The sequence below is a fragment of the Arachis stenosperma genome, chromosome 8 (genome assembly GCF_014773155.1).
Source record: "Arachis stenosperma cultivar V10309 chromosome 8, arast.V10309.gnm1.PFL2, whole genome shotgun sequence".
NCBI lineage: Eukaryota > Viridiplantae > Streptophyta > Magnoliopsida > Fabales > Fabaceae > Arachis > Arachis stenosperma.
Window position 1 is genome coordinate 30,523,452 of NC_080384.1, and position 72,089 is coordinate 30,595,540.

Below are 72,089 nucleotides of genomic sequence, written 5' to 3' on the forward strand. Positions count from 1 at the left end.
TGCAAATCAAAAACTCAATCTCTTGAACTCAATAATTACATCAATTATCCAACTAAATAATTAGAGAAGTTAAGAACAATTAAAAATGAAAAAAAGATTCAACAGTTTTCAACCCAATTTTAATAAAGCTCATCACAATGATTAACAACAACAAAAAGTACTGAAGCAACAGTGAATCAGTAACACGCAGTACAAATTTAAAATTTAAAAGTTATCAATTTAAAATTTATCATCAAATACAATCAGTGAGCAAAACCAATCAACCAAGCACTGACTGAGTATTCTGTTCTGATTCTGTGACTGGGAAGCAACAAATTCGGCAACAAATTTAAGTTACAGCAACAAATTTAACAAATCCAAGTAAAGTCCCGATTTACAGCAACATTTAGATTAGCAACAAGGAAAATTTGATTAGCAATTTAGCAACATGCAAGAATACAGGGAGAAGGAAAATCTGAAAAGAGAGAACAGGAAAGCGATGGTGCAGGGACTCACCAACGGTTGACGGCGAGTCGGTGACCACCCCACGGAAGGCGAAGAAGCAAGAGACAACCCCACGAGTTGCTTCTGCCGCCGGCGACGAGACAGACAAACCACGAAATGCCAGCGACTGAGACGAGACTCGAGTGAGACTGGGAGGCAGAATCGAGCAGCAACCAACACGCACAGCTCGAGCACTCACTGGCGGAGGGAGGCGCGAGCAGCCGAGCACAGAGGAGAACGGCGAGATGCGAGCACCCGACGTGGAGGATCCGGTGAGAGGCCCGAGAGCACGAAGACGGAAGTTCTTGAGTGCGATGAACGGAGGCAGCAGTCTCTCACTCCGACAGACGGCGACAACTATTGGTGGAGACTAGGTTTGCTTTCTTTGGTGGAGGCTAGGGTTTGCTGAAGGAAGGAGTTGGAGAAGGGGGAATGGGAGATAACGCGTGCAAGTTTTTCTCTTTTAAGGAAGGAAGCGAGGTCGTTTTATGTAAACCGGCCGGGTTCCGGTCCGGTCCGACCTGCCGGTAACCGGCTGGTTCAGCGATTCTTGAGCGGTTTTTAATTTTGCGGTTTAACATGCTGGACCGGACCGTTTTTCCTGTCGGTTCCCGATTTAACCGGTTCGACCGGCCAATCCGGTCCGGTTTTCAGAACATTGGTTTAAACCGTTCTACTAGCTTAGACTAAACAATTACTGAATCAATAATAAACTACCATTTAATAAAACTACTTAAATAAATTATTTAAATTATTGAAGATTGATTATAAATTTTTTAATTATAAAAAGTGTGTTGTCTTTCGAATAAATAGTTAAGATGAACCCACATGATAAATGATATTAGAAAAAGTATAGATAGATAATAAAAATATTAAATAATGTGAATAATAGATATATCAGATGTTTATTTTATTAGGTGTACAAATGGGAGTTAAACCCCAAAATGGTCCCTGAGATTGGCGTTTTGTACTGAAATCGTCCCTGAGATTCCAATTGCACCAATTACGTCCCTGAGATTGAAAAAAATGCACCATAGTAGTCCCTGACCCATTTTCCATTAACGACGTGATGACATGGACTGTAAGTGACACGTGTCACTTCATGATTTGGCCACGTGTAATGGTAGGATGATGTGGTGACCAGTAACACGTGGCATGCTGACGTGGATAGTTGTGCCACGTGTCACAATGTTATTTGGCCACGTGTCCAGTTGTGCCACGTGTTGCAACAGTATTCGTCCACGTGTCATCCATTATGCCATCGTTGTATATGCACCAAATTAATCCCTCACTTTGCATTAAGTGATTCATTTTAGTCCTTGAAATTGAATGTCGTGCACCAAACTAGTCCCTTCATCAATTTTTTCTCATTTTTTTTATAAATTCAAATTTCTCAATATTTTTTAATGCATTAATTTCAATTCTATTTTTTCACACGTTCTTCAAATAAAAGTGTTTTTATAAAATATTTTTTCTCTTGCGAATACCCTATTCGCCGACTTGGAGTTAACGTGAAGCCTTTTCAAGCACCTTCACTACCATCTCGAGTTAAATCTCAATTTGACCCCTAAAATTTAGCCCGATACTCAGAATGACCCTCACAATTTCGTTGGCTCCAATTAGAACCCCCAAATTTGCAATTGTGGCTCCAACTTGCCCCTGCCATCATCTCTATCACCAAAATGCTAATTTGATGCAATTGCATGACACGGTGGACACTACTTAAACGACGGCGCATTGGTTTTGCGCCCAAGCCCTTTGAAAACCACACCGTTTCAGTTTTTTGTGGGTTAAAACTCTCTTTCTTTCCACTATGACGATCATAAGTTGCCAAACATCAAGAAAACCCTTACACTACGTGGTTTCCAAAGGTTTTGCGTGCGAAACTAATGCGCCGTCGTTTAAGTAGTGTCCAACATGTCATGCAATTGCGCTAGATCAGCATTCCGGTGACGGAGATGATCACAGGGGCAAGCTAGAGTCACAATTGTAAATTTGGGAGTTTTAATTGGGGCCAACAAAATTGTGGGGGTCATTCTGAGCATCAGGCCAAATTTCAGGGGCCAAATTGAGATTTAACTCCTACCATCTCCAACCTCTTTCAGTACTTTTATAAAATATTTTTTTTCTTGCGGATACCTCTAATAACCGCCGTCTTGGAGTTGACGTGAAGGCATTTCAAGCTTCCCTCATTATTATCTCCGACCTCTTTCGTCTAGACTGCAGAGATCAAAAGTGGTAGTGAGGGTGGTTGAAGTGCCTTCAATCTAGCTCATTTATACATAACAAAAACGTGTATTTCATAAGAAAAAAATATTTATTTTAATTATTAATTTCTTGTTAAAAACACATATTTTTTATGAAAAAAATGTGTCTAATCAATCATATAATTATTTTTTTATAATAACATACTTATATATTACAAAATTTACCAATATTAAATTATTAAAAAATTATATAATTAAAACTAAAATCTTAAAATTTTTTATAAAAGCACTTGTATTTAAACGATATATGAAAAAATAGAATTGAAATTAGTGTATCCAAGATATTAAAATTTTAAATTTAAAAAAAATGAAAAAAAATTGGTGAATGGACTAGTTTGGTGCACGACATTCAATTTCAGGGACTAAAATGAGTCACTTAATGCAAAGTGAGGGACTAATTTCGTGCATATACAACGATGGCATAATGGATGACACGTGGACGAATACTGTTGCAACACGTGGCACAACTGGACACGTGGCCAAATAACATTGTGACACGTGGCACAACTATCCAGGTCAGCATGCCACGTGTCACTGGTCACCACATCATCCTACCATTACATGTGGCCAAATCATGAAGTGACACGTGTCACTTACAATCCACGTCATCATGCCATGTCATCACGTCGTTAATGGAAAATAGGTCAGGGACTACTATGGTGCATTTTTTTCAATCTCAGGGACGTAATTGATGCAATTGGAATCTCAGAGACGATTTCAGTGTAAAACGCCAATCTCAGGGACCATTTTAGAGTTTAACTCGTACAAATGGTTATTTTAATATTAAGATTTAGATAATTAATTTAAAAGTGTAATATATTTTTATTTAATTGGTGATTGTTCATATTATTCAAGATGGTCATTGTTTACCTATCACTCCCTATAATATTATTATGATCACCACTAATTGGTTGATTTGCATGTGCAACCATCGCCATTAATTAATATTACATTCACCACCATGTCTGCTGGTATCTGATCATCAATCATAATTAATAATTTCTTTAAGTTTACTATGGTCACAAACTTATAGAAATACGTACACTCTCTACTAACTAAGAAATAAAGTGCATTTGACAAATAACAACGACAAATTAAAGTGCATTCCTTTTCGGTGAGATAGTATGTACCTATAGTTCAATTTTAATTCTTAGTATTAGAGAGAAAAAAAATTGCGAAAAAGAAGCAGCAAGAAGGCAATTTTGAAAACGTGAAGCTTTCATCAAGAATAAAATAATATACATTAAAACGTCAAGCCAATCAGATTATATGGAACTATATGTCTGGTATAGTTGCTTGAGATTTTGACAATTATTATGCACAACTAGCTAGCTAGGTTCAACCACTCCTTCCTTCCAATTCGACTAGACTCTTCGACAAGACTCATACGGAGTTTCTTGATAATTACCATGTTTCTTATTTGATAAATATAGGCCGTCTAACAATAAATTTTTAAATATATTACTTAAAATTAAATATAATTTAAATGTATGAATCTAATTGAATGATGGTATAAAATATTTTATACGATCTATATATTAAAATTAAGTTTATAATTTTTTTAAAAAAATGTTGTAAATTTGTTTGATTATTTTAGATAAAAAATTAATTTTAATTTTTTTACAATATTTGAATTGAAAATCATCAAAAAGTATTCGTTCATAAACAAATTGTGGATTACAAAGTTTTATTCTTCACTTTTTTTTTTCATAAACCGCGCTAACATGCGGTTTATGAGTTCTTCATACTTCAACATAATCCACAATTGGTTAAAGAGATTTACATAAAAATTATTAAACCTCTTTAACTTATAGCGGTTTATTTAGAATTCTTATATGACTTATATATAATTAATTTTTATTTGTTGTATTTAAATAATTTTAAATTCTATTTTATTTAAATATGTAATTTTTTAGGTATAAGAAATCAAGCTATTAATACTCAAATTAATTAAATTTAATAATATGATACTTGTGCTAATTAAATTAAATATTTGATATAATAAATTAATTATAAGATTTTATTAATCAGAAAAAATATTGAAAAACACCTTTAATTAGAAAAGTTAGGTCAATTAATGTAGAAATATAACTTTAATTATATATAATAGATCGATAATAAATAAGAATAGATATATAAGATTAAAATCTAAATCTAAAATAAAAATATCAATCATATTAGTTAAATATATATTAAAATAAGTTATTAAAATTAATAATCATTAATATAAAATATATATTAAAATATAAAATATATAATACACATTAAAAAAAATTAAATTACATATATGATACCTGATGTTTTGATGTGTACTTAATATTTTTTTAGAAATATATAATATTTTATATATTCTTTACAAAGTACATGTATGCGATTATGATCGCTTGAAAACATACTTGACGAGACCAGGGAAATGGATATTCATAAAGTAGTGTTCCCAATCAATAACCTTTGGGTCAAAGTAGAATAAATCTAACTCTACCCCACCTTCTCTTGCCGCTGAAAACTTTTCTGTATTCATATTATCAAATCTGTTTTAAAAAAAACAAGCTTAATTAAGTAATTAATTAGGTGAATTCTTCCAAACCAATGGTAATTTTATGGGTAAGTTATTCCTGCACATGTGTCTTCATCTCAGTCATTGATCAAAAAAATTTTTATCCTTACATTAATGCATTCAATAAATGTGTTCACACAACATTGTATTTTATAGTATTACATTATATTACATAACGTATTTATATTGTGTGTAATTTGCAAATAGTTGATTTTATAAATCCCTCCCCAAATACCAAAGAAATCAAAATCTTCCCAAAATACTATTTGAATGTCTACAGCTTCTTCTTCTTCTACCTCTAAAAATACACTTGAAAGGAACTGCTTCTTCTTCAATCTCACTGCTTCTTCTCCCCTGCTGACCTCTGCTCCTTCTTCCCTAGCCTTCCTGTAGGTGATGGGTGTGATTTTTCCGGCGACCCACTGGCAAAACCTTCTGCAAATACCCCTGTAATGTCCACTTCTTCTTCTTCTACAACCTCACTGCTTCCTCTACCCTTCCTATAGGTGACGGGTTTGATTTTTCCAGTGACCCACTCGCAAAACCTTTCCCAAATACCCGTGTATTATCCAGAGCTTCCTCTTCTACCTTGCTGTTCCTCAAACCGTTCCTGTAGTTGAAGTGTTTGATTTTTCCGGCGACCCAATCGCAAGACCTTCCCCCAAATACCCGTGTAATGTAAACAACCTCTTCTTCTACCTCATTCCTCTGATTTCTTGGGTCACTCATCATTAGTGACAGATTTTTTCAAACCCCGACGAAGACCCTGCTTACTGCTTGTTCGTCTAGGGTTACGCGGTTGTCTTTTCTGTGACTCACAGGCGGAGTGAAGTATTTCCGAAACCGTCGAAGAACATAACTCATCCCCTTGCCGGGAACGGTTCCGTCGATCCACGTCGATAACCCTCTCGAAAAATCATTGTAAGGCCTACTGCTTCTTGTTATAGCTGATTCGTTTCTTTTTGTTGTCGATTTTCATAACCAATTTTGCGTGATTTGTTCTGTTATTCACTTTCTTTAAACACCATTAATCAAAGCAGATTGTTTCACTTTTGAATGCAATAGTTGATATTAGTTGTTCATGGTGGTGTTTAATGTTAGCCAGATTGATGGCCAGTGATGCATGCTCCTCAAACACGAGACGAGGCAGAGGCGAAGCCGGCGAACAACAGGAACTGATAGCTAGATATGCAAGTTCAAGTTCACTGCAACCTATGATTGTAACAGATGGTGTTGCCCCAAAATGCTTCTGCGGAAAATATGCTATCTGTTACTTGTCAAAGACAGACAGCAACCCGAATAGGCTGATTTTTGGATGCCCATTGTTAAAGGTAAGCACACAATTCTTCATGTATGATCACTAAGTTTATGCTAAAATTGGCTAAATTTTGAATTTTTGGAATGGAGGTTTAGAATATAGACTTTGGTTATTTTTTCCTAGATCAAGTTGTTGTGGATGTGTTTTTTAGTTGTTTAATGGCATGCGTATTGGTTATGAAAATGATTTGATTTTGTGAGCGATATGATGTTAGATTGGGTTGATATTGTATATGATTTGATGTTGATGCTGGTTAATTATGAAGAATGATTGAGAACTGGGAAAAAGTTGATTTCTTGAAAATAGATGTACCTAGATTAAAAATGTTGATTTTGACATGAATTCACATGGAACCTGATCTGATATAAAAATGGCTTTAAAATTTGAAAGGATTTTTAAAAGGGGGCCTTTATGGATTAATTACATTCACATATGTGTATTAGATTGAATTGGAGTGTTTTGTACCATCATACATTCATTGTGTTCTATTTGATATAGGTGACAGAATCACACTGCAAATTCTTTCTCTGGGTTGATGACCACATTATAAGGGTCAGAGCGGGGGAGGCTACAAGGGGATCGGGTGATGGGAAGCAGAATCATGTTGAAGAACATTTGGGAATAGATAACCTGATGGCACATGTAGAGGAAAGAATAATAGTAAACCTAGAGAAGCTGCTGAACAAGAAAAGTATACAAGCAGAGTTGAGGAAGAAGACTAGAGAAGCAGCTGCAAGAGAGATGGAGGCTTCATCAACAAAGTCTAACCATTAGATCAAAACCGGAACCTGAAGCACCTCTATTAGGTTGAGAAACTTAAGAATAATTTTCTTCTTTCAGAATTTTCCTGCTAGATTGTAGACACACAATTGCTTGAAGCTTTTAAAGCAAAAATTGTCGATGTGGTTTATTTGATATGGGCAACATGGTTGGAATTTGATTACGTTCTACCTATAGATACGTATATGTTTTATGGTATTTATTTTTGTGACTTAGTTATCAAAGTTCCCTACTAATTTCAGTAGCATATGAAGACTAATATGTTGTAGTAAGTCAGCCTGAATACCAGAAAATAGCAACCTTTTTATTAGTGAAACTAATGATTAAGATTGCAGTCATGTTATAACTCAATCTTCGGCAATTCTGTAAGAGTCGGAAGGTGAAGGGCATGACAATATACACCGATGACTTGGTGACTTCCATGACAAATCATGCAGCCACCACAATAGATAATTGACAAGATCTATTTTTCTTCTTATATACTAGTGTGCAGCATAAATTTTAAGTTGTGAGAGAATGAAGAAGCTGAAAGTAAACTAGAATGTTATGTTAGGATTTGGAAATTTGTTGAATTGCTACTTGTTAGTCAAGTTTAATTGCTTTCATTTCAGAAATTTTCCTGCATAGGTTTCCATATTCCTAATCCCTTGAACCTAAATAAATCTTAACACTTGTAGTTTATATGATCATGATGAATGGCCACTGCTTTGTTCTAATACACATAAATTGTTCAGCAAAGGAGAGCAGCTATGATGCCTGAAATAAGCTAGCCTGTTTGTTAACATAATGGATTTTAAAGGCTTCATCTCATCAGGTATTGAAGTTGTAGATCATCATATTTATACCCTTGCACATGATGTATAATACTCCAATTGAAAGATCTGACTTTTTAAAATACCATAACATCCCATTATTGCTGAATCCTTTGTTTGCTCAATTTGTTTGACTTTATTCACCCCTTCATGCACTCGATTGAATTCCTATTACTCTATTAACCAAAGTAAATGAACGAGTGCTAATGGGTTGATCATTTCAGCGACGTGGCCATGGAGGTAGAGTGCAACCTGGAGTTTGTTTATGGAGTGCTAATGGCTTATTGCAGGTCTTACCAAGTTATCATGTACTGGGTTGCTCTGTTTTTTATTCTTATAAAGTAATATTCAACGAGTATATGGCTTATTGCAGGTTTTACCGTGCACTGGGCTAGGTTCTGCCATCGTCCAACAAAGCAGTGGTGTATACAATTGGTATCCTGAAACCCAGGGCCATCATGTAAGTTTCTCTTGTGACATTGCCCGTTTATATGTCTGTTTATTTGTCGTCTTCTTTGGTCAAATCGTGTTACATAGGAAAATTTTCGTTGAATTATAGGTCAAATTGTCTCGATTGACGATTATACAGGATGAGTTCTGGTTAGGTATTAAGGTGTAACATAGTATATGATCAAAGGTCATCGAAATTTTTTTCCCCAGCGTTTTTTACTCTAATTAACTGAATATTTAGTCTTTCTGTCATACTTGGGATTGGGCTGGGTCAACTAACCTGGAAAGACATTTTTTTTTGGTAGTTCAAGTCTATATCTAAAAGTAAAGTGGGCTATCTATCAATTTGGGCCAGCTACAAAAACAATTAGTGGATAATTCAAGTGAGGATTAATGCAGCAACTGGCTTGAAACCTGTTAAGCCCAACTCTCTCCGGAATTTTAAAAGAAAACCAACTTTTTCCAGGTAACTATCTATTCCATTCATGTGTGTGTTAACCGTTAATTTGATCAATCTTTTTTTGGAATAGCATTTCTTGATTGAATATTGGCGTAAAATCTTAGTAGGTTAAGTGTTATTTCTCACATAATCCCTATACTAGGATGGTTATAAACAGAATAACACCGGTTAACTGTTATTTCTCACATAATCCCTATAGTAGGATGGTTAGAAACAGAATAATACCATCATAAATATCCTGTACATGAGGAAGACTACACGACACATCGAATTAGATAGATTGAGGTTGTTATGCAACCATTTCTCTTAATTTTGGCTCTTTCAAACCAATGTAAAACATACAATTGTAAATACAGGCTGAAGGAAAAAACAGTAGGAATTAACCAATGTCATAACAGTTGTAGGGATTCCATTAACAAAAAAAAAACATAATTAACATCAACTGGAATAGTAAACAAAGAGTTTCAACCAAGTTCCACAATACATGTAGTCGAAGTATATCTAAATGTCAATTATTTCTAGACAGGAAACATCCCTGCAAAATACTTGAGTGTAGACCTTACTGTGATCGGGTGTGGCATTTCTGGGTATCACCATGCTCTCCTCACCAATAGATTTCTAGTGCCATGTTCGATGTCATACTCTGTCAACACAAGCTCTCTGTACCTGTAATTGACGAGTAACTCTCTTTCCTTTGAATTGTTCACCAACAAAAGTAGGTTTTCATCCACGAATAGTATTGGATTTTCTGATGCTTCGACTCGCAAACCTGCAGTATTGCTCTAGTATTCTGTTTCCATTCGCGTCTTCATTCAAGTGCCAAATTGCTGCGACATAACCAAATTCATTGTGTGTATGAGCGAGGAGTGCAACTTTTTCCTTGTGGGTTAGTAAATTGTGAATGGTATATATTGCACCTACATGGATAGACACCTCGCTAAATGATTCATCTTCAACACTGTAACATAAAACAGACTTGGGTGTAGCATAGCTATCTCCTGTACCAGTTATCCAATACGCCTGACCATTATTAAAAACAGAGTTAGGGTCAATTTTTTCTACACCAGGGAGACAATCAACGCAGTGAAACCATGTAGAACGCCTTGAACAATATCTAGAGAAAAAAACGTAGGCATCAGCTATGTCCCTTTTGCACATATGTATGACTGTGTATGCATCTGAGTTTGGAACATGACCGAAACCATATACTGGGAAAAACGATCTACCGTGGTCCCTGTGGGGGTCGAAAATTTCTCTAGAGCATTGTGTTGTCGGATTCCATACCAAAAGTCTTGTGTCGTCTCGTTCACGAGAGAACTTGAAACATATGTTCCCGTTTGACACTCCAACAATACGAAACCACCCATGGACGCCAACTCCGAAAGGATGCTGAACATTCACCTCTTCTCCAAAAGCAGCATTCACTATATATAGTGAATTTGAACCCATTAACAGTAGTGAGTATCCAACATGAAACAAAACATGTTGATATAACACTTTCTGCCTTCGCATGTGGTGTATGCATGTCTCTGGTTGGCGTAGCTGTCGGTACCAGAATTTATTCAAGCACATACATCTCCCTACAGCTTTGGCACTACTACGCAGGAAGATTTCTTGTAGCAGTTCATCCGGAATAATCGGCAAGGGAAGTTGGAATTTAGCCATTTTACTAGACGCGATCTTCGTAGTCTTGGTTTTCGGTTGTGTTTACTTTGTAGTTTTTGAATTGTTGAAGTCTGTTGCTCTCTTTTAAGTAATGAACCTAAATTAGTCTAACTTATTAATTGTGTGAGATGCAGCATCCAACGAGAATTGATAAGGCAGAATATTGTATTTACCGGTGTTATCGTAATCTCTTTGAACTAGGTGTTTAGTACCATTAAATTTTACTCGTCTACCCAAGTTTTTGCCTACCCTAGTAAATAAATTCAGTTGGAATTCCAACATACTCCAATAAGGTTATCTTTTATTTTTTGTTTTTCTAGCTTGAAATTAGATGTAGCCGCAAATTTTCCCTATTAAGTTTTAATTTGCTGATATACTCACTAATCTGTTTACTTGATTTCCAATTTTTTTTTGACTTATCACAACATTACAACCCCTCATCCTAAAGAAAACCATGTTACTCCCCAAATTAATCATTTTCAATACCTAATTAGGATGTTACCAGCTACCACTGGCACACCCTCATCCATGCAGCCACAAGTAAACATCATTCAAGTTTTCCCCATGATAAAAAAAAGTCGTTGTTACCATATTTTCTTACAAATAATGACCGGAATAAAAAAATACATCCGATGGTAGACTTGTGTGAGACTTGATCAAAAATAAACCCATAGATGTATATACATTAACAAAATAACGAAGTCCAACACCATAATTTACATTCACAAAATCAAAGCTATTACACAGAATACTAACTGAAGATTTCCACAAAAGTAAGCATGAACATATAGACATGGCTACCGAAACACTACAACAAAACATTATTTCAACAATAAACCGTAAACAAATTAATCTGTCGTCTTTTGTCCTACGATGATGGTGTTATCTGGTTCACAGAAGAGTCGGAAGAGTCAGATGGCGAATTTCTTCCATACCTCCTACTAGGTCCTGCGATTGCCCTCCTAATAGGTCCTCCCACTGCACCTCCCCCCTGTTGACGGCGGTTGAACCTGCAGTAATTTTGGAAAATTTATTATACAAAAATGAATATAATAAAGTATGTAGACTTACTTTCCTAAGTAAACAAGTTATTGTTACCTTGACTCGTGAGGACGCGGTGGTGAACCTTCTTGCCTCCGATGCTGCCGGCGTAATAACCTTTCAGTCTCAAACGCAGCCACCTGTTCATCCTTGTTGAAGTGTACGTTGCATCTGTCCGCTAGCCAGTGTTTGATTTGGTCTGGCAATATGTTGGAGGCATATATCTCATCAACGGCTCTGGGCATTTCAACCGAACGAGTATGGTCCCATGCAAGCATGTGGAAGATACCCCAACCTACGTAACTGAGTTTCAGCATAAGCTGTGGAGTTGGTCGAAAGAGAGATCTTATCCTCCCCATGTCGGCTGCGTTGATCCAGTAGTTATGACCGTCTCTAGTTGGGTGGATATGGAGACAGTTGTCTTGTCTGTCAATTAAGTACAGATCAGTGGTTGTGAAGAACGAAAAGTGCCATACAATGTGCTGTGGAATCCTTACATCTTCCTATAGTCAGAGAAACAAAATTAGATGTTAAACAGATTTTGAAAAAAATTAGATAGAAAACCGTAAAGAAAAGTGGTGTCTGCAGTGCCGGAAGTAAGCTTACATCTGTTGGGAATAGGTTTAGGACAAAAGTCTGTTCAGGGCATCTTCTCACGTTCCGTAAGGCACTGACGTAACTGGCCGGTAGCGACCCCGAACCCAAATGTTGAAAAGTCAGTATTGTTAAGAATAAGAAACCATGGAAGGACAGAACAGAAACTTGAGAAGTAATCAATGTTAAAAAAGAACAAACCATGCAAGGAGAGATGGTCATGCGTATGGAAAAAATAGTTAACTAAATGAAAAAAATAGTTATCTGCTTACCGGAATTCTGGCTCCATCTTTGTTTGCTAATGTTAGTAACTAGTCTCTGAAGTTGATAGCCACCGTGAGTGAATTAGGAGAGGGTTTACAAATTACAATGGTGTTGTCAAATGATTTTCTATAGGAAGTCAAGTTTTACTTTTAAAGAGGGTAAAACCAGAGGTCACAGCGGTTGGAAATGAAGTTGAAGGGATATATTGAAGCCACCAATTAGGATTCGAACCTCATCACTAATCATACCTTTTCGTAAATCTAAACTAAATAATAAATACACATAATAAACTCTATTTGAATTGTATTACTCATGTTTTGGTAAAGGTAAATGTAGTTTAATAACCATTCATTGGTATACGTATCACTAGATGAATAAACATAACGAAGGTTGCACATAATAAAGTTTAAAAATATAACGTTTAGTATTGTGTTCATATTTACGTAAATTAATGAAATCCTGTTTAATAAATTGTTTGACAAAATATACGAAATCATGTATTAACATATCAGAATGTGCTGTTCCATTCATAAATTAACATAAAGAACTTCAGATAACATAATCATATTTTTTAAGACCCACTTTTTTCAATTTCAGTAAGCGCAACACAAAACGTCAATCAAAAATTAACCGAACGTACTTAAAATAACATAACCAGAATAACTTATTGCACGCATTATAGTATTAAAGGTCTATGCAATGGACACAATTATTTTAATGCCTTAGGTATAAATAACTCAGAGCATACTGCCTAACCCCTTAACCAATCGCTCTTCCTTTTTAGATATTTCGTTGTAGTATTTCTTTGCTGCTTCAAGAACTTCTTGGGATTTCAAATTGAACGGATTCATCACCAGATCAATAGCCAGCCGTAATCTAGTGCTATCATTCACCTAGGAGAAAAAACAAAGATTTCAGACGCATAGGTTAGATTAAAATTTTGAGATAATATATGAAACCATGAAACGAATTTTATTAAATAACTACCTTAATATTGTAGTTACTCCTCCATTGGCACTCCCTCATCCAGGTTGTCACCCAAACTCCACAATCATTCCTTGTATATGTAAAAAAAGTTTATTGAAGTCTATAACCAACTTAATTCCTAAGGGGAAAAAATCATAGAAGACGAAATGGTACTTGTGCATACGGAAAATGTATTCATCACATGTTAGCAAATTCATTGATGCATCTCAGTAATTGAGAACTCAACAATCAATAATAACTTGTAAGGTTTCTTACGAGTCATCGTTCTGCTCGCCAATTTCTGCAGGGTGTATTATAGGATACTCTGAAATTACTGGTCTGTGTGTTGTTTGGTTAGCATAGAAGGTGGAGTCATCAAGCATCTCCTCAATAAACAGTGCCTGTAATCAAAGTAAAATTTAATTCAGGTGTCAACTCTGGTGTCTGTTTAAGCAATTTAAAATATATTTTCCACCATTTAGAAATTTTGCAACACTACCATTAGCTTCGCACATCGACGGCGTCTGGTTCTGCTTGAGACGCATGGTTTAGAATCCAGTAATATTAGGTGTCTTTTTTCTATATCAATTACAACCAGGTACCAGTGCATGTTATCCTCATTCATTGGAACAAAAATCTATAAAAAATATACACAAATAAGTTATATTGGATTAACCGTTTTTTATTTACATTATCATATATTACGACAATTAAATTATAAAGTTACCTTGCATAACGACTCAAACTCTCCCATGTATTCGTCAGCGTAGTAGCGTTTCAAAGTCTTTGGGGAGTGAGTCCAATTAAGGGCAAATTGCTGAAATTTGATTTTTCAGAAACATGTATAAGATCAATGGAAACCAGGAGATGGAGATCCTCTTAATGGTTTTCACTCACCGAAAATGTAGTCGGTAAAAACCACAAGCAAGGAAAACCGGTGTCCTTGCGTGCATCACACATGAGCATGCTTGATGTCAGGTTTATGATCTGCTTCAGCGTTCGTTGATTGACGGCCAATAAGAAAAAACATAGACATATATTCCCTTGTTAAAATTATTTTATATGTAAGGAGTTTCATTTATGAAATTAACGAAGGCTGAAGACTGAAAAATCCATACCTCGTCCACCAATGGTTTGTTCGGCAGTAGAGTATACATGACTCTCCTGTTAGCGTGCCACAAGTTTGTCTGTGAAATTATCTCTGAATTCAGTTCTTCATCCTCCATATCCGAACCAAAGATGTAGGTTACGACTGAAACTTCGTCCTTGCACAGTGCCATATCAGGTGGGGGACGGAACAGAACAGGCTTCCACTGATACAACGAAAACTAAGCCGTTATATATTAATAGTAGACCAGCACAACAAATCTGTAAAACTTACTTAACATGATATAACTCACCGCAGGTATCTTTGCGGTTTCATTCGCTAGTGGCAATTTTCTGTCAGCCGGGTTGAAGTAGCTAACATATACAGCCTTGTCTAAGCTACTCGTTATAACTGGTTCTGTAGCTGTCTTCTTTCCAGTACCATCATCGCTGAACAAACTTCGGCGAATAACATAATCATCTGGCGGTGTCTGTTCACACTTCGGAGACATTGAACAACACTTTGTAGCCATATGCGATTTTGAATCCGCGGCTTGATGAATGCTTGACATGTTGGATCTAATCTTCTTGGACGAATCCAGATTCCTCTCAATAGTACCGGACGGCATGCTGAATCCGCTCATGATCACAGGCATTAATGTGGGGCTGAAGTTATCGGGCGGCCCATTCCGAAGATTGATTGTTTGTGGCATAGTTCCAAACACAGGATAACACGTCTTGGTCTGGGAAGCAATCAGGTTTGAAAGTGTATTCATCATCGTCGACATTTGCGTTACCACTTCTTTTAGGGAAGGTTCTACGACTGTAGTTTTACCGAAGTCGTCGCCTATCTCTTTGCTGGCTCCACCGTTAAAGTTTACATGTAGTCGCTGGTCATGCATGGTGCTTCCTCGGAGACTATGAGAAAACAAAACTTAAAAATATGAATACTTTATATTCGGAATCGTTATAAAAGGACTTCACTAGTTTGTGTAAATGTAATTTAATTCTAACCTTGATGACAGTTCTATGACTTCCTTGTCGACAATTTTTCTTGACATTTTTCTGCTTTGTTCCTTTTTGGCTTCGTCGTCTCCCTTTTCTATTTTTTGTGTTGAGCGTCGCTTTCCTCTGCCAGCCATTGGGTGTTTTAGCTGTTTAATTTTTTTATTTAAAAAAAACATGAAAAATACTGCAACATGTTCAGTTAATGAGTTGCACTCCACTAGCAAGCACAATTTCTTAAAAGAATGACAAACATGGTAGGTTGCCCCTACTATTCAAAGGAGTTTTGACAATTGAGTGATATTTGGATTTTGGCCTTTTAATATATCAGGCAGTTTACGTTTCCAGTTTATATTCCTAAATTTTTGAATAAAAATAATTTACATAAATATCTGTTTTCTTATTGGTAAAAGATAAGGCTCCAACCAATTTTTTTTTAAAATTATTTTCGTTTAGTCGAGGTACCGATCCTTTAAATCTATTTGAAGTTATTCAGCTCAATACATCTGTTTAATTTCCTTTTCTGTAGTCAAGGCTATTCAACATTTTCTGGTAACCGTCTATTTTTTTTCTTTTCCCAATCGGTGACTGGAAGATTTGTTTTAATTTCCGTAATGAATGCTTGTCTACATAAAGATGCTCATAAAGTAACATGCTCATATAACAGAATTGTGTTTGTTGTTATCTCTTGTTGTTTTACACACTTGGTCAAAGATTTAGTCCGCAACAGAGTTTAATGCGACAGCTAAACACTCTTAAAGGTTATCATGGAAATAATACACGTATTTGCTGCTAGCTCGATAAAAGGGGAATTTCTATTCCATTTCCTATGAGTTATATTCCTTTTCATTAACTATGTGTATACCATTACCTGTCTCCCACACAGATCTTTCATTTTTGGTTTGTCATGGTCACTCATCATCTAACTTATGGTGCACCCTAATTTATTGCCTAATGACTTTTTTGCTTTCCACCATTAGGCCCATTACCTATCACTTATTGGAGACTGAACTTCCCATCCCTCATCACAAAGCACTTCCTTCCCCGAAAGATAATAACAAAACTTAAAACTAACTATCAGTAATGTGTTTGGAACTTTTTCATTAGTATCATAACTTATTTTTAATTTTTAATTTTATAAATAAATACTAAATTTTATTATAATAATAAAAAATTATAATATACTAAAATAGAGTACTATAAAATAAATATTATATATAAAATACTAAAAAAATATAAAATAAAATTTGAATATAGTTAAAAAATTAATATTATAATTTAATATTATATCCCATTAATAATTAATTATTTATTTATCTAGAAGTGATTTTAACAAATATTATCCAAACAATATTTATTTTACCAAAATGTGCGTTTGTTTAAAATTGATTTTACAAAATTGATTTTGATGAAAAGTAAGTTTGGATTAACGTGATTTATGTTTGACAATATTTGTATCAAAATTGATTATATCAAAAATAAATATTGTATGGATTATACTACTCAACATCACTTTTAGATAAAAAAATTACTAAAAGAGACATCAATTTAAATTATTTTTTATATACAAAAGCAAAAACAGAACATAACAAAAATAATATAAAAAATATTTATTATATAAATAAATAGATACAACAAAAAACTATGAAAGAGAGCATTATAAATTTTATAATGTTAAACAATAAAAAATATTCAATAATTTTTCTAATATTACCTGTACTCTTTAATTTAGTATTATCTTGCACTATAATTTTTCACTATTTATGGCTCTATTGTTATTTATAATTAATTTTTTAGTTATTTTGTCAATTTTTATAGTATCATAGTTTATATTATACAAAATTTTGATAATAAACGTAATAAATAATAATTACAATCACAAATTTTTCAAATTCAAAATAAAAATATTAAAAATTAGTATAAAACAAATAAATTAGTATAAAACATTGGACCGTGCGCATTGAACCGGAAACCGGCAAACCATAAACAACATACACGAAGACGTTCACTAAAATACCTAGCGATCAAACCGTGAACACTAAACCGTTAACATTGAACCGAAAACCGCAAATCAATAAACCATCGGCACGAAGACCATTCAGTATGAGATCTAGTCACTAAACCTGACACATCGAACCGTTCGCATTGTACCGAAAACCGGCATACAATAAACAATATACACGAAGCCGTTCAATAAAAGACCAAGCGATCAAATCGCGAACCCTAAACCGTCCACGACGAACCGGAAACCGCCTAACGATAAACCATAGACACATAACGATGGTTGATAAGACCTAATGACTAACTCGTACACATTGAACCGTACACATTGAACCGGAAACCGCCAAACGATAAACCAGAGGCACATAACCATTCACCTTAAGAGAGCTAACGACCAAACCGTGAACACTAAACCGTTAACATTGAACCGGAAACCGCAAATCAATAAACCATCGGCACGAAGACCATTCAGTATGAGATCTAGTCACTAAACCTGACACATCGAACCGTTCGCATTGTACCGAAAACCGGCATACAATAAACAATATACACGAAGCCGTTCAATAAAAGACCAAGCGATCAAACCGCGAACCCTAAACCGTCCACGACGAACCGGAAACCGCCTAACGATAAACCATAGACACATAACCATTCATGATAAGACCTAATGACTAACTCGTACACATTGAACCGTACACATTGAACCGGAAACCGCCAAACGATAAACCAGAGGCACATAACCATTCACCTTAAGAGAGCTAACGACCAAACCGTGAACACTAAACCGTTAACATTGAACCGGAAACCGCAAATCAATAAACCATCGGCATGAAGACCATTCAGTATGAGATCTAGTCACTAAACCTGACACATCGAACCGTTCGCATTGTACCGAAAACCGGCATACAATAAACAATATACACGAAGCCCTTTAATAAAAGACCAAGCGATCAAACCGCGAACCCTAAACCGTCCACGACGAACCGGAAACCGCCTAACGATAAACCATAGACACATAACGATGGTTGATAAGACCTAATGACTAACTCGTACACATTGAACCGTACACATTGAACCGGAAACCGCCAAACGATAAACCGGAGGCACATAACCATTCACCTTAAGAGAGCTAACGACCAAACCGTGAACACTAAACCGTTAACATTGAACCGTAAACCGCCATACAATATACCATTAGCACGAAACCATTCAATCTAACGCCTATTCACTAAACACGTACACACTGAACCGTGCGAATTGAGCCGAAAACCGGCAATCAGTAAACAATATACACGAAGCCGTTCACTAAAAGGCCTAGCGATTAAACCGTGAACCCTAAACCGTAAACCTTTAGCTTTTTGTGAATGATTCTCCTTTATCTCTAAAATTGATGTTTTATTACTTTTAATTAAAAATATTGTTTCCCACTTTTTATATATTATTTTTATTTTGGTATATAACTATTAATTTTATTAGAGAATTAATTAGTAACATCTATTCAGTTATGTAAATAAAAATGATAATGTAGTATACAAAAATTATTACTGCCTATGCTATATAACCTGTTATGATTCATAGCATATGGCGATGTTTACGCAATTAAATTTCAATTTCGCCATACTAGATAAAGTTATGACATCTTCTTTTTCAAGAAGAAAGTATAAACCGTACCTAGTGGTATCAATAAAATCATATACATGTAGGTGAATACAATGTAATTAAGGCCATTAAATAATATTCCAATTAGGTAGGTGATGGTTAGTCTAGGACTACGAGTAAGAAGATGGTGCAATAAAGTGGAGACCATGCTGCATGACTACAAGAAGGAGGAAATGAGTTGGTGGTCTAAGCATCAAAAACTACAACTACAAACTATATGCTTACAAATTCTAACCCATACAACATGGATACTAGAAGGAAACCCTCAACCATGGCAATCGAATGTTTGGAAATGTTCCATGGAATCGATCGAACTGCATTCAGGATGCTGACGCAAGTCCTTCAACGTGAAGTTAAACAGTCCCTGATGGTCATGGCATTTCTACTGTCACTAGAGACAATGGGACTGAATGGTATTGTGCAAACAGCCATAAAAAAAGAAGGCTGGTTTATGAACAGTCTTGCCGATGAATGTGTCATCTGTTTGCAATGCCTAGTATCTCATGAGTTCTCTGGGTTTGTGGAGAAGTCCAGAAAACTCGAAACCCTCGGACACGTGCTGAAAACTGAGCTCACGTTATATCAGGTTCATAGGATGAGATCCGTCCTCCTAACTCTAATTCCCGATACCCTATCAACCATTTGCGCTAGAATTATGGGCGACATAACGATGGATGCGGTGTGGTTGGAGTACCAGAGGACTCCTAAAGAACTACTGGGTTTCAACACACATGACCAGTGCATATCGGTTGCACAAGAGGCATTGAGTAGACATAACAATGGCCGAGGATTGCATATGCAACAAGGAGGAAGGCAAACTGATCAAGATAAGGGAAAGCAGAAGTACGTCTGCAAGGAGCTGGATGACGCGGAACGTCCAAAGACACTGACCGTATGCTTCGGTCGAGAGTCCGTGCCCACTGCAGAGGGCATTGCTGAGTTTTTCTGCAACATGTTTGGTCATGTTGTTCAAAGGGTGACAGTCATGCCTCGAAGGGACAAGGACTCGGGTGATTTTGCTTTCGTTCTTTTCAACGATGCATCAATCCCCCGCATTATAATGGGGGACAAAAATGTCGTTCATCATACGATACAAGGTATGAAATGTTGGATCAGATGGTGGACAGGAACACATTATCGCTGTGTGAATTAGTCATATAATTTACGATAAAGGTTAGTTTCTTTTTTTTTCGAAATAATCTAGTTCAAACAGAATCTTTACTTGTTAAGGGAGATGAAATATTCGTTGTAGGCTCATTTTTAATATCCAAGTTAGATTATCTTTCCATGTTACTTGATTCTGTTGATAGAACCTTGATCAATCCGGTTCCTTATTCGGCTGTAGTCATGAAGTTTAAATTGGAAATAACAAACCATACGACCATTAATTAAGTTAATGTCGTTTGGAGTCCTTCACCATGTACCTCCCAAACACAAGATATTTTTATGTACTAGGACTTACTGGGACTAACGTATGAGACATAGCAGGAATGTTTTTACAACTATATTACTTGAAGTTCACCCTTTTTAGTTGGTCATTTTAAATTCGGACTGGTGTATGTGGCAGACAATTTGTGTTTAAGTTTTAATTTTATTCGTGGGCCCTAAAGGTGTTGTTAGGAAAAAAAATCTTTTTTAAAACGTCACTAATTATACATTATGACCAAAAATTCTAAATGACATTTAAGTGGGCCCGTGAGAATGTACGTGTTTTGGAAATATAGTACGTTTCTTTTTTTTCCTTGACTTTTTTTGAAAACCCAAAACCGGGAGAGTGCTGCAACTTAAAAATAACAAAGTTAAAGAATCAAATAAACCCAGCATTCTTGAGGGAATACAATATTGTTACAATTATTTTGTTATGGCCACAAACAAATGTTAAACAAGAAGAATACTTAAAACTCTAACAGTTAACCGGAAATTTTTTTCATCTTTAATGCTTAAAATAATCCATTGTTTTCCCACATACTAATGTTGTCATATATGATACGTGTGTATAGGATCATTTGCATTCAGTAGCATTGTATTTGCATGCTATAGCAGTCAATATCTGGTCGATACACTAATGATAACCAAACATAGACGCAATAAATTAGAAACCAACATACGCACCATAAATACAAACCATAGTATATCAAAGCTGATCACCAAATGTCAAACACATTACATCACATACAAAATAACACATTAAGGATAACATTTTGATTAATTACACTACACAAGAAAGTATATGGTCTCCATAAATCTGTTAATTTGACCCCTGGTTGACAGACGATTCAGGAGAGGTCTGGGGTCGGTGTCGCTTACTAGGACCTGCCTCAGCCCCCCCCACCATGTTGCCTCTTGTTTACACTGTAGTTGAGTCGAAAAAACTTAGGCAGAAAACATAAAAACATGAGAAATTATACAACAAAATAATGGTCCATTGTTACTCACCCTGACTGCTGAGTATCGAAATTTTGCTGTTGTTGGATCCGGCGGTGATTCCTCAGGAACATCTCGGTCTGGTAGACTCTAAGTTGGGCTTCTTTGTTGAAGTAAGCCCCGCACACCGAAGCTAAGCGTTGAACGATATAGTCAGGCAAAACCTTTGCCGCATACAGTTCATCAACAACACACGGAGGTTCATCTTTCCGGTTAATGTCCCGGACGAGCATGTAGAATACTCCCCAGCCGACGTACCTAAGCTCCACACTCAGCAAAGAACTTCTTCTGTACATGCACCGTATCCTTCCTAAATCAGCTCCCTTTATCCAGAACCTGTTACCTTCTTGCTTGGGTGTGATGTGGAGGCAATTGTCTTGAGTGTCAACCAAATAAAGATCAGTGGTACTGTACCACTTGAAGAGATTCACAATATTAGGTGGGAATTCAACATCATCCTGTGGCGGAACAAGACAAAACCATGGTAAGTTAATTTTCCAAACGTTTTTTAACATATGGTCATAACAACAAAGGAATGCAAAATTGTGGATATACGTACATCTGTTGCAAATAGCCCAAACACATAGAACTGGTTGTACGATTGTTGAATGTTCCTTAATGCATTAACATACCTAAACCAACATGTAGAAACAACAACGAATAAAACAGAGTGGCCATAAACCATAAAACAAGGGAGTAGCCAAACATTTTGTCACTCTTTATTTAATTAATCAATGCATTCAGTTATTTCAATATGTTCCATTTTATTATTTACAGATACGGCTGCTATCAAACGAGGTGGCAAAAATTAAAGAAGATGGTTACCGGAATCCAGACTCCATTCTAGATTAATTACTTCAACGATTGCTGTGGTTGAAGGGAGGGAGTTGCCAACGAAGTTTTCAGACGAACAATAGTTGCTTTATCAACGTAACTTTTTTCCTTCTTCAGTTGCTTTGCTATGTGACTATGTTAGTTGAGAATTTATTAATCCTTTTAATGTAAAATTAATCCAAACGTCGAGTCAGTGGTAGAGTGTACTTATTATTAGCCAAGTATGTGTTATCCGAAATTTTAGAAAACGTAACATAAAATTGATTATCAAAATGTTTTGGAAATGTGTCGTTTATAAATGTGCAAAGATTTTTTTTAATTTTATGAAGTTTAATAATTTTCGTAGAAGAATCTAGATATAAACGATAATAGTTACGAAATAGTTAGTCACAGGCATGTTAAAAAAGAAAAAAAGAAACCCAATAATCAGGTTATATAAAAAACTGAATTTAATTTTAAAAAGTTTAAAACGTTTGTTTCGACTTTCTAGCGGTTTTGATTTAATCTAGCATTAATTTCGGTAGTATCAATTGTTGAAGAATTTAATTTTCAAAGGAAATAGTAGTAGTTACGTATAAACCGACTTATTAAATTAATGCGGTTAATAGCAATCAATTAATAATTGATTTTTTCCTAGGAATTTTTTTTTTGGAGTTAAACTAAATTTTATTTAGTATTTCGTTGAAAACGAACTTCGAAGGAGAGGGATTTACGGGGAGTTATTGGGATAGAACAGAATATTAGTTGGAGATTATCGAAAACCACAACGTTTAAGTAGCTGAATAAATTACTCACTAAATTTTTTTGTAAAAACGCCGCGTTTTTAACCCCTCATTTTTTTACTTTATATATTCCTTTGAGTCACAAGCGTGCAAGATAAGTATCCTTCTGTAATCACTATTCACCTTCCATCTTCCTTTAAAAAAAAAACCCTTAAAGCAACCCCAGCATAACACAGAATACACTGCTGTAGGCATCGACTCCAACAGCTTCGTCTCGGAGAATATGTCAAACAAGGTGAAACTCTATCCTAACTCTTATCCTGATAGTGGTCTTTAGTTTATCATCATCTGCATTTAGTGTCAATGTACTAAAAATGCAATCGTAGTAAAATCAAATTAAGATGGTTAGAGCATTTATTAAATGATTGGGGGAATGATTTGGGTTTCTGATTTGATCGTCTGAAAAGGATTTTATGCATTTAGGTTTGATTAAGATTGTTCTGCTAAAGATTCAATAGATCACGACAGTAAATGATCATAACAAAATATAGTTGCACTGTGTGTGGAAAAATTGAACCACTTAGTTTCCAATTTCAAAAACATGCATGTGTGTTGATTTTTAATCAGAAGCTTCTGCTGTATGGGTTTTTTTAAATGAACGCTGACCTTTTTCTTTCTGAACTTGGCCTCTGTGTGACACTTGCCATAGACGACGACTTCGAAGGACAAGGGTAAGAGAGTCCAAGAGATTGATAATGGTACGACACAAAGCTACAAGATGAGGTTTCTGAAGCCAATAATAAGGCCTTCAATGTTCAAACTGGTAACTAACATCCGTTTCGGTAACACCTGTTAATTTTAGATTTGTTGCAATGCTATCGATGTTTTGACAGAACTTCACCAATTTGTAACAGTCATTACCTATAACTCCCGCTGAGCTACCAAACCGTACCCCCTACCTGGACCTGGTTGTGCCTGACGGAAGGAATAACCCCTGTAGGTGCTTCTGGACACAGCTCCAAAGTGGCAAAATTGCATTGACTCGAGGCTGGGAGGAGTTCTATCAGATGTACAAGATCAATCTGGACTCCATGCTATATTTCACACACAAAGGAAACTCCACTTTCCAAGTTAGGATTTTTGATTTTGGTGGTATTGAGAACTCGTACCAACTCCGTGATCCTGAAGAACCACCATATATAAGGACTGGTAATTATGAAATTACAAAGTGTATCAACATCCCTCCTTCAGCCAGTGCTAGAGCGGTTGCCGCAAAGGTCAAAAGCAAGTGGCCTTTCTTTGTGATGGACCTAACTGCTCGCATGATGTCGTCGCGATTATTGGTAAGCGCTAAGTTGTTAAGACAGTTTGGTTGGAATGATGTTTTACTGAAGTAAGCGTTAACGTAGATAATGCTAACTGAAATTTCTTGTGCTATAAACAGCCGAACGTCCCTCATCTCAGTCACTTCACTGGTCAGAGACACCCTCTCATCCTCACACATGGCCACATACAGGTCGAAGCTACATATACAAGGTATAGTGGAAAAAGGGATGGAAGCTTCGGCGTCATTTCTGGAGGATGGGAGAACTTTGCTTCATTGTGCAACTTCAAGCCAGGTGGCGTGGGTGTCTTCGAGGTGATATCAACGGAGCCAGTGACGATCATCCAGGTCCGATACAGATAGGATGCAGAAGGATGAGTGACTGAAGGCGCTTAGCCCCTGTGTTTGAGCTCAGTGTCAAAATATATCATGTACGACTTTTGCATTAGGTTTAGAAAGTATTATATGTGTTTTGTTTGTTGAACAGTTATAATGACTTTTTTTTTGGTGTTATGAAATTGAAAACAACTTTTGGTAGTAACCCTAAAACAGAATCGCATTCGCAAATGTTATACTTTTCTGCTCGTTTTTTTAATTGAGTTTTCCATTTTAACTTGATTGGACAGAAATTAGTTTTCCAAGTACAAAAGGCAGAGTTGCCTTAATTTTTTTAATTATGATGTATAGCCAGAATAAATGTTTGATGGCCTTTACAAAAAATTATAAAAAAAATCTGGCCCAATAGGCAAGGAAGAAAACAAAACCTCGTATTTTTTTATGTGATCCTATCGCTTATATGTTGGGCTTTAAATTTACAATGTAAAGGGGGGTTTTTTTTAAAAAAATTGATTTAGTTTGACCTCAAAATGTTAAAGAAAAAAAAGTAAATCGAGAAACATGAAAGGGTTTAATGAACAGTTTTTTTTAACTTGGTTTAATGAGAAATGTTTTTCTTTTTTGACACATGAACAGAATAGTAAAAACTTTTTTCGGCCCAATCAATGAGTAAAATAGCCCAACCGTAGTTTATTTTAATCAATCAAGGGTGGGTAATTTATTGTTGTTGGGCTTGGATCTCAGTTGGGTCACTGGTCTAGAGTGGAGTGTCTTCCTTTTTTTTTAATTATTTTGCAGGTCCAGCGCATAGATAAGAAGAGGTGGATCTGGAAGAGAAGAACGAGAACCACAAATTGCCGATCCTAATGAGATAAGACTTTATCCACATCCAATATCACTCTATCCAACACCAAGTGAGGGTTCTACAAATGGGCAGATTGTCTTCAACCCCATCAACGCTCGTTCGGTTGAGGTTTTCCCTAATTTCACAAATCGTCACAATTAGCGGTAGTATCATGGATGCCCTGAATCGACTCACAGGATGGGTTGTTTCTCGCTAAATCAAAGTGGCTCTTTCGTCGATACGATGGTAAGTTCTTCTCGATTTATGGAATAATTTGTGAAGTCATTATATTAGGTTGTATATTTGGAGATGATTTTGTTGGAACACGGTTGTTAACGTATATAATTGATTTGATGAATGACTTATTGAGTGTTTTATACCTGATGTGTCTGTCTGGGATTTCAGATTGTGTTCTGGAAGCAGTGTTCTTTCAAAGTGTTGCTGGGTGGACATTTGTGTTCCAAGATGCACATTGGTTGATGAAATTGACAGCAATGGGGTTGCCGTCGCCGTTCAGATGCTGGAAACTGCAGTAACATGTGAAGCCACTCAATAACCGAACCCAAAGCAGCCAACAAATCTGACTATGAAGGTAAGACAATGGCGTGATGGTTGTAATGTGAATAAAATTTTAAGGGTTACTTGGTTAGGCTCTTTTAAGACAATGTTGTCGGAGTCAATATTGTCGGAGATACCAGCGGGTGACGGAAAAAAGGTTTGACTCAGAAAAAATATAGATGCTCGTGTATGTTTGAATGAAAGTTGGTATGGAGTTGTTGGTTTCTTAGCGCTAAGGCTTGGGTATTTTGTTGTTTTTTTGTACACTGGTAAATCCATGATGAATTCCTTATGACACTACTGAGTGAATAGATGATTGAATTTTCGAGGTTGATCGGTTTCCATCACGAGCACCGGATGTGGGAAATGATTTTCCGTATCACTTCCTGCTGGTCGTTATGAAAACATTTCAAACTTGACTACTCAAACTTTGATTCGCTCAAAGTGGATCACAAATAATTCGTATAAGGATTTAACATGTACTTGAAAACCACAAAATATCCATGTTTTAGTCCTAAGAACTCAGGAAGTGCATACCAACCTTCATTTAACCATACACTATCATCTACATTCCTCCGTCTGACTTTCATTCCGTCTGACTTTCATTCCGTCACCAGTTGGTAGCTCCGACAAAATTGGAGTTGATAATCATTCCCACTTGGTTTTGTCTCGAGTAATTCATAATTTTCATACGTAGCGGAACTCCGTATATGTTTCACGAACAGTTGTACTTACGACCGCGGTACCTTTTCCACATACTTATGCACGGAAGAAAAAAGCAAAATATTAACTAACCATATCTCATCTCAATGCACGACGAGGATGCGCGAAGGGAACAGATGACGTTGCTTCTCCCCCAAGAGATCAGGAAGATGGTGAAAATGAGAAGTACCATTCCCAAACCAACTTAGGCACTTGTGCTGCGGCACCGATTCATTTTTCCACGGAAGAAATCCGTCTAGAGGTAAAAAAAAAGATGCTTCTTGTTGTAATTTAGAGTACAAGTGTCTCGGATGGTGTTTGGGCGCATGCAGTAGACCTATTAAAATAATCTGATTAATGTATGGTTGGTCCATGTGATGTATTTCTTTGAATTTATATACTTATATTTAACATAGGTTGTTGTTGTGTATGTAGGTGGAACACTGGGAAAGGAAATTGATGAAGAACCTAGAACCCAAAGGCTAAAGGGTAACTAGCAGTTTCGTGGATCCTTTTTTTATTCTTCTTGTTGAATTAATTGAATTTTTTGATTCATCTAATGTGTATAGTTGTCGTGATGAGTTTTCTTAATATCAGGTCCTAATACTAAACAATGTTACGGATGCTGGATGACTACATTCTGAAAATATTCAAGCTCTCAATGCCAGGAAGGAAAACCCTGCCTGTCAAAGTAAAATCATGCCGTAGTCAAGTAGCTGAGAACATAGAAATCTTCGTTATTGTACAACTTAAAGGAAATGTCGGCAGTGTTTCAAACATTTATTGTTTCTAGTGTTAAATTCAGTCAGTATGTAAGACTCTAACAACCTCAAAATGTTATTGAACCTAACAATCGAAACTATGATATGAGCCAATAAAAATGTGTTTCTGTTTACGAATTATCTGCTTCATATATCGATATATATTTTAAACTGCTTTCATACGAAGTGTGCCATTTTCCCTAAAATAAAATTTTCAATGAATACAGGAAATCCATAATAACAAAGCAGATTCACAAACTCAACGTTACAAAAGAGATTCGTAACCGTCTAAGAACAATTCAACCTTGGTGACTACAACCCATTCAATCAAATAATTTGGTTGGTAAATCAAATGCAATAAGAAAGGAAAAAAATTCATTTAACACAGCTCTGTTTTTTCAACTGTATTGCATAACCACAATGGTAGGAAATCCTTACTCCAAATGCAACCACAATAAACTTCAACTAAAATACAGCAATGTAAGCAAAACACATGCATATTGATTATTGTCATCATAATGGACTAAGTAGGGAAAAAAATCAATTTACACAACTCTAATTGATCAACTGAATTGCATAATCACAATGGTTGCAAATCGTTACCCAAAAGTCAACCGCAATTTACTGCAACAAGAACACAGCAATGTTCATACTTAACGTAAATAACTACAACTAAAAAACTCCTCAATACCAAGCAGTGACTAATACATTGCGGTCAGTAAATCAGGATAGATCATGCTTTTAGAACCAATTATACTTGCATTGCACTAAATTCAGAAGACTAATTCCTTGAAATGGTCAAAGTGTCCTGTGCATCGACGCGAACAATGCCATGTACGATCCTTGTTTGTTGCCACAAGGCAGTGACGATGTTAACGGATCTCGGACATCGATCTGCACATGTCGTGTGTCACATTTATCATCAACGACATCATTAACGCAATCATAGTTCTTGAATGAATGTCTCTTGTCCTGCTGTGACTCCTTCACCTGCTGATAACATCATAATCCCCAATCAGAAACTATAATCATGCATAAAACCATAATGGTCATTCATCGCAAAGTGGTTAAGAGGAGTTTTACGCATCACACCTGTGTTAACGAGTAGAGATTTTTATTGAAAACACCATTCGTGGACGCGATGTCAATGGATTCGCTGCTTTCATGGAGGCTCCGCTGTTTTATATTTTTTTTTTTATACAAGAAGTCCGAGATCATCATTAATTTACCCGGTTCATGACACGGAAATTAGATGTTTATATTCAAAAAAATTACCTCAACAAAAGTGTTGTCTTTACCCTTCCGGTTCCTCATACCCGTCGCCGTAAACTTCCTTGTTCCACCCTTTTTAAAAGGCTGCCCAAACAGAGAAACATTCACATAGTTTAATGGTTTTTAAAGGGACACACACCGAACAAGATTTTCACAGCAGGAGCCTATTTCGAATAAACAGATCGTACCTTGGTATTAGGTCCTGAGTGGTGTTCGGACTTAATTGAGAACGACCTTGAAGAATTAGCAAACCTTTGTGGACTAAAACCTGAGTCCTTGGCTGATGCATTGCCGTATGATCGATCGCGAGGGTTGCCTTCCACACTATGCTGCATCAGATCTGGACAGCGCTTGTAGTAATGACCGTACTTGTGGCAATTAGAGCATGCTCTCTTCTTCCTCCAAGAAGACCTCTTGGAAGGGGCTCCTTTGCTTCTGACAACGAATGGATCGTTGATGCCTTCCACGTTAACATTAGGAGTTGACTTGCCTTGTTTGCGTGACTGCAGGCGGATAACTAAATTGACAAGTTCAGACTGGACTTCATCAAAGTCTGCAAGATCCTTGCAAGCAATATCACACAGCTTGTTGCAATTCGATGCCAACGCTCCAACTCGAAACTTTAAGACCCTTTCGATGTCATCATTCACAGGCATATCTGTGCTAATAAATTCGTTCTTTGCATTCTTTGTCCACCTTTTGTATATCAACGAATCTGGAAACTCAAGTATGTTTTCGAACTTCATGGCACAGAAGATATGACTACAGGGAATACCACGTGATTCAAACAGCTTGCACGAGCACGAGAACAGATTCTTACCTCTATCGACTTCCACCCGGCGATCTTTGGCCGGGTCTCCCAGAGCAGTCACACTGAACTCAACCTTGTCCAAGGTTGTGCTTAGTACCGTTATATTCAAAGCCCCTGCCCTCTGAATCTCATTACGAATTTCCTTGAAAATGTTTCGCGTGAAATAACAGGATGCAGATCTTTCATATACCTCCAATGAGGTAATCATCACAGGCTCTGAGCACTGAGACTTAAAGTCAGCTATTAATTCATTGTTTCTATACTCCTTTAAGGCCCTATCCAGGTTATGCATGAAGTCAATGAGGGTGTTCTTGCGATTAACATAAAATCTGATGAGAGAATTTATACCTTCACACTGTGATGTCGTCCTTATGTAACCGAAAAACTTATCCCGGAGGAAACAATGGGACCACATCTCACGGGTTTCGTACGTCTTCTCCATCCAGGTACTGCCAACAAGGTTGTGCTTATCCAAAATGGCTGTCCATCTCCGATCAAAGTCTCTCTGGTCGTTGTTGTCGTATATAAGACCCTTAAAATCGCGTAGGAAATTAGGATTCTTTATATTTTCACATGCATTTCTCTGCAGATGCCAGCCGCATAACCGATGGGTCGCATCAGGCAGAACATTCTTGATTGCATCTCGCATGGCAAGGTCTCCGTCAGTTATTACTGCTTTTGGACTTTTCCCACCCATCGCTTCAACAAAGGTTTCCAACAACCACTTATACGTCTCTGTGGTTTCGTCGGATAGTAGGCCAGAGCCGAAGATAACAGTCTGCCCGTGATGATTGCATCCAGAGAAAATGACCAAAGGCTTGTTGTATTTATTCTTCTTGTAGGTTGAATCAAAGGCAACAATATCTCCAAAGCAGTGATAGTCGATAATTGACTGCCCATCTGCCCAAAAAATATGCTCCAGCCTTTCGTCACTAGTGAACGTATACTTTCCAAAGAACAGTGGATCGTTGTTTGACTTGCCAATCAAATAGTTTATTGCCGCATTGGCATCCCCGTTTTTAACTTTTGCCCGACGATAGCGATCGATGTGGTTGTACAAATCTTTCCGTGTGAAGCCAGCATGACGATATCCACCCTTCTGGAATGCAATATACCCCATAATATGGCAGCTCTTGACACCAAAATTATGAAGATTTTCCACTTGGACTCTATCAGTCACAGTGAGACGACGATTGACCGGTACCAGATGCGCAAATTGGGGTGGCGTCAGATCGTGGTTGTGAGATTCCACAAAACATGATACCTTCCATCTACCGCAGCCGTAGTCAAGCTTTATCCTAAGCCGAGCTGGACACTTGGTTCGCGTTAGTGACCTTGCCTCCCTTGATCTATCATCCATATCAAGATACCTCATATTTCTCCAGCCCTCTTTGTTGCAAACAAGTTGCCTGCTAATGATTCTACCTTCATTATCCCTAACCACGTCGTCCTTCCTCATTACAAATCCATGCCAACAAGAATAAGCGTTATAAAATTGGCAAGCCTCATCCTCCGTCCTAAACTCCAGGTTCCAAATATCCTCTACCATTAAATCCGCTATTCTTTTTACACCACAAACTTCTTCACTCTTGCTAGTGGAATCCAGAGAATCCACATCGTCGCCATCAGCATCATCTTCTACATTCGGTTGATAATCGAAATCAACACCCAAATCATTATCAGAATCATTATTAACATCATCCTCCTTTATGGACATAATTTAACCCCTGCCATAATTTTACCCAGAAATGTCAATTAACAGAGCCAATGGCAGCAACGAAGGAAAATAAACTAAGCTGCATGTAAAATTAAATGAACCAAATCCAATTAAACTAACCCAATTATTTTGGACCCCAGTATTAGGTTTTAATTTCAATTCCCCAAACCTAGCCACAGCGAAGAACTGGACAATGTTGCTTTATTTGCAAAATCCATAATAGCAATCCAACACCGTAAACAGAAAACCGTTGAAAAGGCTTAGACTATCATCAAAATTAAACTAATCTGGATTAACAAAAAAACTTAATCGGACATACCTTGATGAGAACCAGAGGTTGAGCTTCAACGGATAAAAATTGCACTGTCGGAGTCGGAGGGGGGTGACCTTTACCTAATCCGACGCACCTAATTCGAAGGCAGCCGAAAGATGAATGTTGTTAAACCAGCTTCCAGCAGCCACAACTTCGGATCTAGCAGAAGTTCTGCTACAAAATTCTCCTCAGTTTAGCGTTCGCCATCTCCTCAGTTGACGTCGATGCCTAGCCGACGGAACCAGAGTACCAGTTCCGGCTCCTGTTACTCAAAGGAGATCAATATTGCTAAATGGACGCTGGGTGGATTCCTCTCTGGTGTAACACTCAACGATTGCGAAAAAACCAAACAGGGTTGGATAGTGGGTTGTTGGAAAATATTGCTCTCTGGAGGGTACTTTTTAAAATGAAAAATAAGTGATATAGTAGAAATTATAATTGCAAATATTCCCCAATACACTATACAATATGTATATACTCTAATTAATGAAGTATCTATTATGGTATATGTTCATTAAAAGCTTTTGCTATAACCAATGAATGCATTAAAGTAAGGTTGAAAACTTTTTTGATCAATGGCTGAGATGAAGACACATGTGCAAGGGTAACTTACCCACAAAATTACCATGGGTTTGGAAGAATTCACCAATTAATTAATGTTAAACCAAGTTGTGCTACTATATATATATTATTAGGATCCTAGGTTTCTTGCTATATATCAATAAGCAACTTACACGCCATTGAAGAACAAGTAAGGCTTGTAAAGATGAACCAAGCGCATAGCAATTTGGATCTTCCTTTTATTCTCAAGATACATTCCCTTAAAACTATGGCACAACATTGCATTGGCCAGCTTTTGTCCCTACATATATAGTATAATATAATTTAATATAATGCAAGTTAAAGTGTGTAAGACTTAATTGAAATGACTTTGGTCTCTATTTGAAAGGCAAAATATTTTTTTAAGAAAAAGCCTAGAGTTCAGCATTTAATCACTAAAACAAAAGTAAATAATTTTATATTATTAGATGTACGTAATTTTTATACCATTAAAAATATTAATGATGGCTAATTTAAGAAAGACAACACGTTTTTTTACAATTCAAAAATTTTTAACTAGTCTTTAATTATTCAATTAATTAGTCTAAGCTGTTATGGATTTTGTTAGGTAGACAATGACTTTTGTGAACAATGTGAACAATAAACTTTAAAATTGGTCCAATAAAGTAAAAACACACTACACCCTAAATTACCCACCTAAATGTTAATATTAGAATAACTATCCGTATATTTAATGAATTGAACATCCTGATATATTCATTGTTTACATTATTTAGCATTTTTATTATCTACCTATATTTTTTCATAAATTATTTAAATTATTGGAATCTATTATAAATTTTTGAATTGTAAAAAAACGTGTTCTCTTTCGAATAAATGCTTAAGAATCGAAATATTTATAATATATATATATATATATATATATATATTTACTTAATTAAATTAAATAGTAAAGTAACAGTGATTGGTAGGGATAGTTTGAAATTATGAATTAAATAGTAATAAGAAGCACCTTCAATGGAAGCTGGTAGCGAAAGAACATGTATCTTTTGAAGCTAGCGATGTTTTTCAACATCTTAAGTTTGGCAACCTTGACGGGCTTTCCATCTCTGTTTATCCATGGTTTTGCGGTGAAATATCTTGTGGCATAATCAGAGATATTGACGTATTTGAATGGATTGCTAAAAGATGAGCCCACATGATAAATGATATTATTATCATCACCACTAGTTGGTTGATTTGCATGTGCGACCATGGCCATTAATATTACATTCACCACCATGTCTGCTGGTATCTCATCATCAATCATAATTAATCATTTCTTTATTAAGTTTTCTACTATTGTCACAAACTTATAGAAATACGTACACTCTCTACTAACTAAGAAATAAGAATTGTTAAAGGGTAAAGACACTTAACTTGACTTACTCACCATATCTAAAAGTGCGGTTTGATCCAATATGAAGCATTTTAATTTTCCTTTTCCATAAGTAACAACTACACTGTCTACGGTTCTGTAAATGATAAGGCCAATCAAGAAAATAAATGTCGTCATATATGTTTATATTTTCAAAATACTATATATTTAAAAAAATAATTATATATAAAATAAAAAAATAATATTATACATTTAAATCTTTTTGTTATCCAAGTCCAATCAAATTAGTCTAACATAACAAAATAAGTTATAGTTAGTATTATTCTAAATTTTTTTATTTAATTTTGTTAAACTTGATTCATAAGAATACTTGAAAGTTGAAATCAAATAAAAAATATCTCATTCAATAATTAATAAAATATGAAATTGATAACATTTAATACATATAATATATACGCGCTTACCTTGTACCTTCGATCCATCCTGGAAAAGGTTCCTTGTATGTGCTAGTAATTATTGTAGGGCGTATAATGACAACAGGAATGTTTTCTTTTAAAGATCCTAATAACATTTCTCCCATGGCTTTTGTAAAGACATATGTTTGGCCATCCATATGCGGTTGCTCTGACAAATATTTAATTTAATTTAGAATAAGTAAAAAAAAAAAATTTTAATTAATTAATTTTTTATTGTGTACTTTTTTTTTAAAAAAATCATTTTTTGGAGGATTTAGGTTAGAATTTAAATTTATTTTATAATTTATACTTTAAAATTTAGAATTTAAACTTTAGGATAAAAAAATAGTTTAAAAATAATTACTGATATTAGCTAAAAAATAATTAATTACTAGTTGAATTCTTTAATTTAATTCTGTAAATATGCATTATTATACATAAGTTGTGTTATTGGTGGAAAAAATACGTTAGTTATCATGTTATGAATAAAACAATAATATTAGAGAAACAAAAAATAATTTATCCAAATAATTTAAGTTTATCTTATTTAGTATTTATTTATGGTATAATATATTAAATAAAATTTAAAATAATAAATTTTAATATTTTTTATTAATATTTTTTTGATTACCAAAGACTTCCGTAAATAAAAATAAATTTGTCCATATTCAATTTTCGCATACGAATTTCATTGTAGTTTCAACATGCTATAAGAAAATTAAAACCTTTGAATGCCTAAGTCCTTCATGGCCATTTGAATATCATGTTGTGTGGCACCCTTCTCTTGAAGCTGATTCAAAGTCTCTTGAACCAATTTAATTTCCCTATCAATGTCCAGTTCTGCAACTCCATTTAGTGACACGCCCAATTCACGTGGTTCCTCTAATATTACTCCTTCTCTCTCCCCACATACATAAGCTGCAAGTATAGCAATTTTTTTTCCTTTCCAATAATTAAATACCTACTTTCAATTTCTCTAATCAAATAAAGCAAAAATACCTTTACTTAAACTAACCTGTTGACACGTGGATAACCACTTTTAGCTTAGTACATTGTTTGGCTAAGTTCAACACATGCTTAACTCCTAATGTATTTACACCCAATGCAACATCATATCTGCATTAGACAAAAAAAAAAAAAAAAGAAGTAAAAAATGGTTTAATTTAGCATTTATTAATTATTACGACAATTAACAAATGTTAAATAAGCTAAATTTTACCTGTTTTTGTCTAATATTTTTTTGTTACTAAACATTTTTGATAATACAAATTCTTTTGATGTTCATCATCATCTTATTACTTCTATATTTATATTATAATTGCTAGGTGTATTCTAAAATTAGTCACCAGTATACAATATATATAAAAATATATGATACACATTTTTTTTTACCAAAGATAGAGAGATTCGAACTCGCAACCTCTTAGATGAATATAGAAGATTATGCCATTTGAGTTATAACTCATTAAAAATAAGTTAAAATGCATATGTATTTATATACAAATATATGATAACTAATTTCAGTGGCGGATTTTGATGTGTGACTAACATTTTTAGTAACCATAATATACCTTTGATCAAAGTTAGTTGTTGCAGCTGAATTAACTATAACATCAATTTGTTTGTAAATTTGGGAGTCCTTCAAATTAAAATCCTCTTGTGAAATGTCTCCGGGCAGGATGATCAATTTTTGGGTGACCAAGGAATCAAATTTCGTACCTACACTTATGATATATTTGATGGATTAAGTTAAGATTAATTTGTTGTGATTTGACTTGAAAATTAAATAGACCTGATTATTTACGTATATATTCATCATCACCTCATTATGTAAGCGTTGAGTGGCGGATTCAAAATCTTTAGCTCTCACAAGAAGATAAAGTTTTGCCACATTTGGTTGCACCCTTAATATCTTTTCCACTACAACTGCAAATTAATAAGCACACAGGTAAACACTATCTACATAATGATGCTAACTGAATTATAAGAATGCAAAATAAAGGAAGAGATAGATAAAGAGGAGACGTTTAGCAAGGAAGCCAGTGGCACCAGTGATTAAAATGGTCTTGTCCTCAAGGAACTGCGTTATGCTTCCCAACTCCATATCTGATTGATGAAGTAGATAAATAAAGATATTTATTTATTTATAGCTACTATTAGCAGAGTGAACCATTATTGTGATGAATTGAATTTGCACAGTTGGATGAAAAAGATAGTAGAGGTTGGTTTGGATTTAAAGGGGCTGGACCATAACTTATTATGATGAATTTGAACCAAGCTGCTACCACCTTTTCTTATCTTCTCCTCAAATAATTCATGCATTCTCCATTATTATTCTTGCCATTGCTATATAAAAATCCACCTAACTAATAAGTTCTGGTGGTATTTTTCTCCTTTTGTGTTGGGAGAAGCTTAATTTCTGCGTTATATATTTGTGAAGATTTTCAAGTAATGAACAGGCATGCATGACAATAACAAATGTGATCCTTTAATTTAGAATGGAGTCCTTCAAATCTAAGTCCTCTTTAGAAATGTCTCCAGGCACCACTCGCAACTTTTCTGACACAAAGGAATTGAAGTTGGCACCAAGATTTTCCTTCAGCAATATGAACAACTCCTTGCCAATGATCTACATATGCATAATAGTGATGATATGAGATCGGGGGGAATGTGTGTATTACTTGCTCTACTTTTAAATTTTGAGTAAAGATTCAACCTGGTTTTTGTCCATTTTTACTAAGGATAATATGCTCTTATCCAAAAAAATGGGACACTTCGACTCTTAACTTTTTTATTTTGAGATAATACGATTCATCTGTTATAAAATCTATTAAATAATAATAAAAATTAGTTCTGTGGGTAAGGGACGCCTTGTTTTTTGTAAAAAATAGATAAGAGCCGAATTGAGTCTTTACTCTTTTTAAATTTGAAAATTGAGAGAAATTAATAAGTTAAGCATTTCATGATTCAATATCTGTGGGTCTCAATTCTCAAAAGAAGATATAATCTCGAAAAATATTAAATGACCATCGGAATTTATTGTTTTTAACTATCAGTTAGTCATTAATGTTTAAAAGTATGTGATAAAGTATGTTGTTAGATTATTAGACTAAAAGAACTAAATTAAAAAAATTAAATTGATGGCTAAGTAATGACAAAAAATAATAAATTCTGATGGCCTCCTAGCATTTCTCTATAATCTCTTCGTATTTGGTTGGGATGAGAGTATCTTCTCTACAAAAACGGTAACAATCCACCAAATTAAACAATTAAATTGTTGTACTGACAGATATAAATTAAAGAAAAAATGTTAGTTACTTCATGTTTTTCATAAATTAAAACACAATAATGGAGCAGTACTTTTAGCAATGAAGCCAGTGGCACCAGCGACTAGAATGGTCTTGTCCTCAAGAAACTGCAATTAGTGCAATATACTTCCAAACTTTATTGAACATAAATTATGATGAAGTGATCGAAAATGGAAACAACCATGTACATTAATATATATGTAGCAACTTAATATTGAGATGTGATGGCGGTGTGGTCGGTTAGGTCGTTATATATACACACAAACACATTAAATCCCCTGCTGTCCTTCATTATTATTCTGTACGGCCTAACTCAACAGTGCTTATTATAAGCTTATAAAAGTAGTTACTTATTTATTTATTGATCACCTACTAACTTAAACGATTCCTCAGTCCTCACCACAAAAGGAAAGACTCAGATTTGTGTCAACCCCATTTTGCAACCAATTCAAGTATGCAAATTACAAATCCAACTTCTTTCAGTTACTTTCCTTCCTAACTTGCTTGCTTCTTTTTATTGTCTCTGAATTTCTTTGCTACTCTAGGCATTTTAGTAATTATTCACATTATTATAGACCTGGAATAGACAATAGTTTATTTATGAAAAAATAATAATAGTCACTGCTACTCAAACATTGTAAAAGTAGTTGGATAAGTTGCATTTTTTAAATGTAGTAAATGAGAATAAGTAAATACAAGAGTACATACACTGCCTTTGATTAACAAATAAATAACATACACTTGGATTCGATCATGCAAACTCTAGCACAAATTTGAACTTACATATATACCAGCTTAATTAATCACTTTAATTTTTTTATTGGATAGTGCTAATTAATTATAATGATCATCACTTGAAAATGTACTTGACGATGCCTGGGAGATGAGTGTTCATAAAGTAATCATCCCAATTGATCACTTTAGGATCGAAGTAAAACAAATCTGTCTCTACCCCTCCTTCTGTTGCTGCCACTCGCAACTTCTCTGTGTTCATATCATCAAATCTGCGCCGCATAATGACCAACCAACACATATATATATTAGTTAATAATGACTAGTGTTATTAGGAAGAAGCAATAATATACTTACATGCCATTGAAGAACAAATAAGGCCTATAAAGCTCCACCAACCGCATCACAATTTGGATCTTCCTATTCAGCTCTTGATATGTTCCCTGAAAGTACTTACAAAATGCTGAATTGGCCAGTTCAAGTCCCTATTAAATTGAAAAAGAAAAAACAAACCAGCCTAGTTAATTAAGAAAAGATAACAATGACAAACATTAATATATAATCAAGTTGAGTGATTGTGATGATGAAATGAACCTTTAACCAAAAGAGGTAGTGAATGAACATATATCTGCGGAAGCTAGCCATGTTGGTGAAGACAGTAACTTTGCCAACCTTAACAGGTGTTCCATCTTTGTTTATCCAAGGTTTTGCAGTGAAATACCTTAATCCATAGTCTTGGAGATTACTGTATCTAACAGGGTTTCTAACAGAGGAACCCACATGATATATAGCATCACTTGGATGATGTGCATGGGCCACCATGGCCACTAGTATTGCATTCACCACCATGTCTCCTGGTATCTGCTTCAATGTAATAATATTGCATCTTATAAAAAATTATGTCACATATTTTGGACCATATAGTAATAGTACTTTTATGTGCATCGCAGCAACTAACTCACCACATCCACAACTCCATTGATGTTTCCAAGGAAGCATGTTAGTTTTCCTTTCCCATAAGCAACACCTAAACTATCTATTGTTCTGTAACAATCACAAGAGTTGAAAGAATTCATGTCACTTTTCATTAATGTATTATTTATTATACTATTTCCATTTTTAGTTAACTGTCGCTTCTCTTTATTTGGTGCATTATTATATGGTTGGTGGTTATGGTCAACCAATTTTTTTTGCCATAAAGACACAATTTCAATTATTGTTATTATTACCTGCTTATAGTGATAGAGTAAATTATCAAAATGGTATTAGAAAACTTGTATTACTGACAAAATAAATATCAAAAGATGCTAATGACAAATAAACGTTAGAAAGATTTAATAAAAACATGACAAAAAAATTTGATATTAAATATATATTCTAAAAAACGACATTAGAGATAAATTTTGATGTAAATTTTTGCGATCATTATTAGAAAAATAAGATTTTTCATCCTTAAAATTTGATTTTTTTGTCAAGTGAATTTTTTTAAAAAAATTTATTGTGAATGATTATATTTTTTTGAAAATTAAAAAAAAATCTAAAGATCAAATTTTACTCTGAATTTTTTTTACACGTTCTAAATATTTATTTAAATGTTATCACAAAAATTTAGATCTAATGGATAAATCGTTTGTTAAATATAAAAGTTTTTTTTATAACTTATAAAAAATATAATATTTATTAATTTTTTTTGTCGACATCTTTTAGGGACATTTTGTTAGCGGTTGAATCTTTCGAGTACTGAATTGGTAGTTAACCCAAAAGTGATACCTAGTCAAACTTGGATAAAATGATCTCCTGCAGTAAACTTCATATCGTTATCATCAAGAGTTTAATTAAAGTAATTATTGACTCATGATAAATATAAGGCTGCATTCATCATAATCACTCTTATAAAAGTAATATTGATCTTATTATTTACCTTACACCTTCCACCCAACCAGAAAAAGGTTCTTTGAATGTACTTGTAACAATTGCAGGACGCAAAATAACAACAGACATAGTTTCTTTCATTTGTTCCACAAGCATCTCTGCTATTGCTTTTGTAAATACGTATGTATTTGGCCAACCATACACCTTTGCCCTGATCAATGATATCAAACACAATACGTGAATAATAGAGTTGATGATTGAATACAAGGTTTTGTGAGTTTGTGAATGCAAATTTTGATTGCAGAATGATCATAGCACACGTCTTCTTCTATCTGCTTAAATACTAGTAAGCGTTGCTAATCAAATGAGGAAGTTACACCCTAATAAAGCATGTGCACATTAACTAACAAAACAGAATCTGTTAGTTTAGTTACTTAAAACAGAAAACAAAATTAGGTTCAATTTGGATAAACAGCTTAATTAAGTTCTTTTTGAAAAATAGTTTAAATAATAAATACTTATATTAAAAGTAGTTTATAAATAAGTTATTTTGTATTTGGTTTTTTAGTAAAATGTTTATTTTAATAGAAATGTGATAAAAAAATTTATTATGATAAAAATTATTTTTTTAACTTCTCCATATGCACTTAAATAACTTCTTAGAAAGTTACAATTTGATTTTACAAAATTGCATCAAATATTAATATTACTACTTTTTATAATTAACTATAATAATAGCTCATTTTTATTGTGAAGTTATTTTTTTAAAACAAAAAAATTCCATCATACTACATTAACACCAAAAGTTAGCAACTATATTAATCACCCATATAAATATATGTTAAAATACAAATATACATTAAAAATAAATTAAACAACACATGTATTTATACAAAGATATACGATAATTAATTTTTAATGTGCACATAATATTTTTAAAAATATTTAAAATCTAGAATTAAAAATTAAAAATTTAGAATTTAAAAAATATATAATTTTAAATAATTAATTATATTGGTCAAAAAAATTAGTTCTCTATTTAAATTCTTTAAAAAATTAATTCAGCTGTAGATGTGGCCAGTTCATATAAAAATAATAAATAAATGAAAACAATTCTCCGTCCATTCCTCTGTTTTTGCATGTCTTAACTCTTAACTCTGTCGATTTGACCTTTGAACATGCTTGCTTAACATACAGACATGCGTTGTATATCAGTCTTTTTCACTAATAAATATGCCTGATAATTAATACACTAAAGTAGCTAATCTATAAAGATTATATTAAAAACATAATTTTCTAAGGAAATGATAAAAAGAAAAGTGCATGATTTGGATTGCTGAATGTATGACCCGTTCTAGGTCAATGATAAATATGGCCCTATATATTTAATCATGAGTTATTATCCTTAAAAAGGTCAATCAAAATATTATTTATACTCTAACATTAATTATTAAATTCAACCATTATATATTATTTAATTTATTTATGTATAATATATATATTAGCTATAATTATAAATTAAATTATTTTACATTAAATAATTTATATAACAGTGATCTTATTTATATCATAAATATTGAATTAAATAAGTTATTATTATTTTAATTTAAAATTAAATGAAAATAAAAATATTATTTTATTTAAATTTTAAAATTTAGTAAATATCATATTTAAATATAAATAATGATTTTAAAATTTTAGTCTCTCAATCTATCAAAAAAAATCGTTTTCATAGTTTTTTTAATTAAAAATGTTGCAATTTAATTCTATCAAAAATATAAAAAAAATTTGATTGAAAAAAATTAAGGTAATTTTTTAATTATTTTTATGAATATAAATATATTTTTTGTATTATGATATATATTTTTAATTTTGAATAATTTAATATGAATAGTTTAAATTATTAAATTATTTGTAATAATATATTTTATATTAATAACCATTTTGAACTATTAATTTTGAGAGAGACCATTGTTGAAAATAAGACACAAAGATATATAAGTATCAAAGTTAATTAAAGGCACCTAAGGTTGTTGGGTAGATATGATGTCTACCTTTCTTGTGGCTCCCTACAAAGTGTGAGATGACACATTGACACGTATCCTATTCTATTGGAGGTTAATTAAAGTGTGTAGTACTACTCATATTTCTCACCATTTATAAGCAATTTGTACAACCCTCTTTGCACACCTCCAACTTTATCAAATTGAATTTTCAGATTACGCTCTATATACACTATTTATTAGTAATCATGCACTAATGGACCGCTAATTTATGACATAATTTAAAGCAACAACGAAGCTTCTTAAATAGGCTTATAGATATGAACTAAAAATATACTTAAATAGGAAAAAAGAACAATGATAACTGATAAGTAAAATGGAAAAAAAATTTAAACCGGCAAAATTAAAAAAACAAAAAAAATTGTTAAAATTTCTCTTATTTAATATTTATTAATGATTGATTAATAAATATTAAATAAAACAAATTCAAATTATTTATAATTTTTTTGTTATTAAATATTTTCGATTTTAAAGAATTTGACTAACCTGGTAATACCTAAGTCTTTCATGGCGATTTTGATTTCATTATGAGTTGCTCCTTGTTTTTGTAGGTGATCTAACTTGTCACGCACAATTTTCTTTTCAGCATCGATGTCTAATCCAGGTACATCTTTGAAGTGATATGGGTTCTCTAATATGAGCCCACCTCTCTCACCACACACATAAGCTGATAGAGATATCAAATAATTGTAAGACTAAGCAATAACCTTAATATATATTAATTAACCTGTTGATTAATGAATATATACACTAACCTGTTGATACGTGGACTAGTACTTTTAGCTTAATACATTGTTTGGCGAAGTTAATAACATGCTTAGCTCCAAAGACATTTAGATCCAACGCTATGTCATATCTGTATTTTCAAATGGAACAAGTAAATAGATAATGTTTCAATTCCCCTAAGAAGGAGAAGTCAAAAGTGGAAGAAAAGGAAAGAATAATAATAGTTTAATTAATTAATTAAGATCCTTATAGTTATATATACCTTTCATCAAAATTAGTGGTTGCAGCCAAATTAACAATAACATCAACTTGGTTGCAAATCTCTTCCCTTAGGATTGAATCCTTCAAACCCAAGTCCTCATAACAAATGTCCCCAGGAAACACAGTCAACTTTTCAGATATAAAGGAATTAAAATTTGTACCTAACTTTTCTTTTAGCAAATTAAACAAGTCCGTCCCTAAGATCTGCATGCAAAATTAAATAAATATAGTATTTAATTAGCACGTATATCATATAATAAGCTTAATTAATCCATTGATATCATGAGAAAAATTAAACTAATAATATATGCCCGCTTTATCATAATTAAATGAATAATAATAGGTTGATGAGGGGTTAATTAAACCGGCAAATTGATATATGTTTGTTAAAACTTAAAACCATGTGATATCCATCTTTACTATCTTTTCTATATTTTCCCTCTTCATCATTTCATCATATTACATTTTTCTCTTTAATTTTTTTCGATTATGTTATGTGTACATCAAAATTAGCTATTAAAATCAGTCATAAGTATAAAATACATGTTAAAATATAAATACACATTAAAAATAAATTAAACCACACATGCATATATTTATACACAAATATATTGATAACTAATTTTGGTGTATGAATAACATTTTTGAAATTTTTTTATTTGATTTACTAATAACTAAAAAAAAAATCAATAAACATTATTTGTTTGTATTGCCTTTCATGCACATAAAGAAAGGGTCATATGTATGTATTGATGCACCTCATTGTTCAAGCGATGAGTGGCAGATTTGGCATCTGCGGCTCTTAAGAGAAGAAAAACCTTCTTAATATTTGGTTGAACCCTCAACACCTTCTCCAAAAAAACTGAAACATATAGAACCAAATAAAAAGACATATCAATTCATCACAAATATGAATGAATGAACAAAAAAAGAGGAAGCATATATATGTATATGTATGTATACTTTTGGCTAGAAATCCTGTGGCTCCAACAACCAAAATGGTCTTGTCCTGAAGAAATTGGAGCACACTTCCAACCTCCATTGAAGAAAAATAAAAGCTTAGGGTATATATGATGAGAAGGGTAAGGAAATTAACCAAAGTGGTTTGGCTAATATAGTGCTTGTGTGATAGTGAAGTAGAGTAGTGGAGTAGCTATAATCTAGTGGCATGCCAGCAAATTGATATAAGTAGAGAAATTAAAACAATCATAAATAGAGCAATTAATTATGACATGGAGGTGTGCATATGTGTAAGCCTCTAAGCTGTTGGTGATAGTGAAGTACAATTTCATTTTTTCTTATTATTTTTATTTTATCTCTGTTTTTTTCTCCAAAAAAAAAAATTCTCTATTTATTGTAGTTGAGCCAAGTCATCAACAATTATTAAAGTGAAATTATCTATAAAAAATTGATTATATTTGAACCGTACTCCTATATTTATTTAAAAATAAATAAATAAATAACTGTATATAGTTAGATGTATGTATGACATTAATTAACATACTATATATGCCTCAAAATGCTAAATAACGATGATGATATTAAGGATATTAGGGGAAAATTTTTCTTTAGAGAAAAGGTTAAGAAGTCAACGATGATAAATAAACAAATATAGTTTCAGCAAATTAATTGATTGATTGAAACAGGACATTTTGTAAAATTACATCACTTAATTGACGAATTTAATTTTAGAGAAAGTATTGGGAGTTAATGGAGTATCTGTATAATGTGTATAATTTGAGTTTAGGGATGTAGAATATCATATGTTTATTATCTCTGGTATCTGGATGGTTATTTTGGATAGTATGCGTGTATTGTGTTTGAGAAATTAGTAATATTTTATTTTGAATGTTTATTTTTTAATTTATATTGAGCCAAATAAATAGTCCATTGTACATATTATACAAATATTTCATTAGCTCCTTAGTGAGATTCTTAATTTTATGATTTACAATATTCTAGTATTATATATATATATATATATATATATATAAACAGTGGATATAATACATTTTATACAGTAAAAAAATCCTTAAAAACTCGTTGGTTCGTTCAAATCACATGCTGGTGGATTGTAGGTCAAGAATATAGACTAGTGGTTGTTAATGAAGTCGTTTTAATTTGTGATCAATCTATATCATCACAAAAACATCGTTATTAGTTTCTTCCCACTTGACTACGTACTTCTTAGTTGTGCATCACCCAACAACAGCGATAATCCTCTAATATAACCCTACACAAGTCACTGATAACGATTCCACTATATTATCATACTTAAAACAACAAATCTCACATGGTCCATCTATTTAATTTGAATGTAACTCATTGTGTATAAACAACCAAGCTTTTTGCATAATATATATTGGCCAGCACTTAATCTTCAAAAAAAAAAAATAATTTTATATTATTAGATATTATTAAAAATATTAATGATGATTATATATCACAAATATTATTAGTCTCTAACATTCTTTTATATTAAAAATATAATTATTTATATTATTTTTTATTAATTTAAATTTTTAAGATAAGTATATCATGATAATATGTATGCGTGGTCAAAGATTTTAATGTAATAATCTTAGTCCAGTTTTCCACATGTAAATGCTCCAATCATAAGCGGAACATGTTCATAAGCTATATATGTGTATGGAACTATAGATGTACTTAATTACTACTATTTACTATTTTAAAACTCTTTTAATTAATCACAATAATATTATTCACAATCATAAATGACGGACATTATTTTGTCATGCATAGCCGAATATCAATAAACTAAATTTTTTTTTCAATGTACAGTATCTATAAACAAACGCAGCTTAATATATTATCTATATATTCTTTTATTAGTTAAAATGATAAATATGTTACATTCAAATTATAATCAGTCAAAGTCTTAGATATTGGAAAGCATATTTTTATATATATTATATAAAATAAAAATATTTAAAAAAATAATAAAACATAAAATAAAATTAGTTAATATTAACTAATTAAATTTTTATACTCTATATATATTTTTGCCATTAACAAATTAAAATAGGCATGAAACGAGACTATGCGAATGAATTGAGACATAAAGTTGTGGCACAAACACAAAACATGAAAGAATCACATAATATAATTAATTAAGATGTTAATCAATTAGCCAATTTGGTTAGGAACTAGTTGGAAGCTCACTTAATTAACCATAGATTTAGCGGTGGAAAATAAAATCGTACTACCTCCTTCCCATAGATTAACGGTGGAAATAGATCGTGTAGCATCTCCTTTTTTTCCCTCTATTTAAATTTTCAAAAGAAGTTGTTGGAAGATAAAATAGTTAGGAAATATCATATTTGATTTAATTTATATTTAAAATTGGATGTATAAAAAATTTGCTTTCCTACACAATATCACGAAATGACATATGTTTTATTTTTTCAATTGAAAACATATTACATATATATATATATTGTCTAGTTATAAATTACATGTTGGAACCTTTCTGATAACATGCAATAAATGGATTTTGGATGACAAATCTAAATTGAAGTAGATTAAATTGAAACTGAATTTAAAATAATATATATATATATATATATATATATATATATAATTTCAAATTCAGTTTCAATTTAATCTACTTCAATTTAGATTTGTCATCCAAAATCCATTTATTGCATGTTATCAGAAAGGTTCCAACATGTAATTTATAACTAGACAAATTATTATGCGATGGACGACACTACAAAAAGAGAGCTATTTTAACGTAATTGTTTTTAACGGCCATAGTTAAATATAAAAATTAATATATATTTTTTATAAATATCACAAATATCAAATTTTTTATATTTTTTTGATAAATAATTTGATTGTAGAAAATTACTCTTCAATTTTGACACTTATTTATTTTCAACTTATTCTATTATTCTTTTTTTTCATTGAGCTTAGTCAATTTTAGCATCACACTGCTCTCAATTTGGGATCATATTACTCATTCTTCATTTTCAAAATATCAATTTATTCTTTAGTTTCAAGATCTCATCTCATTCTTTGTTAAAAATTTTTGTTGAGAATTTTTTATGGTCAATAAGTGTCAAAATAAATAGTATTTTTGACGATTAATAAGTATCACAAAAAATATATTCTCAAAGTTTTCTAACAAATTATTTTTAACGGCCAATATTTATCAAAATAAAATTTAAACTTTTTTTACAATTACTTATATATCAAAAATACTATTTTTGATAAAACTTTTATTAACATATTTCCACAGTTAAAATAGTGTCAAAATTTGTTTTTTTGACGAATTTTAATTTTTTTGACACATAATGATCCTAAAAAATAGTCTATATTGTTGTAGTGCGAAGAGCTAAATAAATTAGATTATATTATATGTATAATTTATATAATAATAATGAGGAGGATGTTTCATAAAGACACGTAAAACGTATTTTTATAAAGACACTTATGTGTCGCATTATTATTGGACGTACTAATGAACCGGTTATTTTTGAATTTTTTAATAAACTAAAAAAAACCGATTTTTTTATAACAATAACAATAAATTCAATTGTTATCAGATCCGGTCGAACTGATCAATTTACATAACCTACTAGATCATGTTTTTTTTTTAAAACAAAAATCAGAGATATATTTATCTTTTTATAAAAAAATTTAAATATAATTCGGTTTAGATTGTATAAATTAATCGAATCAAATCGGGTCTAATAATTATTAACTAATTTAATAAAGATATCTAATAATATCATGACACATATAAACGTCTTTAAAAAAAAGATATTTTTAGTGTTTTTATCAAAATAATCTTCTAATAATAAAGATATATTGTTTAAAAAACACTATCTTATTTAGAGATTGATAATATATTTTTGAATCATGAGTATGTAACTTTTTTATTTTATTTATAAATTCGATTATCTGGTTATAATAATAATATTTTTTTATTCTTATGTATATATATTAATAACTTTAATTTAATGTAACAATATAAAACACATAGTAACAATTAGATATAACAAAAATATAATAACTAAAGTTTTAAATTTTTAAATGCCAGAAGCAGGGACGGTTTTAAGCATGCACTTGTGGGGATAAACGTCTCCAATATAATTTAGAATTTTTTTGAGAGTAGTATATAATAGTAAAATTTATTTGTCTTTATTATTAAATTATTAAATTTGACTCCACAATAATTTTTTACTCAATTTTTGATATTTATCAATTTAAAAATTTTATATTAGATATTTGTCAAAATGATCAATTCTTAAATTTAAATAAACGAGATTGATGTTCTCTCTTAAAAATCGATTCAAAAAAAATATTATTTATTTTCTTTTAAAATTAACTTTAGTTTGTTCATAGCAACTACATTAATTGAAAGAGCTTTTCTAATTATAAATATCAATAAGAGTCGACTTTTAATTGTATTAAAAAGTAAATTTTTAAATAATTGTTTAGTGATATATATAAAAAGGAAAAAATTTTGATTGTACTATAAAAAAATTACTTAAATTTTTAAAAATGTAAAATCTAAAGAAATAAAATTTTAAATTATATGTTATTATTTAAATTATTGTTTTAGTGTTTTAATTTATAAATGAAACATTTTAAAGATTAATTATATTTTACAATAACAAAATATCATAACAACATATTGTATATACGTAAAAATAACCATTAATATAAAATACATATTAAAATATAAAATATATATTAAAAATATATTAAATAATATATATATTTATACATAAATATATAATAATTAATAAATAATTTAAATTTTAATAACTAATTTTTTTATATATATAATATTTTTATTATAAAAATTATTTTCATATTATATAAATTTTATCGTCAAATTTTTTAAATTCGTCACATTCGAGAAGTTTTCTCGTTGCAAGAATACAACCAAACTTATATATTATTAGAATTTAGAACACAAAACACAAGGACACGAGAACATATTTTCTTTTTTCTCCAGGTAGATTAGTGATATTTATTAAAAATTGTTGGTATAACATAACTAAAACAAATGATATGACATAAACTCATTTTATAGTAACTTAGTCAAATTTATATAACAATATAAATAGGTAGTGATCAGTAAATCATTATTATCAGAGTTATAATTATTTATATGTTTGTTTATCGATTTAAATTTAAAAAAAATTATAATATAATATTAAAATTTTTATTACAAAAAATTTTAATTTTTAATTTTTTCTGTTTTAAAAAAAGTCAACATAAAACAAACCATAATAATAATAATAATAAAAGCTGCGCAAAAGATGAATCAATTAATGGATTTACGGATAATGGTGATGGATCGTAAATGCTTTAGATCACAAAATAAATGTAAACGGTATCAAGTGCGGTGCTGACAAAAGTTGGCACATCAACACAAATTGTTACAAGTCACAACATTTGGATGTATATTCATTGGCTCTATTTATTCAGAAAAAGGACTCAACACGGTGTCTGAAGGATAATGTGATTTCTTAAAAACATATTACTTCGTTCGATCTTGAATTTTATTATTTTAAAACAATAAAAATTTTGTTAAAAAATTTATCAAATAATAATAAAAATTAATTTTATAAAGTTTCTTTTTAATAATAAAATTACCTAATTTACTATCATGATTATCACAATCTTTTTTATTCTCATCATTATTTATAATGAATATGTTTGATAATAAAAAAATAGTTAAAATTAGCTAGAATTTTTTTATGTAATATTTATTAATTATTATTAAATTAATAAATATTAAATAAGATAAATTTAGATTATTCTTTTAAGTTAACTACAGTCTATAAAAAATTTTCTTTCGTAACACTTTTTTACATCCAGCTTCGTTTTCTAACTTCGCTTTTTACATGTCATAAAATGGGCAAAAACTTATCTACTGTTTGTAATGGTTACTAAATTTAAAATAAAAAAATACAGGTAAATAATTTTTAATGTCAATTTTAAATAACTGTAATAGATAATTATTGATTTTGTATTTTTTAAAAAATAAAATTTAAATAATCAATAATTAATGATAATTTAAAAAATTAAGATTATCAATTGATGATAAATTGATTGGTTAGGTATTGATTATCTAACGGAGTTCATTTAAAATTTACCGAAATATTTAATAACAAAACAATTTAAAATTTGTTTTATTTAGTATTTATTAATTATTGAATAAGACAAAATCAGTAATTAATAAATATTAAAGAAGATAAATTTTGACTAATTTTTTTGTTTCTCTAAAAGTACCTTAAAATCTAATACTTATCTTAATTATTTTGTATAATCTATCTGATGATGATTGGAAGTTAAAAGTAGTTAGAACAAAAAAAGTTGAAAGAATAAATAATTTTTCAAAAGAACCTTTTTTTTAAATTAAAAATTAAATTGATATACACGTTAAATTTTTTATGTATGTCTATAACGTACCAGGTTAATCGAGTAATAAGTTTGTTAATTCATCGTTTTTTTCATAAATACAAGAGAGAATGTTCAAAAGCAAAAGGAAAAAATTCTCCTGACGTAGTCTTAATTAGAATAAATAATATTGCAAGTTCGTTCATCGTGTTAATTAGTTTAAATAAGTGAGAATGAAATAAACTTAAATTAAACTATGACACTGGCTTTAGAGATGCCATTACATACAATTTCTCAAGGCATATATCAATCAAATTAAATTTCTAATAAGATGGTGGAATAAAGGAGATATACCACATTTTGTTATATTATATTATGTTATAAAAATGAGTAAATCTTGCTTGGTAGATACGGCATGGAATGCGATATTCTGGATTCTAATTGGTGGAAGTTGGGCAGCAGAAGAAGATAACCAAACAATAATTGAAACTCGCTTGCTCCAAGAACGTTATATTCATGACCTTCAACACGCTATATATATCAACAATATTTTTTAAAATTATGATATGCATGGTATGCATATATTCAAGAAATAATATATATATAGTAGGAGTGAGCAAACCCCATTTTGGTCATTGCTTGTGAATTAAATCTGAGAGATCTATGAACCATGTGCCCAAGTTATAAGGAGGTCCTCCAGCAGCTGGATTTAGATAGTGATAGGTTTTAAAATAAAAGTGAAAGGTTTTAATTTTTTTAATATATTTAATGTGTAAAAAATTTTAAATCTTGTGTTTAATTTACATTTTTATTTGTAATATTTAGAAAATTAAAATACTACTTGTTAACAAGATCTTTTTAACAATAGGTTATAATTTATAAATATCACATAAATAAAGTTTTTTTTTGGAGTAAATAAAATTAAAAATTATAACTACTGGACCTTTTTTTTTTCAATTCATGGCAACTCTGGCGAATATGTTGCTGAGAACCCAATTAGGCAAGTGCTATTAATAAAACAAAAAGTAGTACTCAATGCGACAAAGAAAGATGGGTATAGTTTAACCAACAGAGTTGGAAAACACTAAATAAAGATAGAATAGAAGGACCACAGGCTCAAGAAAGTCTCTCAAGTCAATTTCTTTTTCAGGGTAGTGAAAATGATCAATATCATTTCTTCATGATATTTTGTACTACTTTGACAATCAAATCATTCTTCAGTTCTTATCCCTTGGTCATTTTTGTTCCCAGAAAAATGCAAATAAGAATTTGCTAGTTGCTACTCTCTATATTCCTTTGTACAATAGAAGTATATATGGTGTGTTTGATGTACTACTGGAAATTATTATTAATGTTTTAACTTCTTTGTGTTACAGAAAGGATAAACTATAAAAAATGCATTTGAATTATTTTAGCGCTTACAAAAATATTTTTAAAATTTTTTATTAACAAAAGTATCTTTAAATTATTTAAAAATAAGACAAAAACGTTCAAAAAGAATATTTTTTTATAAATGGCAAATGACTTTTGTATTTAATAAATTATTTATATATTTGATCCAAAAATTTTATATGAATATTTAGATAACTATTTAAAAAATATAATAAAAAATTATATTTGATCTCTAGATTTTTTTTAAATATTATTGGCTGTTGACAAAAAATACCAAAAAAATATATAATTAGCGAAAAATAATCAAATTTTAAGGATAAAAATATTTTATTTTTTTAATCATACTTACAAAAAATCGCATTATAAATCTCTAAAATATTTTTTAAGAATATATCTTTAATATTAGGCATTTTTATTGCATATTTAAATAATTTGAGAATATTTTTATCAATAATAAATAATTAAATAATATTTTTATCAACATCAAAATAATTTAAATATATTTTTGATAATTTACCTGTTATATAAATATAGATCATAAAAAACATATAGGTTCGGCTCACACGGCGTGGGAAAAACTCGGAGTAGACATTCATTTCCAACTGATAGGCTGGATTTGTTTCTTTTGTTAGAATAATAAAAGTATAAATACAAAAATATATATATAGATATATACAAATGCACATAAATTTATGTAGTTTGTTTAATTATTAATTAATAATAAAAATATTAATACATTTTTTATTAAAAACTAATGTAATTTTTAATAAGAAAAAAATACTGTTTTGGTCTTCAATGTTTTGAGATTAATCTTATTTTGACCTTTAACATTTTAATCGTCTTATTTTTATCATAAAATATTTAAAATGAAATCAATATTATTCCACCATCAAATTTTTCATTAACACTTAACGAAATTAATGTACTATTAATCAGTGACAGATTCAAAAAATTTTATCGAGAAACAATATATATAATATAATAATAATTTTTATAATTATATTATGGTATTATAAAATATGATTACTCCTCAAAATATTTAACTAACAAATTAAAATAATAATATAATATCACATAATTTAGAATTTCATTCTCCTAAGTTTGATATTTAAAAAAGATTGAATAATTTTTTTATTGTTAATACAATCAAATGTCTCTCTTTCTATATATGTCACTAAACAATCATTTAAAAATTCATCTCCCATACAGTTACGAAGTCGGCTCTTTATAATGTTAATAGCAGAAAAAGTTTTTTCAATTGATGCAGTTGCTACGGGCAAAACTAAAGTTAACTTCAAAAGAAGAAACACTAATGAACAATAATTTTTTGAGTTGCAACCAATTTCTGAGAAAGGACACCAATCCCATTTAAATTTGAGAATTGATCATGAGAACACACATTTAATATGAAGTTCTCAAGTTGATTATCCAGTACCAAAAATTGAGTGGTCGAAAATTCTAATGGATAAAATTGAACTAATTGGATTAACTTCTCCTTATCAAACACAAAAAATGAGTGTCTTGGATTCAGACAAGTATACAAAAAAGCAATTCAGTATTCACTTCTGAAAAATGATAGAATATCTCAAGTTGAAAATAATGCAAATTTGAGATCTTTTGAGTTTTGTATCTTGATCTTTCTTGAGACACAAATATATCATCCATTTTTAGAATAGTAATATTATGTTTGTCACAGAACAATAAGACTTCATCAAGTAAAAGAGACCAACCATCATCTCTTATATTTTGCAAACGTTGCTTAGACACTTTAACCAATGCTATAGCATTTACAATATCTTGATCATTTCTTTGTAATACTTGAGATAACTCATTAGTAACTCCCAAGATATTTTTCATCAAGTGCAAGTTGAAAATGAATTCAAAAGATTGAATGACATTCATTAAATGACATGCTTCAACTCTTTGTTCCGAATTATTTCCATCTTCCTCAACATATTCAAGAACACTAACCACGGAAGAAAACAAAAAAATTAATCTAAGTATAGTTCCATAGTGTGAACCCCATCTAGTGTTTTCAGCTATTTTTAAAGCTATTTTTTAATTTAAACCACATTCACTTGATATTTTTTAACTTTGTAATGCTTCAATTGTTTTAGTCATCTGACTATCACGAAGCATATCTCTTCGTTTACACGAAACTCCAATAACATTACACAGTTTGGTTAACAAATTAAAAAGCAAGACAATTTTAACTTATTTTTTTATAGCTATTATAAGAGCTAACTAAAGTTGATGGACAAAACAATGTACATAGAAAATATAAGAATTTTCTTTTAATATCAAAGTTTTTAAACCATTAAATTTCTTTTACATGTTATTTGCATCATCATATTATTATCCACGTATTCTTGATAAACTTAAATTATATGTTTCTAATAATGACTTCAATGCTAATTTTAAAGATAAAGCATTGGTATTAGAAACATGAACAAGACCAAAAAAATGCTCCCTAATTTGTCCTTCTTTATTCACATACCTTAAATAAACTGACATTTGCTCCTTAATAGAAACGTCGCGGGCTTCATCAACTAAAATAGCAAACAATTTATTCCCAAGATCATCAACAATAACTTTATTGTTTCACTTGCAGTAGCCCTTACAATGTCTTTTTGAATTGAGGGTGCTCTTAGTTTAAGATTTTCACGAGCATTTTTAAAGCACGATCAATATCTTCATTATGTTGTGCAAGAAAGTTTAGAAATTTCAAAAAAATTTCTTGATTAACAAAATCATCTGTCTCATCGTTACTGATAAATGAATTTTTGCCGGTATAGAAATTATCAAGTAATCAATCGTAGTATAGTCTAAACCGACGCAAAATCCATCATCAAACAATTCTACAATCTATAACCGAGAGTATTAGTCCCGAGTCGTTCTTCCCTAGGAATGCTACAAGGATGCACGCTATTGGCTAAGTGATCTTTCGTGGCTTGAAGAGTATGGTATAAAAGTGCTAATAAAAGAAAACAACAATCAATCAATATCAAAAGCCTTGGCCAAGATTGAACATTGGAAGTTCCATCACTATAGCTTCCTTCAATTGTGATAACAAAGGAGTGTTGCTTCACTTAGTTAACCCCTAATTATAGAGGGAAGTCAAGTAAAAGTAATTAACTCAAGTCACAAGTCCTAGTCTTACCATAGGGAAGTCTAGCTTTAGTGCATTCTAAGTCAATTAGCAATTCTCAATTCTCAATCAACAATTGACATCCACTATTCAAGTGTCTCCAATGACTCAACCATTAGGCCAAGTGATGAGATGCTACTCCATATCTAAAGTTGGCATTTTCTCAAACATGTGGAGAGCAAGAATGAAAGACATAGTAAAATTGAGAAAAAGGTTTAGAATCAAAGTAATTCAACACAAGAGATTAACAACAATCAAGAATGAACAACAATGAAAGTGAGATCTTCAATGAATTAATAGAATCCAAAACAACAAAGTTAAACCTAAGATCTATGAGAATTGAACAATTACAAATACTAATTGAGATGAGAGAAGAGGATCTACAACATGAACAAAGTAAATTGAGAGTTGCAATAGATCTCACCAAGGGATGGTCGAGAATTGACAAAATGAAGATGAATCCTAGAGAGAGGTTGGAGTCTCTCTCTCTACAAATGTAACTAACTAAAAATATCTACCAAAAAGATACCAAATGAGTCTATGGATGTGAATGTGTGTTAATCCCCTTCAATCCTTGGTTCTTATATGCAATTTGGCGCCAAAGTTGGTTGCTGAAACCTTCCAAAATCGCCCGGCACGTGTTGCAATAACAAAATCATGTGCGGACTACGACGCGTGCGCGCACGGTACGCGTGCGTGTCCCTGGCTTATTCCACAATGTGCGCGCGAGTGCTTTGTGCGCATGCGCGTGCTTGGCCGAGATCAATTCTTTGGCTTTTTGCGCTTCTCTCCACTTGCATGCTTCCTTCCTTGCTCCTTTGATCCATGCCTAGCCTATTTCATCCTAAGATTACTAGCAAACACATCAAGGCATCTTATGGAATCAAGGATGAATTAGAATTCATCAAAATAAGGCTTCGAAAGCATGTTTTTATACTTAAGCACAAATACGGGAGAGATTACAAAACCATGCCAATTCATAGGTTAAATGCGAGAAAAGGTTATCAAAATACTCTAAATTCAATATAAGATAAACCCTAAAAATAGGGTTTATCAACCTTAGCATGTCCTCATGCTAAAATAAGAAGGAACTAAGGGTTATGACATTTATTTGAATGCACTAAACTATATGAACTTATCTAAATGCAATTATCTAAAGCAAATGGAAATGCTTAGTTCAAACATATCAATTTCCAAGAGAGCATGTGTAAGCACAAGAGCTAGGCAATAGGAATTAAGTCCAAACCACAATTGTATTGAATTATTAAAAAGAGTTCAAACTTGCAAGAATATAAATAATATGAGTGAACCCATGTAATTAAACTTTTGAACCCTCACCGGCTGTGTATCCGCTCTATTCACTCAAGTGTTTAAGGGTTAATTCACTCAATTCCCTTCTAATCATGTTTTCCAAAATTTGATTTTCTTCTAACAATCAACACTTATTCAATGCATGCATACATTCATCATGAGGTCTTTCATTTAGGTTGTAATGGGGTTAGGGTCAAGGTAGGATCATTTATGGTTAAGTGGACTAGGATTTGAATTTTTGATTAGCATAGACTTTCCCACCTAACTATATAATGACCTATACAAATTCAAACTATTCTAACTACCCATTCTTCACTTTTTCTTACATACTCTTGCATTCTTAATTGATTCATAACACCTATGCATTGATTCCCTTTTTTTTATTGACTTCACTTTGGGGCATTTTGTCCCCTCTTATTATTTTTTTTCTTTCCTTTTCATTTTTCTTTCTTTTTATATATACATTTTTTCATTTCTTTTCTTTTTTTTTTCTTTTTTTTTTCAAACTATATACAAGAACATCAATGCATAAGGTCTATACATTTAATCAATACATGAGTATGTACCCAATTCCTAAACATGAAAGTGTACTACCCTTTTTATCCCATCCAATGTTTCCAAGCCTCACCAACTTTGAATAATAAACACTCTCACTAGCCTAGGCTAATCAAAGATCCAAACAAGGACTTTTCATTGGTTTCCTCCTTGGGCTTGTAATGTGCTAAAATGAGAATAAGTTGGTTAAGCATAGGCTCAAAATTGGCTAACAATGGAGAGTAAAAGGTAGGCTAGTTGGGTAAGTGGCTAATGAAATAATGGCCTCAATCATACAAATGCATGAATACAAGAAATAAATGGACATATAGAATCAAGCAAATCAAGGATCATAATCATAGAAAGAGAACAATTTCACACAAGAATAGAAAATAAGTGGTTATAAAATGTAACCACATCAATAGGCTCAAGTCTCACAAGCTTGTGTTCTTAGTTCAATACATGCTTCAAAAAGTATAAATTCAAGCAAGTTTTACCAAAAATTTTCTTTCAATCAATTGGGTTAATGCCCTATAATCAAATTTCTTGAAAAATCTCAATGTTTGACTAAGCATTATTGTGATTGAAAAATCCAAAAATTTTCTTAGTTTACCCTTTCCTTTTACTTAAAACCAATTTCTTATGCAAAAAGGGTGACTAAGTTTTTGCAATTCAAAGTATGATTTCTAATCACAACCACAAACTAAAAAAAAGAAAGATATGCAAAAATGTATAAAGAAAAATCCAACTAAAAGTATGAAATCTATCATCTAAAACATTTGAGGATATCCATAAGCATCAAAGTATCTAAAATCCAAAATAAGCAGTAAAAGTATCCAAAATAAACTCAAAATACATCAAATATATACAAAGGGTATGCAAAGTGAGATAGCTAGAAAAGTGGCCAAAATGTTCACCGATATCTAATGATGCCACCGGCTACCTCCCCACACTTAAGATCAAGCATCGTCCTCGATGCTAATCCTGAGGATCAGGGATAGGTACACCGATAGGCTCTGGCTGTGGCTGTGGTACCGGCTGAGACTCCTGTGTCTGAGGTGGTGCCTCCATATGTGCTGGCTCATCCGCATGAATACCCTCAGTCTGTAAATCTGCATGCTCCTCCTCATGGGTCTCCTCATCGGAACCGGAAGACTCTGGTAGAGGGGGCAGCTCAAGGCCCTGGGCCACAAACATCTGGTCAATCCGATCCAGGCGACGCATGATCTGGCGCTGGCTGCGCTCCATGTACCAGAAGAGACGCTGAACTAACAAGTAAATCGGCTGAGGTGCGACTGCGGTAGATGCTGCTGCAGGGGCTAATGATGAAGAGGGTCCAGCTCCCTCAACTGCTGCTCTGGCTCAAGATCGACGGCGCGAGGCGAGCCTCTCGTGCACCCAGGATCCCCACGGAATAGTAACTGGCTCCTTCTGAGGGAGCGGTGGAGGTGGTGATACATCATCCTGGTGCCACGAAACTCCGGCCCGCTGAATCATCTGAGTGACCAAGACCGAAAAAGGAAAGAGACCTCGGATGTGGGCTCTCCACATGAACCGCCTGATCAGCTGGGGGTAATAAACCTCTTTCCCCTCCATCACACAGCTGATCAAGATCAACATAGCAACTGGGATCTCTGTGAAGTGAGTCGTAGGCATGACGTAATGAGCGAAGATCTGCTGCCAAGTCTTAGCCTCTCGGCTCAGATAACTAAAGTGCATCCCCTTGGGTGCCGTGTTATCGGCATCCATAACCCAAGGAGCATCCGGAGTAGCTACCACTGCCCTCAATGCCTCAAAATCAAAAGTCATGCAATGAAGGTCTATCTCGGCCTGCATGAATGCATCAGTGTCACTGGTCTTAGGCCGGCAAGTAAGGGCATCCTCTATGGCCTGCTCTGTGATGGGTACCTCAATCCCCCTAACAAGTACCGAATCAAGGGTATGGCGGAAGAAATTGCAGTAGAACTCCTACATCCAAGATCGGTTCACCCGGCTCAGTTCCCTATCCAGAAAAGCTAAACCCATCCGGTCAATACGCTGGTGGATGATGTCGGTCAAATCCGATGGAATAACCAGCTTCTTCTCAATATTCAGATTCTTTGAATTGTAGCTTGGGAATCTGAGTTCACAGTAAAGATTGGGAAATTTGACCGTATCCTGAGCCGGTAGTAATTGGTTTGCTTTATCTATGTCATTTAGAGGGTTTTGAGCATAGGCAAGCAGTGAAGCAAAAGTGGGGTTTGGTGTTTTCTTCCTCTTTTTGGAAGATGATGCTTTTCCTTTCCCTTTATTCGACATCCTGAAAAATAGAATAGAATATGGGCAATTAAGCATTTAGCACGGAGCAAAGAAAGCATGTTCAGGATATCACTTGGCCAATAAACAATCATGATGTGAACTGAACTTGAAAGGTAAATTGGTAAACAAGTAAGCATAAGCGAACAAGTAAACCAAGAATACAATGTCCAATAAAGTCACAACTCTAATTCATTAAGCGATACTATCATCATACTTTTGAAAGAATGGTTAAAGAGGGTTAAATGTGAGTGGCAGTTAAATGGTTAAAGAAATTAGTAAGTTAAAAAAGTGAATTAGTGGTATGATGATATTTAGGCTCAATAAGAGAGGGGTTGTGGCTAGTCATAGAAATCAAGTTCAAAATGTTTAATGCAAATCCCGGAAGTCGAAAGTAACGAGAATTAGCCCAAAATTATGATAAAGACCAAAATGGAATTAATTTTCTTGAAAATTCGGCAGCATCTCGGCTTAATAGTGGACATTCCCGGATAGCAAAATAGTACAAACAGCATGATTACAACATCAATTAAACACAACGGCAATGAGATAGCATTTAGCAACACAATTTGCACACAGAGCAACTCAAAAGTGGCACTTATCAGACAAGCAAACAAACAGAAAATAAACACAAACGGAGCACTTATCAGGTCTAGAATCCTCTATCCAGCCCTAGCTACCTAACAGCAGATATTTCTATCTAATCCTAACATGCAAACTGAATTCAAATTAACTAACAGAAAATTACAAAAGCTAACAAAATTGAATAGTTAAAAATAACTAGAGTATGAACGGGAACCTGGGAGCGGGAGAAGAATCTGAGAAGGGAAGGAAAAATTAGGATTGACCGAAAATGGACGGGGGAAGAACTCTGAGCGCAGAGGCAGAGGTCCGCGCCGCCGTGGACGGTGGCGGTGAAGACGGTTGCCGCGGTGGTTGAGGTTTGACCGAGGAGGAGAGAGTGAGTGGAGGAGAGAGAGAGAGAGAGAGAAGGGGTTGGGTGGTGATGAAAGAGGGAGAAAGAGGCTGGCCGTGCGGTGGTGGATGCCGGCGGAGCAACAGCGGCGGCCGAAGTGGGAAGAAGAAGATGAAAATGGTGTGAAGGGGGGAAGTGCGCGACTGCGCACTGCGCGTCGCGCATTAGGTTATCATCTTTTTGAATCGACGCGCGCGCGCACCTTGCGCGTCCGCGTGCATTGAAGAATCTAGGGACCTACGCGTGCGCGTACAATGCGCTCAAGCGTGGATGATCAAAATAGGCAAGAACGCGTGTGCGTACCATGCGCGCACGCGTGCTTGGAGTTGGGCTAGGGACTTAGAGTTGGCCCAGATCAGGCCTAACTCTCTGGAAAATGGCCTGGAGGTTGCGCTACTAGACCTGCGCGCATGCGGCATGTGCGCGTCCGTGTGTATTGGCAGTTTACCATAGGGCGCGCAAGCGTGATGCGTGCGCTCGCGTCCTTTTCTTCTCTTGGCGTATGGGCGCGCACGCTGCATGTACGCGTCCGCGCGAGTTGAGTTGGGCTGGGGGCTTGAAGTTGGCCCAGATCTAGCGCGATTCTCTGGGTATTGGCCCAGAAGTTGCAGCAGCAGCTCGACGCGTACGCGGCAGGTGTGCGTACGCGTGCATTTCCCTATAGCTGTATGGACGCGCACGCACGTAGTGCGCGTCAGCGTGGAATGAATTGGGCTTGAGGCACAACGCTGGCCTAGGAGAGGCCCAACTCTCTGGAATATGGGTGATGATGCTTAAAAGCTCTAAATTGCCCAAAAGATTCCCCATGGTGCCTACAACTCCTTATTTAGTAAAAAACCACACACTTTCTAAAATGCTTGTTGGTTTTGAGATTTATTCCATTTCTACTAAGCACAACATACAAGTTAATATGCTAGCAATTAATGTACACAAACAAACTAATTATAAAATAAAGACCTACCTACAATGGTAACTCAAATCACTTATTAAACAGAATTGAAGGAGAGTGGAAAGAGTGTACCATGGTGGGGTGTCTCCCACCTAGCACTTTTAGTTTAAGTCCTTAAGTTGGACATTTTGATGGAGTCCTTGCTAGGGTGGCTTATGCTTGAACTCTTCTTCGAATCCCCACCAGTGTTTGCACTTCCAATAGCCTCCGGGATCCTAATTTAAACGTACAAGGCCTTCAAGGGGGCCTAAGCAAGTAACGAGGCCCTTAAGTTGATAGTGGTCTATGTATGTTCCGGGGTCCCATACTTTATTTGTCAACTCCTTTTCTTCTTGATCTTCATGCTTCCAATAGGGTGACAAACTTATTGAATTCTCCTTATAACTCATACTCATCATCCTAGTTCCATTGAATTTGGCTTCACTCCACTTTTGAAACTCTAAGTTTGATCTTCCATCCTTTATGCACCTTGATTCCAATTGTCCACCAACATCTAATTCGTTCTTACTCTCTAACCCACAAAGAGTTCTAAGTTGACCATCCGTTTCTAACAACGCATATTGATATGGGCCAAGAAAATTAAAGGATGAGATGATTACCCACTCAATTTGTAATTGGGACGGCGACTTAGCAAGGAAGATATCCAATGGTCTTGACATTGTAGGTTCCACTTCCTTTGGCTCCTCCATGATGATTTCCATCTTTTGATAGCTTTCTTTAAATTCTTCTTGTTTGCTAACTTCCTCCAAACCTTTATCATTGATCAAGTCATGTGTTGGAGGTTGCGTAACCTCCTCAACATCGGTTTCACATTCGATGGGAGAAGCTTCAACAAGATCACCATTGTCACTTGATGTAGAGTTATTTTCGTTGATGGAACTTCCTTCTTGTTCAACCTCCTCTAGGTCTTCTTCCACTTCTTTATCTTCAACAATCTTCATTTCCTCCGCTTGTTGCAACACACACTTCATTTCCTTGTGCTCAACTTGAGACTCTAAAGTCTCCCTCCTACCTCCCTCTTTGGTTGCTTTTTCACAATCATCCGTGAACCCATTTTGCTTGTGATATGAATCCCAAGAATCCATCTTTTGACGGATGGTTGCTTGAAGCCGATCCATTTCTTTCTTGAGAGGATCCTTTGACTCTTGTTTCTCTTCACTAACATAAGTAGGATCATATGGCTCTTGGATTGATGGACATGGATTTTTTTCCGTGGAGGTTTGTGGCGGAAAGGAGAAATCATGATATAGTTGGAAAGGAGGTTCATCAAAGCTTGGCGGTGGAAGGGCATCTTGGTTGTTGGTAGAAGGTGGGATTATACGGAACATAAATTCTTGGAGAGTAGAGGTGAAACAAGTGAGTGCGGTTTGGAGCTCTTCTTGCTCTTGAAGAATGATACCAAGTGTATCATCCATGGGAACTTGGTGTGGAGGGTAAAGATGTTGGAGTGGTGGTGATCCAAGGGTTGCTTGTTCATAATCGTCACAAGGGTATGCATAAGGAGGATATAGATTTGGATCATATGTAGGCAATTGGTGGAAATAAGATGTGGTTTAGGAATATGGTGCATAGAATGATGGTGGTTGAGTGGTATAACCATGATAAGAATCATCATATCCATAAGAATCGTCTGTCTCATCGTTACTGATAAATGAATTTTTGCCGGTATAGAAATTATCAAGTAATCAATCGTAGTATAGTCTAAACCGACGCAAAATCCATCATCAAACAATTCTACAATCTATACCGAGAGTATTAGTCCCGAGTCGTTCTTCCCTAGGAATGCTACAAGGATGCACGCTATTGGCTAAGTGATCTTTCGTGGCTTGAAGAGTGTGGTATAAAAGTGCTAATAAAAGAAAACAACAATCAATCAATATCAAAAGCCTTGGCCAAGATTGAACATTGGAAGTTCCATCACTATAGCTTCCTTCAATTGTGATAACAAAGGAGTGTTGCTTCACTTAGTTAACCCCTAATTATAGAGGGAAGTCAAGTAAAAGTAATTAACTCAAGTCACAAGTCCTAGTCTTACCATAGGGAAGTCTAGCTTTAGTGCATTCTAAGTCAATTAGCAATTCTCAATTCTCAATCAACAATTGACATCCACTATTCAAGTGTCTCCAATGACTCAACCATTAGGCCAAGTGATGAGATGCTACTCCATATCTAAAGTTGGCATTTTCTCAAACATGTGGAGAGCAAGAATGAAAGACATAGTAAAATTGAGAAAAGGTTTAGAATCAAAGTAATTCAACACAAGAGATTAACAACAATCAAGAATGAACAACAATGAAAGTGAGATCTTCAATGAATTAATAGAATCCAAAACAACAAAGTTAAACCTAAGATCTATGAGAATTGAACAATTACAAATACTAATTGAGATGAGAGAAGAGGATCTACAACATGAACAAAGTAAATTGAGAGTTGCAATAGATCTCACCAAGGGATGGTCGAGAATTGACAAAATGAAGATGAATCCTAGAGAGAGGTTGGAGTCTCTCTCTCTACAAATGTAACTAACTAAAAATATCTACCAAAAAGATACCAAATGAGTCTATGGATGTGAATGTGTGTTAATCCCCTTCAATCCTTGGTTCTTATATGCAATTTGGCGCCAAAGTTGGTTGCTGAAACCTTCCAAAATCGCCCGGCACGTGTTGCAATAACAAATCACGTGCGGACTACGACGCGTGCGCGCACGGTACGCGTGCGCGTCCCTGGCTTATTCCACAATGTGCGCACGAGCGCCTTGTGTGCGTGCGCGTGCTTGGCCGAGATCAATTCTTTGGCTTTTTGCGCTTCTCTCCACTTGCATGCTTCCTTCCTTGCTCCTTTGATCCATGCCTAGCCTATTTCATCCTGAGATTACTAGCAAACACATCAAGGCATCTTATGGAATCAAGGATGAATTAGAATTCATCAAAATAAGGCTTCGAAAGCATGTTTTTACACTTAAGCACAAATACGGGAGAGATTACAAAACCATGCCAATTCATAGGTTAAATGCGAGAAAAGGTTATCAAAATACTCTAAATTCAATATAAGATAAACCCTAAAAATGGGGTTTATCAGTTACCACGAAGGGCCAATCCTTATCACAAAAGAAATTTAATACAATCAATTGTGGTTGTCAAATGAGTCTGATCATTCTTTTTAGCTTGCTTAGATTGCTTTTCAATAGCAGCAATGATTTGTTGTATGTTTTGGCTTCATAAAAGCTTCACATTTTCTCCAAACTTGATTATGAGCACTATTATGAATCCCAACATGAGTTTGTGGTCTCTCTTTTTTTTAATTTAAAAAGCCATTAGTTATAAAAGCATCACCATCTTCAGTCTCAGATTTCATAAGATAACAACAAAAATAAAAAATGTAAGATCCCGAATTTTTTTAAATTAAATAGTAAGTTATTTATAATTTATTATATTTGTTGATAATTTTATTTAAAAAAAATTATTTTTTTAAAAGTAATTAAATTAATTTTTTTATACTTTGAGTTTAAAATCTGTTCGTTTTGCCAAGTATCGAACGGGTCGGTTGAACAGAATGGGTGTAAGAGACTGGGAGTCTGGAAGTGGGTTGCTGGTGAAGGGACAGACTTCCCAGGTTCGTATAGAAGGATGGACGACTGGGGTCTCGCGACCTTCTGAGTTGTGGTGTTGGAAAGAGGGGGAGCCGCCTGCAAAAAGGACTCTGACGCTCAAGTCAGAATCCGTACAGATGGCAGTAAAAGTGAGGATATAGTGATGTACCTCGGGGAGGGGTAGGGCCCTCCCCCTATATACCCTGTACCTAGGACGGGTCCCACAGAAGCAGACCCGCCTTCTTGGAAGTTTCCTTTTTCTCCAGCTGTCGGGTGCTGTGTTGGAAGGGTGGAGGTGTCAGGTCGATCTCCCAATTTGGGTCCGACAACTTCGTAGGGCCGACCACCCGGGTCGAGGCATAATTCCAGCTGGGCCGGGCTGGAACAAAATCCATTAGGATTAATAGAATTTTCTAAATAATTAAGTATTTTTATATTAGGAATTTAAAGTTTTAATAATTAAAAATAATGAGAGTTTTATACAATTTAAATTGAATAATTGAAAGTTTCGATTAATTTTATGAAGTAAAAGAAAATTTATTTATTTATTTCTAATTTTAAATTAGAGTACTTAATTAAAAATAATTTGTAAGTTGAAAAAAAATAAATAGTATTCTTAAAATTAATTATATTAGATTAAATTTAGTTTTTAATTAATACTCTACCCAAACCCTAATTCTCAAATCAAAATCCTAATTTTACCTAACTCTGGACTAACTCACCCACTACCTAAGCCTAGCTGCCACCCCTTCTTCAGCACACACACGGACTTATCTTCACCACCTTTCACACATACATACACGGAAACAAAAAAGAAAGAAAGAAAGGGAAGAGAGAGCTGAATGGAGAAGAAGGAAGGGAGGGGGAGGCCTTGCTACCGCCAAACTGTCGCATGCGGGGAGCCCAAGGTCGTTGTGGAGATAGGGAACAACACGATCAAAGAAAGGAGGAGTGAGACCCGCGCAGCTGTCGAAGCCATCGTCGTGCCAGTTGCCGCCGCTGCCGATGATGGAGTGGTCACCGAAGCTCGTGTCACTGTCGTCCTTGCTAGCTCGCGAGAGAGAAGCATGATGGAGCTCATCCGTTTCTGCTGCTCTGGTCCGCCAAGAGAGAAGCTCGTGGATGGAGGAAGGCCGACTAAGAAAGAATTTCGTTGAGAGAGGGAAGACACCGTCGTCGTGCTTCAAGATCGCGGTGATGGAGCCCGCGTCGCCGTCACCCTTGACCACCGTTCTTACCGCCGCTGATGAAGCTCACTGGAGTTGCTCGAAGGCTACCGCCGCTCTATTTGGTTATGTTTTGGGCTGTGCCGCTGATAAACCACTATTTTATGGTTTATCTTGTGCTCAATTGAGTGGTTTTTATTAACTCTTTACCCACTTATTCATATGATTTGTATGGTTTTACAATTCCTTCCTGATTTTGTGCTATGATTGAAAACATGCTTCTTTGGACTTTAAATTTGCTATGTTTAAATCTCTCTTATTACCATTCGATGTCGTGATATGTGTGTTAAGTGATTTAAGAGATTACAGGGTAGGAATGACTCAAATGATGGAAAGGAAGCATGCAAAAGTAGAAGGAATACAAGAAACTGAAGAAACTGCTAAAGCTGTTAGCCAGACCTCTTCACATTCAAACGGTCATAACTTGAGCTATAGAGGTCCAAATGATGCGGTTCAAGTTGCGTTGGAAAGCTAACGTCCGGGGCTTCGATTTGATATATAATTTTCTATAGTAGTCGTACAGCTAGGCAACGCGAACGCGTGCTCCACGTGGACGCGTCGCAGTGACAAAAATCAGCGTGGCAGATTTCATAACCAGCAAATTCTGGGATGTTTTTGACCCAGTTCTCGGTCCAGAAAACATATATTAGAGGCTATAAAGTGGGGGAATCTATCCATTCATGGAACAATTCATACACAACATTCAAATTCACAATTTTAGGATTAGATGTAGTTTTAGAGAGAGAGGTTCTCTCCTCTCTCTTAGGATTTAGGATTAGGATTTCTCTTAAAGGATTTAGGATTTCTTCTTCTCAATTTTCAGGTTTAATATTTCTTTTATTTATTTTTCCAATTTAATTTATGAACTCCCATGTTATATTTGATTTCTTTATTTAATATAATTTGAGGTATTTCAGACTTATGATTGCTTTCTTTTATTCATTATATAAATAATTTTATTGAGAAGACGACCCGAGATTTGAATACTTCAGTTTATAAATTTTATTGGGTTTGTTACTTGTGACAACCAAACGTTTGTACGAATGGATTTTTTGTTGGTTTAGAAGCTATACTTACAACGTTATCATATTTGTGAAATTCTTTATCGATAGGAAATCCGATCGTCAAAATGGTGCCGTTGCCGTTGCATGTTGTAGCTACCATGTAATTGAGACCTTTATTATTTGGCATTAACACCCATATTTTATTTATATTCTTATCTTTATTTCTGGTTTACTTTCCTTCTTTTTCTCTTCTTTCAGGATGGCCACCGAGGAAGGAAAAATGAAGAACTTCTATATGGAAAAATAGGCAAGTCAATCTGCACAATCTATAGAGAAAGACATCAGTTGGAGCAGCCCGTCCACTTGTACATCTTATCATGCACCAAGGACAGTGCAACCTTTAAGTGTGGGGAGATCGATACCGATCTCCATGGGTTAGTTATTCTCTTTTCAATACCAGTGTCTTATTTTCTTTATTAGTTCATTGTTGCATTACATAATAGATTGCATGTGTAGTTGATTGTTTGCATTTAAATATTACCTGGTTGAAAAATAATAAGTTTCTTTCTAGGACCCCATTTTTGAAAAATTTCACTAATTTAAACTAAAAATTAAAATTTTCTATGTGTTAAATTTGTTTGAAGTTGTATTTGGAACATAGTTTTTTGAGTCAAAGAACACACAACCTGTGAGATTTTGAGCTTATTTATATGGTTACATTATTTAACCATAAATTTTTATTCTTGTGTGTTTTCTTCTCTATAATTGCAATCTTTGCTTTGTTCCATTCTATATGTCCATTATTTAGTGTATTTACATGCTTGCATATGATTGAGGCCATCATTTTATTATTAGCTCACTTATCCCAAATAGCCTACCCTTTCAATCACCTTTGTTAGCCCCCTTGAGCCTTTTTGACCCCCTCTTCTGTTTTATAACCACATTACTAGCCTTAAGCAGAAAAACAAATTAAAAATCCCAAGTTGAATTCTTGGTTAGCTTAAGATAGATATTGTGTATAATTTAAGTATGGAGAATTTTATGCGAACATGGGATGATAGGAAAAAAGGGAGTTAAATTGAATAAGTTATTTCAAAATTTGGGAAGCATGCTCATGTGAAATCAAAATAATTAAATTACCATGTGCAGTGAGATTGAAAAAAAATTAAGTAATTAAATAAGGGGATACAAAAATTACCCCAATGCAAAATAAAAAGAACCAATGCACATGGGACAAAATTCAAAAAAAAGTGCATGAGCATGTAATACAAAAGTGGGAAAATTTGGGTAGCTAGGTAAAGAACTTTGAAATTAAATAAAGTGTGTATGTTAGGTGAGATCTTAAACTAATGAAAGATTCAATTCACAGCTCACTTAGCCACATATATATATCCTCACCTCTACCTTAGCCCCATTACAACCTTGAAAAGACCTCATGATAGTTGCATTGGTACATTAAATATTTGTTGATTGGTTAGATGAAGAACAAAGTTTTAGAAAGCATGATGAGAGAAGAATAGAGTGAATTACCCTATACACTTGAGAGATTAGAGTGCATATACACTATCAGTGAGGGTTCAGTGCTTGATTCTATGTTCCCTGCTTTTATGAGCTATCTTCTCACAAGTTTACTTGTCTTTTATTATATGATTTGAATTAGTGGAATTTGAATTATTTTTGTCTTGGAGAACTTATTTACTTTTAACCAAATAGGTAGAAGCATTTCACATTTAGTTGCATTCATAGGTTGCATTTCATATATTTTACCATTCCTCTTCACTTCTTTATAGCTTCTCTTGAGCTTAACATGAGGACATGCTAATGTTTAAGTGTGGGGAGGTTGATAAATTACTATTTTATGGTTTATCTTGTGCTCAATTGAGTGATTTTTATCAACTCTTTACCCACTTATTCATATGATTTGCATGGTTTTACAATTCTTTCCTGATTTTGCGTTATGATTGAAAACATGCTTCTTTGGACTTTAAATTTGCTATGTTTAAATCTCTCTTATTACCATTCGATACAGTGATATGTGTGTTAAGTGATTTCAGAGATTATAGGGCAGGAATGGCTCAGAGGATGGAAAGGAAGCATGCAAAAGTGGAAGGAATACAAGAAACTGAAGAAACTGCTAAAGCTGTTAGCCAGACCTCTTCGCATTCAAACGATCATAACTTGAGTTATAGAGATCCAAATGACGCGGTTTTAGTTGCGTTGGAAAGCTAACGTCTGGGGCTTCAATTTGATATATAATTTTTTATAGTGGCCATATAGCTAGACGACGCGAATGCGTGCTCCACGCGGACGCGTCGCAATGACAAAAATCAGCGTGGCAGATTTCATAACCAGTGAAATCTGGGCTATTTTTGACCCAGTTCTCGGTCCAAAAAACACATATTAGAGGCTATAAAGTGGGAAAATCCATCCATTCATGGAACAATTCATACACAACATTCAAATTCACAATTTTAGGATTAGATGTAGTTTTAGAGAGAGAGGTTCTCTCCTCTCTCTTAGGATTTAGGATTAGGATTTCTCTTAAAGGATTTATGATTTCTTCTTCTCAATTTCCAGGTTTAATATTCCTTTTATTTATTTTCCCAATTTAATTTATGAACTCCCATGTTATATTTGATTTCTTTATTTAATATAATTTGAGGTATTTCATACTTATGATTGCTTTCTTTTATTTATTATATAAATAATTTTGATTTTTCTCTGTTGGCTTTGGTTGAGTAATTGGTGACACTTGAGTTATCAAATCAGCAGTTGATTAATATTTGAAGTTTGCTGATTGATTTGTATCCCTCTAAAGCTAGTCTTTCCTTAGGAGTTGACTACGACTTGAGGAATCAAATTAATTGGTCCACTTGACTTTCCATTATTTAGTAAGGGTTAACTAAGTGGGAGCAACGTACAATACTCATCACACTTGATAAGGATAACTAGGATGGGATTTCCAATTCTCATACCTTGCCAAGAGATTTTCTAATTATTAATTTATTTTTCTTGTCATTTAAATTACTTGCTCTTTTATTTCAAAAACCCAAAAATACTGTTTTCCATAACCAATAATAAATCATACTTCCCTGCAATTCCTTGAGAAGACGACCTGAGGTTTGAATACTTCGGTTTATAAATTTTATTGGGTTTGTTACTTGTGACAACCAAACGTTTGTACGAAAGGATTTTTTGTTGGTTTAGAAGCTATACTTACAAGGCGATCATATTTGTGAAATTCTTTATCGATAGGAAATCCGATCATTAAAATGGCGCCGTTGCCGTTTGATGAGCGGATATTTTATACGCTTTTTGGGGGTAATTTCATGTAGATTTTAGTATGTTTTAATTAGATTTTAATAGAATTTTATTAGTTTTTAAGCAAAAATCATATTTCTGGACTTTACTATGAGTGTGTGTATTTTATGAAATTTCAGGTATTTTCTGGCTGAAATTGAGGAAGCTGAGCAGAAATCTGACTTAGGCTGAAAAAGGACTGCTGATGCTGTTGGATCCTGACCTCCCTGCACTCGAAATGGATTTTCTGGAGCTACAGAAGTTCAATTGGCGCGCTCTCAACGGCGTTGGAAAGTAGACATCCAGGGCTTTCCAGCAATATATAATAGTCCATACTTTGCACGAAGATAGACGACGTAACTTGGCGTTGAACGCCAAGTACATGCTGCTGTCTGGAGTTAAACGCCAGAAAAACGTCATGATCCGGAGTTGAACGCCCAAAACACGTCATAACTTGGAGTTCAACTCCAAGAAAAGCCTCTACTCGTGGATAGCTTTAGTCTCAGCCCCAGCACACACCAAGTGGGCCCCAGAAGTGGATTTCTGCACCAATCATCTTAGTTTACTCACATTCTGTAAACCTAGGTTACTAGTTTACTATTTAAACAACTTTTAGAGAATTATTCTGTACCTCATGACAATTTCAGATCTGAATTACATACTTTTTGACGGCATGAGTCTCTAAACTCCATTGTTGGGGGTGAGGAGCTCTGCAGCGTCTCGATGAATTAATACAATTCCTTTATTTTCCATTCAAACACGCTTGTTCTTATCTAAGATGTTCATTCGCGCTTAATTATGGAGAAGGTGATGATCCGTGACACTCATCACCTTCCCCAATCCATGAACGTGTGCCTGACAACCACCTCCGTTCTACATCAGATTGAATGAGTATCTCTTAGATTCCTTAATCAGAATCTTCGTGGTATAAGCCGGATTGATGGCGGCATTCATGAGAATCCGGAAAGTCTAAACCTTGTCTGTGGTATTCCGAGTAGGATTCTGGGATTGAATGACTGTGACGAGCTTCAAACTCCTGAAGGCTGGGCGTTAGTGACAGACGCAAAAGAATCAATGGATTCTATTCCAACCTGATTGAGAACCGACAGATGATTAGCCGTGCGGTGACAGAGCATAGGAATGTTTTCACTGAGAGGATGGGAGGTAACCATTGACAACGGTGACACCCTACATAGAGCTTGCCATGGAAGGGATTTTTCGTGTGTTGAAGGATTTTAAGGAAGAGTTGAAGTTCGAAGGACAAAGCATCTCCAAAACTCCAACATATTTCTCATTACTGCACAACAAGTAACGCTATTATTCTCTTTTATTTTTATAATCAAATCTAGTAATTTCACTTATAATCCTATTGGCCTCCTGACTAAGATTAATAAAATAAATATAGCTTGCTTCAAACCAATAATCTCCGTGGGATCGACCCTTACTCACGTAAGGTATTACTTGGACGACCCAGTGCACTTGCTGGTTAGTTGTGCGGATTACAAATTCGTGCACCAAGTTTTTGGCGCCGTTGCCGGGGATTATTCGAGTTTGAACAACTAAAAGTTTATTTTATTTCTTAGATTAGGAATAATTTATTTTT

At 33.6% G+C, this 72,089-nt stretch overlaps 1 protein-coding gene and 1 pseudogene across 1 annotated transcript; both read right to left on the bottom strand.

Annotated features, from left to right (window-relative positions):
- Positions 1–5,124: 5,124 nt before the first annotated feature.
- Positions 5,125–36,524, bottom strand: LOC130945775 (alcohol-forming fatty acyl-CoA reductase-like; annotated as a pseudogene).
- Positions 36,525–38,367: 1,843 nt separating this feature from the next.
- Positions 38,368–44,568, bottom strand: LOC130943308 (fatty acyl-CoA reductase 3-like). Its single transcript, XM_057871130.1, has 10 exons — positions 44,346–44,568; positions 44,141–44,244; positions 43,384–43,586; positions 43,151–43,251; positions 42,882–43,062; positions 40,382–40,543; positions 39,423–39,504; positions 39,055–39,321; positions 38,818–38,945; positions 38,368–38,732 (listed from the first exon to the last, which is right to left on the bottom strand). The coding sequence occupies exons 1-10, from the start codon at positions 44,422–44,424 to the stop codon at positions 38,579–38,581; spliced, it is 1,461 nt and encodes a 486-aa protein (XP_057727113.1). The 5' UTR covers positions 44,425–44,568; the 3' UTR covers positions 38,368–38,578.
- Positions 44,569–72,089: the final 27,521 nt, after the last annotated feature.

What these genes read in the sequence shown, in the direction of transcription:
- LOC130943308 (XM_057871130.1), bottom strand. Translation starts at nt 44,424, where the DNA reads ATGGAGGTTGGAAGTGTGCTCCAATTTCTTCAGGACAAGACCATTTTG. An exon ending in CTCATCGCTTGAACAATGAG is followed by an intron (nt 43,587 to 44,140) that starts GTGCATCAATAC and finishes TTTTGCATGCAG; the next exon opens with ATCTTAGGGACGGACTTGTT. An exon ending in ACCACTAATTTTGATGAAAG is followed by an intron (nt 43,252 to 43,383) that starts GTATATATAACT and finishes TTGAAAATACAG; the next exon opens with ATATGACATAGCGTTGGATC.